This window comes from Carcharhinus amblyrhynchos, unplaced genomic scaffold (assembly GCF_965287045.1).
Source record: "Carcharhinus amblyrhynchos unplaced genomic scaffold, sCarAmb.v2.hapA chromosome_353, whole genome shotgun sequence".
NCBI classification, from domain to species: domain Eukaryota; kingdom Metazoa; phylum Chordata; class Chondrichthyes; order Carcharhiniformes; family Carcharhinidae; genus Carcharhinus; species Carcharhinus amblyrhynchos.
Window position 1 is genome coordinate 64,953 of NW_027650093.1, and position 72,089 is coordinate 137,041.

The 72,089-nt window shown below is 45.1% G+C and overlaps 2 protein-coding genes across 4 annotated transcripts in view; both read left to right on the forward strand.

The window, feature by feature from the left end:
- The first annotated feature begins 12,929 nt into the window (after positions 1-12,929).
- On the forward strand, positions 12,930-31,206 carry slc30a8 (solute carrier family 30 member 8). The gene is made up of 7 exons (XM_080183621.1): positions 12,930-12,963; positions 16,243-16,389; positions 17,689-17,842; positions 22,523-22,709; positions 25,222-25,327; positions 27,628-27,762; positions 31,061-31,206. Exons 1-7 carry the CDS (start codon positions 12,945-12,947, stop codon positions 31,204-31,206), a joined length of 894 nt encoding a protein of 297 aa, XP_080039747.1. The 5' UTR covers positions 12,930-12,944.
- Positions 31,207-65,948: 34,742 nt separating this feature from the next.
- The window catches only part of med30 (mediator complex subunit 30), a 43,885-nt gene continuing 37,744 nt past the window's right edge, over positions 65,949-72,089 (forward strand). Inside the window, exons 1-2 of one of the 3 annotated variants that reach the window (XM_080183624.1) lie at positions 65,949-66,066; positions 68,324-68,412. The gene's annotated coding sequence lies outside the window, so the exon portion shown is untranslated. Of the gene's footprint in view, positions 66,067-66,351; positions 66,427-68,323; positions 68,413-72,089 lie in introns of those variants that run through there. The other 2 variants (XM_080183623.1, XM_080183625.1) reach the window with 2 other exon arrangements.

The following is a 72,089-nucleotide window of genomic DNA, read 5'->3' on the forward strand; positions in this document are numbered from 1 at the left end:
AAGAGAATCTAGAACAATGACTCCCAAGTTGCTTTGTGTTTCTGATTTCCTAAGCATTTTCCCATTCAGAAAATAGTCTATTCCTCCTTCCAAAGTGCATAACCTCACACTTTTCCACATTGTATTCCATGTACCACTTCTTTGCCCACTCTCCTAACCTGTCCAAATCCTTCTGCAGCCCCCCGCTTCCTCAATACTACCTGTCCCTCTACGTATCTTTCTATCATCTGCAAACTTAGCAATACTGCTTTGAGCAGCGAGGGGTTAGTACAAGTCAGCCCAGACGATAACATCTGGGACTCACTAATTAGATTTAAATTCCGTTTTAAATATTGAAATTGGCTTTGTATTTTTTTCTCGGAGCAAAGCCAATTTCACCAGCGGAACAGGGCCGGTAACTTCGCAAGAGGTGAAAAACAAGGTATCAACATGACTGTTCGCCTCTTGCCCGATCTTACCAGCTCACCATACCAATCGACTGGCTTGGCAAGCCAGTAAGATTGTCCCCGGTGTCTTTAAGAGCAGGTCAGAGGCCAGGAATACTGCAGCGAGGAACATGCCTCCTGACTCCCCAAAGTGTATCCACCGTCTACCAGGCACAAATCAGAAGCCGCACTTGCCTGGATAAGTACAGATCCAACACCTCTCAAGAAGCTCAACAGCATTCAGGACAGAGCAGTCCACCTGACCTCTAACCCCTCCACAAACAGTCACTCCCTCCAGCACCATTGACATCAGTGTGCACGATCTACAAAATGGACTGTAAGAATGCACCAACCCTCCTTAGGCACTCCCTTCCAAACCCACAACCGCTATCATCGAGGGAACACCTTGAAGTTCCCCTCCAGGTCATTCACCACCCTGACTTGGAAATATATCGCAGGGTAAAAATCCTGGAAATCCCTCCCAGACAGCACTGTGGATGTACAAACATGTGGATGTAGCGATTCAAGAAGGCAGCTCACCACTACCTTCTGAAGGGCAAGTAGGGATGGGCGATAAATGCTGGTCCAGCCAGGCACTCCCACATACCGAAAAGGAATGAAACAAAACTAGCCACTGGAGCCAATAGCAGACAACACCAGGTTTTAGTCCAACCTATTTATTTGATAATATTCTCACAAGCTTTCGAGGGGACAGCCTCTTCGTCAGGTGAATGGAGAGTTCTGGCCTCAGACAGAGCATATAAAGCACAGACAGTTTAGAGATTACTGATTAAAATGCGAATCCTTACACCTAACCTGCTGTTCAAGACCTGAAGTGGCTGACAATGTGAGTGGTAGGAGCACTGATCACAGTTTAAAGAGATGTGTATTGTCTCCAGACAGTACAGTAAGTGAGGTTTTGCAAACCCAGGCAAGTCACGGGGGTTACAGATAGTGCGACATGAACCCAAGATCCCTGTTGAGACCGTCCTCATGTGTGCGGAACTTGGCTATCAGTCTCTGTTCAGCGACTCTGCGCTGTCGTGTGTTGTGAAGGCCGCCTTGGAGAATGCTTACCCGAAGGTCAGAGGCTGAATGCCCGTGACCACTGAAGTGTTCGCCAACAGGAAGGGAACAGTCTTGCCTGGTGACTGTCGAGCGATGTTCATTCATCCGTTGTCGTAGCGTCTGCATGGTCTCCCCAATGTACCATGCTTCGGGACATCCTTTCTTGCAACGTATCAGGTAGACAATGTTGGCCGAGTTGCAAGAGTATTTACCATGTACCTGGTGGATGGTATTCTCACGTGTGATGATGGTATCCATGTCGATGATCCGGCATGTCTTGCAGAGGTTGCTGTGGCAGGGTTGTGTGGTATTGTGGTCACTGTTCTCCTGAAGGCTGGGTAGTTTGCTGCGAACAATGGTCTGTTTGAGGTCGTGTGGTTGTCTGAAAGCAAGAAGTGGGGGTGTGGGGATGGCCCTGGCGAGATGTTCGTCTTCATCAATGATATGTTGAAGACTCCGGACATCTTCTCCGGAGTCTTCAACATATCATTGATGAAGACGAACATCTCGCCAGGGCCCCCCACTTCTTGCTTTCAGACAACCACACGACCTCAAACAGACCATTGTTCGCAGCAAACTACCCAGCCTTCAGGAGAACAGTGACCACAATACCACACAACCCTGTCACAGCAACCTCTGCAAGACATGCCGGATCATCGACATGGATACCATCATCACACGTGAGAATACCATCCACCAGGTACATGGTAAATACTCTTGCAACTCGGCCAACATTGTCTACCTGATACGTTGCAAGAAAGGATGTCCCGAAGCATGGTACATTGGGGAGACCATGCAGACGCTACGACAACGGATGAATGAACATCGCTCGACAGTCACCAGGCAAGACTGTTCCCTTCCTGTTGGCGAACACTTCAGTGGTCACGGGCATTCAGCCTCTGACCTTCGGGTAAGCATTCTCCAAGGCGGCCTTCACAACACACGACAGCGCAGAGTCGCTGAGCAGAGACTGATAGCCAAGTTCCGCACACATGAGGACGGTCTCAACAGGGATCTTGGGTTCATGTCGCACTATCTGTAACCCCCGTGACTTGCCTGGGTTTGCAAACCCTCACTTACTGTACTGTCTGGAGACAATACACATCTCTTTAAACTGTGATCAGTGCTCCTACCACTCACATTGTCAGCCACTTCAGGTCTTGAACAGCAGGTTAGGTGTAAGGATTCGCATTTTAATCAGTAATCTCTAAACTGTCTGTGCTTTATATGCTCTGTCTGAGGCCAGAACTCTCCATTCACCTGACGAAGAGGCTGTCCCCTCGAAAGCTTGTGAGAATATTATCAAATAAATAGGTTGGACTAAAACCTGGTGTTGTCAGACTTTTTACTGTGTTTACGCCAGTCCAACGCCGGCATTCCCACATCATGGCCAATAGCAGAGGCAGGAAGAGTCGAATTTCAATATCACAATGACCTGTGGCTTAGGAGTTCAGGTTTTGAAATAGACAATTTAAGCTCAAACGGGAATCAATATGTCTGCACTTTACAGGGGGAAAATATTTAAGTTTATTAGTGTCACAAGTAGACTTACATTAACACTGCAATGAAGTTACTGTGAAAATCGCCACACTCCGGTACCTATTCGGGTATACTGAGGGAGAATTTAGCATGGCCAATGTACCTGACCAGCATGTCTTTCAGTCTGTGGGAGGAAACCCACGCAGACACAGGGAGAATGTGCAGACTCTACACAGACAGTGATCCGAGCCGGGAATCGAATCCAGGCCCCTGGCGCTGTGAGGTAGCAGTGCTAACCACTGTGCCACCCGAGGAAGGGGGGGTTGGTGGTTCCAGCTAGGTCTGAAGATTAAGCAAGCAGCATGCCAAGATGACAAGACCCAAACAGAAATCCGCAAAGTGTAAAGGAAATCTGGCGCGTCCTAATACCTGACCAATAATTGCTGTTATTCAGCACAACAGCAATCATTGGTTGGTTAGCCTGTCAATCAGATGGCCTAGATGCCGGATTGGCTGCTTTGGCACTGAGCACTCAGATTGTCAGATCAGTTGGTCAATAATCCTGCCCCCTCTCGAGCTCAGGACCCCAGTGATTTGGACCAGTGGCAGACCCTTCTCCCATGCCCTGGCTGTATTAAAAGTGCTATTTTAAAATGTTTAATTAAAAAGCAAATACTTTGGTTGCTGGAAATCCAAAATGAAAACAGTAAATGCTGGGAAAAACCCAACAGGTCTGGCAGGATCTGTGGAATGAAAACAGAGCTAATATTTTGAATCTGATATGACTCTCCTTTGCAATATCTATATGTATCCAACTGATAACATGATAAAATAATGCTAATTACATCACACATTAACATTTTATGTTGCGTTCCCTTTCACAAGAGATTGAGATTGGTTGGGCCTTTATTCTGCAGAGTTTAGAAGAATGATAAGGAATTTTTTTTTTAAGGTGCCGGCTGAGAGGCACCTTTCCCTAGCTGGCGAACCTAAAACTAAAACATAAAGGGTTCACCTTTGAGGATTGAAATGAGGAGAATTGTTTTCATTCAATGGATTGTGGAGAATTGCCGTTGCTCAGTCAATGAGTGTATAAGCCTGAGGGGGAATGGAGGGATAGAGATCTAGGAAAGGAAAGCAGAGCTGGTGTACGTGTTCATAGAATCATAGAATCCCTACAGTGCAGAAGGAGACCATTCGGCCATCGAGTCTGTACCGACCACAATCTCACCCAGGTCCTATTTCCACAACCCCACACATTTACCCTGCTAATCCCCCGACACAATGGTCAACTTAGCACGGCCAATCAACCTAACCCATGGAATCTATTCAGCCATAGAATGATGATACAGGTTTGAGAGACTGTATGGTTTAGTCCTGTCTCCATTTCTATGTTGCTGAGACTATATTGGCATCCACCAGGAACTCGATACTACTAAAAATCAACAAGATTGATCTATCAAAATGTTCAGAGCCATGATTTTGCATCTAGGAACACTCACCATTGAACTGATCGTTGGTTAAAATGTTGAATGGAGAACAAAAAGATTTCGAGGAACCTGCAACAACGTAACGTCAAAACTATTATTTGAGAAGCTTCTGGATCTGATACTGTTGTAGCCAAATGCATCATTGAAAAAGACATCCAAAAGGCTGGCTCTGCAATATTGCTGCATTGCAATTGCAACATGGGTTTTCAGCTGGTTGAACATATATGAAGCAGAAGGTTAGCCCAGGAAGCAATGCTTGCTGCTGCTGGAGCTTCCACCCCATCACATTTCCACCTGCCCCTCCAAATCATCCGAAGGGCCTCTTGGTTCTGTGTGTTGTTCTTCCTGCAGGTGCAAACCTCACTGCTGTACAGCCCAGTGGGGAACACAGGACAGCACTGTCACTCTGGAGAGTCTAGTCAGCTCTGAATCTTATAGGAAACATATCTTCAGTATGATGGTGGCTTACTCAAAGAGACATCTGGTTTTCAGGTGACTTTTAATGTGTCGCTCCTGTGCTTTGCTGGTTGGATTTTTAAGAACATAAGAAATAGGAGCAGGAGTCGGCCATCTAGCCCTTCGAGCCTGCCCCGCCATTCAATAAGATCATGGCTGATCTGAAGTGGATCAGTTCCACTTTCCCGCTTTCTCCCCATAACCCTTAATTCCCTTGGCTGTCAAAAACCTATCTACCCGTGTCTTAAATATACTTAGCGAGGTAGCCTCCACCAGTTCAACAGGCAGAGAATTCCAGAGATTCACCACCTTTTGAGTGAAGAAGTTTCTCCTCTACTCTGTTCTAAACTGCCTCCCCCTTATCTTGAGGCTGTGCCCTCTAGTCCTGCTGTCCTTTCTGAGTGGGAAGAATCTCTCTACCTCTACCCTATCCATCCCTTTCATGATCTTATACGTTTCTATAAGATCCCCCCTCATCCTTCTAAACTCCAACGAGTACAGACCCAGTTTATTCAGTCTCTCTTCATAGTCCAACCCCCTCATAGAACATAGAACATTACAGCGCAGAACAGGCCCTTCGGCCCACAATGTTGCGCCGACCAATTAAGAAAAAAGCAATGACCCTCTAACCTAAACCAATCCCTTTCCATCCATAAACCTATCCACGGATCTCTTAAACGCCCCCAAACTAGGCGCATCTACAACTGCAGCAGGCAGGGCATTCCATTCCCCCACCACCCTCTGGGTAAAGAACCTACCTCTGACATCCGTCCTATAACTACCACCCCTTAATTTAAAGCTATGTCCCCTCGTGCTAGCTTTCTCCATCCGAGGAAAAAGGCTATCACTGTCCACCCTATCTAAACCTCTAATCATCTTGTATGTTTCAATAAGGTCTCCTCTTAGCCGCCTTCTTTCCAATGAAAGCAACCTCAAATCCCTCAGTCTCTCCTTATAGGACCTTCCCTCCATACCAGGCAACATCCTGGTAAACCTCCTCTGCACCCTCTCCAATGCCTCCACATCCTTCCTATAATGTATCAGCCTAGTGAACCTCCTCTGCACTCCCTCCAAGGCCAAAATATCCTTGCGCAAGTGCGACAACCTTTTTCAAGGGTTTCATCAGCTACTTTTTTTTTAAGTGGGTCTTGTCTCCAGATAACTAGAAAAAATAATTAACGTTTTGAGTCCCCATCACTCTTCGGAGTTAAAGAGACACGAAACATCAACTCTATTTTCTCTCTCCACAGATGCTGCCACACCCTCTTCCGGAACTTATCTGTTTTTGTTTCAGATTCCAGCATCCACAATTTTTTCCTTGTAATTTACTCTGAGTGATCAGCCCAGGACTGTTTTAATGTGCAAAGACATCAGGAAGGTTCGAGTCGCAGGATAAAAAATGTCACACACGGGTATTTGGGAAATATTCCTTTGGATGCGCACCAACTACCCAATGATGGGGTGAAATACATTGTGATTGGTAGGTGCTTCTGGCAGATCTGGGACCCCTGATTTTCTACCCACCTGGGCCTGGGCCTGTGAGAAGCCAGCCAGAGTGGCAAACCCAACTCGAACTAATGTCCTAGCAGAAGGAGGGTACATAATTACTAGCTCCGGCAAACAAACATCTGCCTTTTGCGTTTTCAGCCATCAACCTCAATACCCTGCAAATGTTTCCAGCGGATCCCTGGAGAGCCCAGAGCCAAAGGAACTGAGGGTGGGTGGTGACCTTGCCAATGACTGGTGAAGTGTGGCCCTCAGGACCACTTGGCAGATGGTCTTGTCCCAAAGTCTGTGCCAGTCTAAAGTAGAAACCTGATGTGCCAGTGCAGTTCCAGGGGGCTGTTTTACTTTAATGGGAGATGGTTTAATATGATGCAAAAATGGTTTCTGGGTTTGGAACCTAGATGGTGTGAATTCTGGAATGGAGAGAAGTGTGGCGGGGGAAACAGCAGGAGCAGAGAGCAGGAAAACAGAAAGCAGATGTTGAAACCTCTCTCCGGAGAGGTTTAGGGGGGAAAAAAATGCAAATCCTAAAGTGAAGTTAGAACAATTAAAAGTTTGAATGGAAAATTAAGCTCAAGGAGATAAGGGGGGGGGGGAGGGAAGAAATCCACTCGAAACCAAATGTAATTTGATCTAAATGTTGTGAAATAACCTTGAAACATCCCGAAGCCTTGTTCTCCTCCCCCCAGCACAGCTCTGTGCCTACTTAAATCCAGAGAAAACAGGTCATGCCAAAGGGTCGGCGTCAAACAATCCCATGTTAAAAATCCCCCAGAACCATCAAGGAAAAGGTTGATGAATAGATTGTTTCATGGAGACCCGGAGCAGCGCTGCTTCAGGCTGGGTGTCTTTCCCTCTCCCCTGCACCTTGCCAGCAATCCTTTAGCTTCATTTTCCATGCAAACTTTTCTCGTGAATGTTCTATTGTGAATTTCTCAGTCCACTTTAAGGATTTGCGATCTCACAGCTTCCTTCCAGAGAGGTTTGAACGCCTGTTTCCCTGCCCCGGCTCTTCCCCCGCAAGACTTTCCTAGATTCCAGATTATTTAATCCCGAAACCCGGCAGAGTGAAATTCCAGTGAAAAGCTTTCTGGTGAGGACAAGTTAGCTCAGACTCGAATCTGATGGATCGGTTCACTCAGATATTCCCAACATTTCCACTCAAAAGGAACAACGTGGAGACAACTCGCCTGGTGCTGGGGAAAGCGAGCAAGGAGAGTTTAGTAAAGCAAGGAAGGTAAGATTTACCATTTGAACCCAGCACCGTCTGTGACAGCGAATTGGCTTTGGAATCAGTTCTTGTGAACGGTGGGTGGATGTCACTGTCATCGGGAACTTTCTGAATACACCTCACTCAAGACCACAAGTCACATCTGATGTGGTCTGTCTTGGGTACATCAGACAGAACGCACCTTCACTAGGTGAATTCAATACTCTTCATTATCTCAGGTTTGATGAGATAAGGTGGTAGAGGCAAAGTGGCCAAGTTGGTTGACGTTTCTGTAAGACGCAGCCGTTTCAAGCTTATCATAAAGCTCAACCCTGTAACCTTGCTCCCATCCATCCAACAGAGCTCCCTCCTCACTGCATCTAACACACGTTCCCCACTGCCCTGGAATTAGATTAAACACGCTGTTTGTTTTCATAAGAACATAAGAAATAGGAGCAGGAGTGGGCTATCTAGCCCTTCCAACCTGCCCCGCCATTCAATAAGATCATGGCTGATCTGAAGTGGATCAGTCCCACTTCCCGCTTTCTCCCCATGACCCTTAATTCCCTTATAGATCAGAAATCTCTTCATTCCCTTGTCTATCAAAAATCTTTGGGACCTAGCTGTTAGCTTTGTAACACAAACATTGACAATGACAACAAGGTCTGAGGGCCAGACAAGAACATTGCTTTTGAGTTGCGCTCAGGATGTCCCATCTTTGAAAGGATTTCCCCTTATTTTGACCCTTTGTCCCATTCAGACCCTGGGATAGCCTGTGGGGTGCTGATCCTGCGATTATCCAGGGTGAATGTGAGTGATTAAAGCGATGATGCCAGTGAGCGGATACAGTAAGAAGTCTCACAACACCAGGTTAAAGTCCGACAGGTTTATTCGGTAGCAAAAGCCACAAGCTTTCCGAGCACTGCTCCTTCATCAGGTGTGGAGATGCTGGCATTGGATTGGGGTAAACACAATAAGAAGTCTCTCAACACCAGGTAAAAATCCAACAGGTTTATTTGGTAGCAAAAGCCACTAGCTTTCAGAGTGCTGCTCCTTCCTCAGATAAGTGGGTGTTCTGTTCACAAACTGGGCATATAAATACACAAACTCAATTTACAGAGTAATGGTTGGAATGCAAGTCTTGACAGCTAATCAAGTCTTAAAGATACAGACAATGAATGGAGAGAGGATTATGTGAGCAGCGCTTTGAAAGCTAGTGTCTTTTACCACCACATAAACCTGTTGGATTTTAACCTGGTGTTGTGAGACTTCTTATTGCGTTTACCCCAGTCCAATGCCGGCATCTCCACATTGTGAGCAGATCAACAGAGAGGTGATTTCACCAACCTCCCCCCTCCCTCGCTATGATGGTCTCAGTGATTGTATTTCACACCTGAACCTGCTCTCATGCCCCGTACTGCTGTTCACCAGCAATCAACGACCCTGCCCCAACCCACTCCTGCAGTCACCAGCACTCACCAGATTCCTCGGTGCTGAAGTGTCTCTCATTTTATTTAGTAAATGTTAGAGGTTGTGCTGCCTCAAGGATATTCTAAATACTTGGGACACACGCACACACCAGGCAGTGCAGTTCTGCGGTCCACATGAGCAGGAAGGTGAATTCAGGTGGTTGAATTGGACAGGGCACCATTCCCAGTGGCAGGTTTTGAAGGACAGCTAAAGTAAGCAACACTGTTGTGGAATAGAACAAAGAACAACACAGCACGGGAAACAGGCCCTTTGGCCCAACAAGCCCGTGCCGCCATTTTAACATTATGAGTGCCCTCCTCTACCTATGACCTTTGTCTACGCCTATTGGGGAAGATTGAGGGAAGACTAATTTAGGGATAATTTGTTACACCAATCAGCCTAAGAGCACATTTTTGGGGTGTGGGAGGAAACCGGAGCACCAAGAGAAAACCCACCCAATCACGAGGAGAATGTGCAAACTCCCACAGACACCGGCCCAAGTCCATGTATCTGCACAGCGAACAGTGAGAGTCACTGAGCTGTCGTGTTGCCCGTCAGATGGGCTTCATGCTGGCCTGTGGTGCGTTTGCACCTCTCATGAGTGTAACATATGTTTTTAACGAAGTCCTGCCTTCCAGATAAAGGCTCAGTACAGGAGAATCTTGTTGCCCAGGTTCATGTTTGTTTGTAGGTGGCCTGCAGCAGTCAGCTTTATGTCTGAGGCCAGTGATTTTCCTTATTGAACCCCAGGGCAAGGGGAGAGGAGCAGGAGAATGACAGTTCGCATGGAGGTTCTGGATTGACCAGGATTAGTCAATGGGGGATGGACACCAGTGGTAAAGAGAGCCAAGTGTGGATACAGGCTGGGGTGGGTACATGGAGAAATTGAAAGGGCAAGTGTCTGACATCCTAGCAGGCGGAGGCGGGTGGGGGTAGAGATAGTTGAGACAGCCAGCCAAGGTAAGAAAATAAGAGGATTAAAGGGTGGTATCAGTAGTGGATTTAATTCAGTGTTGGAGGCAGAATTCTTACAAGACTTTGAATTCACTCACATTTTAATTACCAAAGGATCTTGTACAATGTCTTTTACAATGTGTAGGAAAGGACCAGCTGAGCTTGCAAGTTCAGCCATGTCCCACATTGGCAAGTTGGACACTGGACACTCAATATTGAACATTCAATAAAGAGTGGACCAAAAAAAACCAAATTATTTCTTCCACAATAAAGGAAATGTGCAGAAGTCATCTGTAAGCATCAATGCATGCGAACCATTAAACCAGCCAGTACATTTAAGTCTCTAAGTTCAGCCTCAACAAATGATGAGGATGCACATATGAATGAAGTGAAACCAAGATCATGTAAATTATCTACAGATGACGTTTCAATTTGTCAAATAGCCCTGCCACCCTTGTGTTCTCAATAACTAACTCTTCTCTTAATGGTAATGGAGTTGGGCAGGAAAGTTTTGGCTCTGATGTCAGGTCACCCTTTTTGACCAAGTAGCTCTATTTCTAACCTATCCAGCCAACAGCAGGTTTCACCGTCTGAAAGCATTGCCAGCTGTGAAATTGCATGTGGCCTGTGCACCCGTCGTCACTTTCAATTCCAATTGTAATCTTTGGGGAAATGGGAAATAAAACATGAGTGTGAAGGTCAGCACTGTATTTGTAACTTTTTGGTGCAACTTGTACAGCAGTATTGGTCCAAAGCAATCATTCCAGTTATAAATATGCACGATTTATTCTGTGTGCTTTAATTTACAATACCTTTTATTGTTTTATTTTAAAGTTTTGAAATTGATGAGCTGATTTCACAATGTTTCACCATGAGAGTGTCCTATTTTAACATAATGGGCGGCACGGTAGCACAGTGGGTTAGCACTGCTGCTTCACAGCTCCAGGGTCCTGGGTTCGATTCCCGGCTCGGGTCACAGTCCGTGTGGAGTTTGCACATTCTCCTCGTGTCTGCGTGGGTTTCCTCCGGGTGCTCCGGTTTCCTCCCACAGTCCAAAGATGTGTGGGTTAGGTTGATTGGCCGTGCTAAGAAATTGCCCCTTAGTGTCCCGAGGTGCGTAGGTTGGAGGGATTAGTGGGTATACTGTGTAGGGATATGGGGGTCGGGCCTTGGTGGGATTGTGTTCGGTGCAGACTCGATGGGCTGAAGGGCCTCTTTCTGCACTGTAAGGTTCTCTGATTCTATGATAATCAGAACTGTCTCTGAGCTAAACCGTACAATCCTAAACTGTTCATCCAACCATCCACCTGAACTTAAACTCAGGTCTCAGGCGGGGGTGGAGACCCAGACGTCAGTTCCATCCAGCAGGGGTACTGGGCTCACATCTCGCCCATTGCTCTGCCTCCACCCAGTGTTGCTAAGATTGGCCGCTCCACACCGCTGGCACCCTCATGGGTTTAGCACCTTGTGCTGCTCAGATCAGCGGGACCTTCCCATGGCCTGTTCCTCCTTCTGAAGAGTCACTCAGATTTCAACCATTGACTCCGGTTTCCTCTCCACAGGTGTTACCTGCTCTGCTGAGTCTGTTTTTATTTCAGCTTTGCGGCAGCAGCAGGATTTTATTTTTGGCCCAGCCCCTGTCTCTGGCGCCACCCTCATGACTCCTGATTGGCCCTCCCAGCTCGTCTCCTGATTGGCCCTTCATCCCTGGCTACACCTTGATTGGTTCCCTCCATCACTGGCTTCTCCCCATTCGTCCCGTCCCTCGCTGGTTCCTCCCTAATTGGCCCCCATTCTCATTGTTCTCCATTGGCATTCTATCCCCTGGCCTTTCCTCAGATTCAGCCTCCAATCTGCGGGTAAGCGTTCTCCAAAGTGGCTTTCAAGACTGAGCAGGAACTGATAGCCACGCTCTGCACGCATGAGGAAGGCCTCAAGCGGGATCTTGGTTCATGTCAGACTATCTGTAACCCCCATGATTTGCCTGGGCTTGCAATATCTCACCAACTGTCCTGTCTGGAGACAATTCACACCCCTTTAACCTGTGCTTAACCCTCTCTCCACTCACATTGTCTGTACCTGTGAAGACTTGATTACCTCTTAAGACTCACATTCCAACCATTATCCTGTAATTGATATATGCCCTGTTTGTGAACCCAACTCTCCACTCACCTGATGAAGGGGTAGTGCTCCTAAAGCTCGTGCTACCAATTAAACCTGTTGGACTTTAACCTGATGTTGTGAGACTTCTTACTGTACCCACCCTAGTCCAACACAGGCATCTCCCACATCATCCTCTGACTGGCCTGACCCTCCCTTGCTGGCTCCCCCCTGATTGGCTGCCCCGATTGGTCCCCTCCCTCCCCAGCTCCTCCCCTTCTTGCCCCTTTACCCCTGGTTCCTCCTAATTGGTCCCCCTCCCTCAGACTTGCCCCCATTGGCCCCTCCCCATTGACTCTGCCATGGCCTCGGGCGCTCGGTGCCGAGCCTGGGCCTGGCCGTCTGGGTGCTGCTGAGGCCCTGTCACCCTGGAGGGCTTGGCCAGCCACCCGTTTATCCCAACCCCGGTCACAGCACCATCGGCAGTGCCAGAGAATCCTGGGTGGGGTGGTTTCTGGTCTTTATGGACCTGCGAGGTGGCGTGTTCGAAATAAAGGGACAGATGAAGAGTCTGAGTGGGTTCACTATCAGCCCCTGTCATCCCACAGCTCACCCAGACAGCAGCCACATCCCGAACTGGAGATTATTGTCCTACCCGAGACTGCCTGCCAATCCAATGGGGTCTTCCATTGCCACTCCTATAAACAGGCTCAAGAACAGAAGCAACTGGAGCAACTTCCAGCCAAGAGGAGACTGTGGACGGCCTTGGTCATTTGTGTAATATTTATGATTGGAGAACTAGTCGGTGAGTACTTTCCAAAAGCTACCAGCCTTCAAATGCACAGCTTCAGCACTAAAGCACTTTGAACACAAGAAATAAGAGCGAGAATTGGCCAACTGGCCCCTTGACCCTACTCAATTGGCTCCTTGACCCAGATCATGGCTTATCTGATTGAGGCCTCAATTCCACTTTCCTGCCTGCCCCCATAACCCTTCTAGATTTTGTAGAGGGCAACATAATAACCCTGAAACGAATGGTCAGAAACCTGAGCTTTGCCATTAGAAGTGAGTGTGAAGTCTGACATGAGGCTGTTCTACTCGCCTGACACCGACCTGTGTCCAATATGAGACCTGAATTAGGTTTAGGCTGAGCTAAATGCAAGCCTTGTAAGCAAGTCTTAGGCATCAAAGGAGTAGCCCAAATTTCAACTGCCCTCTGTGCTTCTAAATTCTACTTTAACATTAAAATTCCCTATTATTCATCCGATTTGTCATTTTTTAAAAAAATACTATAAGATGCAAGAACCTGTAATTGTCAGGGTTGAGTTAAAAGACATTCAGTCCATCAAACTTCACTAGCAGTACATTTGAGGCATTAATGATCAAAAACTTCAATGAAAGACCTTCCTAATTCTTTTGAAACCCATGATAACACCTGTAGTCTAAAACTTATTAGATGTGTTGAGGTATTATCTAAAAGATACTTGGCAGAGTCAGCTGTAGGTAAGAAACGAGCAGCAGAAGTTCATTCAGTGTGCATTAGTTTTCATTCGAGAGAAGAAGGTTAAGAGGTGACTTAATTGAGGCGTACAAGGTGATCAGAGGGTTAGATAGGGTGGACAGTGAGAGCCTTTTTCCTCGGATGGTGGTGACTAACACGAGGGGACATGGCTTTAAATTGAGGGGTGATAAATACAGGACGGATGTCAGAGGTAGGTTCTTTACTCAGAGGGTAGTAAGGGTGTGGAATGCCCTGCCTGCAGCAGTTGTGGACTTGCCAACTTTAAGGGCATTCAAATGGTCAGTGGATAGGCATATGGATAGCATGGGAATAGATTAGGTTTGAGATTAGATTGGTTCCACTGGTTGGCGCAACATCCTGTGCTGCGCTGTCATGTTCTATGTTCTATACAGGGGAAATGCTTCCTCACTAGGAGGCAATTCAAATTTATACAGCTTCCATTAGTTATTTACACCAATATGTTTGGGATACCTCATTGTGAACTCACAACATTCTTATCTTGGGTGTCTAGTTTGTTACATCCATAATTACAAGTTAATTTACAGTGCTGATAATAAAATGACCCTTAGGTCAAGCAATCAGTTTATTACGCTACAACTCATGTCATTCATTAACTTTTATCTTCAAGGCGTGTTCAATAAAAAGAAACTCCATTGTTATAGCACCTTCAATGTGATAAGATGTCACTGGGTGCTTCACAGAAGTGTCAACGAACAAAATTTAATACAAACATCGCAAGTAGAAGCGGGACTACGCTATTTGACCCTTTGAACTTGCTCCATCATTTGTTATGATAATCAAATTCAATACTTTGATCCTGCCTCCCCCTGCCAACCCCTATCCCTATTATGCCCTGATTTCTTTAGCCCCAAGAGATTTATCTAATTCCTTCCTGAAATCACACAAGATTTTGGATTCAACTACTTTCTGTGGGAGTGAATTCCACTGATTCACCACTCTCTGGGTGAAGAAATTTCTCCTCACTTTAGCACTAAAAGGTTTATTCTTATCCTCAAAGTATGACCCTTAGTTCTGGACTCCTCCACCATTGAGAACATTCTTTCTGCAGCTTCCCTGTCTAATCATGTTAGAATTTTGTAACTTGCTTTGAGATTCCCTCTGACTCTTCTAAACTCCAATGAATATAATCCTAACTGACACTCCTCATGTGACAGTCGTGTCAGCCCAGGAATCAGCCTGGTAAACCATTGCTGCACTCTCTCGAATAGCAAGAACATCCTTCCTCAGATAAGGACACCAAAATTGCACACAATACTCCCAAGTGTGGCCTCAACAATCTCACGCAATTGGGAAGAGGGGTGGGATGGGACAGGGAAGTAGGGGGGGGGCGGTGTTGAGAAGAGGAGCGGCACAGGGTGAAGGGATGGGAAGAGGGATGGGGTGGGGGAGGGAAGAGGGACTGGGCGTGTGGAGGGAAGAGGAGGAGGGAAGGGGGTAGGGTGAGGGGGAGGGAAGGCGGTAGGGTGATGGGGAGGGAAGAGGAGCAGGGTGGGGAAGGAGACTGGGGTGGGGGTGGGAAGGGGGGCAAGGGGGGGGAAAGAGGGGTGAGGTGGGGGAGGGAAGAGAGGCGGGTGAGTGGAGGGACGAGGGGTGGGGAAGGGAGGGGTGAGGCAAGTGGTGGGAAAGAGAGGGGGTGGGATAAGGACTCTGTGGCGGGGGAGATGAGGGAAGGCAAGAGGTGGGAGGACTACCGGGGGAAGAGGGTTTGGGGGAAGAGGGAGTGGGTGTTGGGGAGTGGTGGGTAAGTATGGGATTACCTTCAGTAGGACCAGGAGATCCCACCCAATGGCTTTGGTCTCGCCTGTATTTTATTGGAGCAAATCGGTAGCTGATAAATCTAAACAGTGGCGGGATGAATGTTGTGGTGAAATGGAGCTAGATGTTATCGACATGGAACCCATGTTTTCAAATGATGTCTCCAACAGCCAGTTGACCTTTCCGCTCCTATTTCTTATGTTCTTATATACTGGAGCCCTACATTCCTCTGAGATATCTGCACCGTTTCTGGCCTCTCGCAGCGCACTGTTCCCAATCAGTCCCCCATTGGCAGTCCCCCTTTGGCTCTCAAGCTTTCCTCATCCACCTCTTTAACGAAGCATTTGATCCCTGATCCTGTTATTCCCTTAGTTCAGCATCACACATTGTTTGAGGATATTCTTGTGTGTTACGAACAGTAAGTGGCTGTGGTGGGAGAATGAACCCAGACTGGTCTTTAAGGTTTAAGCCAGTTTATTGTAAAGTACTTTCTCAGTCCTATTAACCTACAAGAAGTTCTCACCCAACGTGTTCCAGCTGCCTCTATTTATAGGACAGTCAGTGTCACATATTTAACTAGCTGTTCCCTTGAGATAATTGCTATACACTGATTAACAGTACATTGACATTGGGGAATAACTTGGAATATTCTATATGACTGTATGTAAGTAATGAATTACAATAAAAATGAATTGAATTAAGTTTAGTATTTGTTGGATGATAGTACTATGACCATACAGAATTATTTCATGTTTTGCCTTGACTTAGCTGTTCTATTTCTCTCAGCTGGTCATCTCGCTGGGAGCCTGGCTGTGATGACAGATGCAGCACACCTTCTTGCAGATGTCACAAGTTTTCTGATTACCTTGTGCTCATTGTGGTTATCATCAACACCAGCCACAAAGAAATTAAACTTTGGATGGTCCAGAGCAGGTGAGAATTTCAGAAAGGTTCTTGCAGTTTCCTGTTTGCTTAAAAGGGAAGCATCAGGAATACTGGGAAAAAATATTTGCTGAAGTCTATCTGTAAAGCAAATTTCGGTCATGTTTGGATTTGGAACACTCAATGCCTTAAATATCCTGTGGAAAACCAACAGTGCAGATGATCTTCTTCGCTGTAAAATTCTATGTGGATAGCAGCCAGTACTGAATGAGCTGTGTGTGAAACAGCCTGGTTACCTTTTACTTACGTTTCATGAAAAACAGATGGTTTATGTGTGTGTAGGCCAATTCTGCATCACTGATCACTGGCTATTGATTTTGTTTGTCACGAGTGAAGATCTGCACTTTTCAATGTTCATTCTATCATTTCTGGTTATTCATAGATCACAGAACCCTACAGTGCAGAAAGAGGCCCTTTGGCCCATCAAGCCTGCACCGAACACAATCCCACCCAGGCCCTATCCCCATATCCCTACAGACTATACTCACTAATCCCCACTATCCTGGCCACTAAGGGGCAATTTTCTCAGTATGGCCAATCAACCTACCCCGCACATCTTTGGACTGTGGGTGGAAACCGGGCTACCCGGAGGAAACCCATGCAGACATGAGGAGAATGTGCAAACTCCTCACAGACAGTGACCCGAGCCGGGAATCGAACACAGGACCCTGGATCTGTGAAGGAGCAGTGCTAACCACTGTGCTGCCGTGCCGCCCACTTTGCTTGTTTAGGTCTTCAGCTGTTCACCATCTATGAATTGAGAGGACAGTTCAGGTGACACCTCTTTCCCAGTGAACAAACACTTAGATTTCACACTTTCATAAGTGCACTGAACCACATTGGTTCAAATTCACTTCTTTGTTTTCAAATCCTCCATGGCCTATTCCTCACTATCTCTGTAATCTCCTCCAGCCTTACAACTGTCCCAAGTTATCTGTACTTCACCAATTCTTAAATATCCCTGAGTTTAATTGCTCCACTATTGTTGACTATAACTTTAACTGTGAATGTTCTGGAATCCATTCCTGAACATCTGTCCCTCTCTTAACTCTTTCAAGATGCTCCTTAATAACTACCTATGATCAAGCTTTAGTCATCTGGCTTAATATCTTCATATGTGGCTCAGTTCAAATTTAATTTGATAACATCCTTATGGGCCTTGTGACATTTTATTGTATTAAAAGTACCAAATAAACTCAAGTTATTGTAGCTTACTCCCCACCAGTGTTTATATATGAATAAGTCTTATTAATTCCTAAATAGATTCTTGTTCTATTTTGTTTTTACTAGAAATTCTTGGTGCACTGATCTCACTGATTACAAATTGGCTTGTCACAGGAGTGTTGGTCTACCTTGCTTGTGTAAGATTGATCATTGCTGATTACGAAATTGATGGAATGGTCATGCTTATAACATCTACCTGTGCAGTGGTAGCAAACATAATGTAAGTTACCTTTCTCTAACTTCTTTTGTTGCTCCCTTTTTATATATCCCCCTTTTTTAACAGAACCGTCCTTTCATTAATTTTTATTTTAAATGTATGCTTGTAAATGGTATCATTTTCCAACTCCCCATCCCTCTAGCAGTAGTTAATCTTAATGATGGCAGCATTGTGGACAGCACGGTTAGTTTTCTTGAATTAGGAAGGAGATTATCCATGGTTCCTGGACTTGATTTCTGTTCAGTGCCCTCTGGAAATGTACACATGTGTGAATTATTTCTTTGGTCACTGAGAACAAAAAATTACTAGTGTGTTTGTGAAGATTTCCTCTGTTCGAAATTTCTAATGAAATGATGAACACATTTACATTGTCCAAGAGCAACCTGAAAATGGATTAATCTCAAGTGAAGCTAGGGTAGTCTGGTCGTGGTGACTGCTGTGATTATTTGTGATTAAGTCCACCACAGATTAGTGTCACTTTGGAATGGTCATTTGAATGCTGTTGTTTATGATGATGTGTCCATCACATGGAGTCATCTTCAAGGAAGGAGTGAATAAAAGAAGGAAATGGCAAATATTTGTTTAAGAGCAGGAAAAAATGTTTTGAAACTTTAGGGAAATATAGCATGTATAATGTTTTAACATGAACTTCTGACTGAACCTTTTTGATTGGGAGTACTTGTCAGAAATTTGGCCATCTGATTTTCCAATCATTAATTTGGATTGCTGGAAGAGCATCTACTACGTGGGCCCAATTTCCAGGCGAGGCTGCTCACTGAGAGTGCAAAGTCACAAAATTGTACCATGTTTTTCTAAGCAATCTTGAGCATGAACTTTTGCCTGTCAAACAGATAAGCACCAGCTCAAACTTTCTGCCGGCCTGCCACTTCTTCTTGTTTCCATTGCATGGACTTTATTAGTTAATGACCAGACTACTAATGTAAACTGTTAAATGGGATCAACACTATAATCCGGGAATGAAATAATATCATATCTCAGCCAACACCAATACTATCAACCAATGTGGAATAACGCATTTGAAATAACTGGCCTCCAAAATGCTGATCTCCCAACTCCTAAGGGCAGGTTGAATTTTATCCTAGCTTCACTTGGGATTAATACATTTTCAGGTTGCTCTTTGACAATGTATATGTGTCCATTATTTCACTAGAAATTCTGAACTTCAGCAGGTTTTTGGCTAAATTGGTAGCATCCTGCTCTCTGAGCCTGAAGCTGTGGGTTCAAGTCTCACTACAGGACTTGTTGGCTATGGAAGGAACACTCATGGTACTTAGCCTGCTAATCCTTCCAACAATTACCCACTCAATTCCACTACTCCTATACCCTTGACTCCCTTGTCAATCAGGATTCTATCTAACACCAATTGTGGGAAATTAGATGCAATCTATTGTTAGGGACCTGGTATCAGGACATTAAGAAAATCATAATGTAATTAAGATGTGTCGACATGGATTTCTGATGTGGAAATTGTGTTGAACAAATTGGTCAGTTTTTTGAGGATACAGCTAGTAAGATGGATAAGGGGGAACAAGTGGATGTAGTGTATTCTGATTTTCAGAAATGCTTCAATAAGCAAATGTTACACAAAACTAGAGCTTGAAGAATTGGCAAGAATTAGCAGGCCGCTGCAGGAATCGGAACACATGGATCTCAGCTATTTACAATTTACATTAATGATTTAGATGAAGAGACTGAGTGCAATGTTTCTAAGTTGGCTAACTATATGAAGTTAGATGGGAAAGTAATAGTGAACAAAGATGTTGCAGAGGAATACTGACAGGTTGGAGGAGTGGGCAAAAACATGGCATAGGGAATATAATGTGGCAAAGTTTGAAGTTATCCACTTTGGTAGGAAAAATGTAAACAACTTTTTTTTGAATGGTGGGAAATGTTTACATTTGAAGGGACCTTGACGCCCATCAAGATAAATCACAGAAAGTTAATATGTAGGCAATTAGGAAGGCAAACGGTATGTTCGAAAAGGACCATCATAATAATCATAAGGTGCAGGAGTCAGCAATTCAGCCCCTCGAGCCTATTCCATCATTTATTACGATCGTGGCTGATCTCATCTCGGCCTCAACTCCACTTTCCTGCTTGTACACCATAGCTCTTCAAACCCTTACTCATTAAAAATCTGTCCACTTCTTTCTCAAGTTTATACAAAGTCCTGGCATTCACCACTCTCTGAGGGAATGAGTTTCACAGACTCACAACCCTTTGGCAGAAGTAATTTCTCCTCGTTTCTGTTTTAAATCTGCCCCCCCCCCCCCCCCCCCCAACCGCTCTCCACGTCTACTTAATCAATTCCTCCTTGTCATCTTGTACACCTCAACTGGATCTCCTCTCATTCTTCTAAACTCCAGGGAGTATGGACCTAAACTGTCCAATCACTTTTCGTAAGACAAATCCCTCACCTCTGCAATCAGTCTAGTGAATCGCAATCTGAGCTGCTTCCAATGCAACTTCATCTCACCTCAGTAAGGGAACCAAAACTGGACATGCTGTTCTCAATGCGGTCATGCTAACGCTTTGTACAATAACAGCAACACTTCACAACTTTTATATTCAATTCCTTTGGCAATAAATGCCAAGATTCAATTTGCCTCCCTTATTATCTGCTGTACCTAATTTTCTGTGATTCATGCACAAAGACACCCAGAACCCTCTGCACCGAAGCAATTCAAAGTCCCTCTCCATTTAAATAATAATTTGCCTTTGTATTTTTCCTACAAAATTGGATAACCTCTCACTTATCCATGTTAAACACAATCTGCCAAATTTTTCCCCCCATCACTTAACCTATTCATGTCCATTTGTAAATTTTCTGGGGGTAATTCTCTGGCCATTCACATGGCGGGATTCTCCTGTCCTGTTGGCAGCGCACCCACTCCCACGGGTTTTGTGGCAGCATCAGGTGACATCAACGGGAAATCCTATCAACAGCAGCCGGGACAGAGAATCCCAGAGTCAGTAAACAGCACGCCACCACCTGCCGCTGAGGAACATGCAGCTGGGAGTCTGGAAAAAGGCCCCCCCATTGCCCCCAGCCACACAGCCCCCCCCCCCATTGCCCCCAACCACACAGCCCCCCCCCCATTTCATAATCACAACTTCCCACCTATTTTGGTGTCATCTGCAAATTTGGCTGTGTTACTTACTATTCCTGCATCCAAGTCATTAATATAGATTGTACATTTTTTTTGCTTGTTACATCGTCAAAGAATTCAAGCACATTAATCAAACATGATTTACCTTCATAAAACCAATCTGATAGATTGCATTTTGACCTTCTAAATGTCCTGTTATTACTTCCTCTGTAATGGAATCTAACAATTTCATGATGGCAGATGTTGAACTAATTGGTCTATAATTTTCTACGTTTTGCCTCCGTCCCTTTTTGAATAAGGGTGTTATCTTAACATTTTTCCAATCCTCCAGAGCCATTCCCATATTCTGGAAATTTTGAAATATTTTAACCAATGGATCCACTGGCCAGAATTCTCCCAAAAATATCCTAAGTGTCGAATTTGCGTGAAAACTGGAGTTCTTTTCGGTGGGTGTTTAAAAATGAATTGGTATAGACTATTTGACTCTTCGAGCCTGTGATACCATTCATCCATCATTCCTCTTTTACCCCAGTTCTAATTTCCTACGAATATTTTGACTTGCTTCCTAAGATCTGATGACTGGAATTGGACACAAGTGTCCAGCTGAGCTCTGACCAGTGACTTATTAAGTTCTGTTATTTTTTTAAACGGTCCTTGTTTTTGTACTCTATTGCTGGAATTTTCTGGCTGTTCCTATTGAAAACATCCCCATTGCCAGGAATCCTGCGGCAGGTTTGCACCATCGGTGGGACCAGAAGATTCCAGTGGTGTGAGGGGACAATCTAAACTCAATCGTACAATTTTAGGAGAAGTACTGGGGGCCTCAGGGCTTCACATATATAAAAATGTTTGAAGGTAGGAGGACAAATTGATAAAGTTTTTTAAGCAGCATACAGGATTTTTGGTTTTATAAACAGAGACATACAATGGGAAACCCTGCTGACAATGGCAGGAACAGAAGATCCCGCTGTAGCCAACAGTGGGCCACCTCCAACACGATAAAACACGCGGTGGAGGGGGTGCGGAAAATCCCATCCTTGGAATTTGGCGCTCAGCCAAAACTTCATTCACTGCAGTAGCAACAAAGAATCCCAACTGCATGCAGAACCTTAAGTACTAAATTAGGTACTTACAGTACTAAATTCGATTAAAACTTGCTGTTTTGGGTGACTATTGCAGTTATTGCAATCTATGAAATCTTGGACACAAGCAGCAGAGTCTCAGCAATAAGGTGCAAGGTGAACTCACTCAGTTAAGAGTGATATCGTTGAACAAGGTAACACCTTTCCTAGAGATATGAGTATTAGAAAATCCTAATTAAGGACAGTAAAAAAATCTTTTAACGTTTGATTTAAAAGAAAATGATTTTTATTCAATGAAATGTGCAGAAGTGAACCCTGGCTGTTAGTACAATTTCTACGATGAGACAGATATGAAAATTTAATGTATAATAAATATTCTATATAAATATTCAATTTAATAGCTATTCATTTACAGTTTCCTAATGAAACCTAAAAGCCAAACACATCTAATTTAATCTTGTCTTTTCCAGAATGGGATTGGTACTTTATCAGGATGGTCATGGTCACAACCACAGTGCAACTTACGTTGAGCATTCAGCAGAATCTGTTCATAACCATCAGCAAAATATCAGCATTCAAGCCGCTTTCATCCATGTTGTGGGAGATTTCTTACAAAGTCTTAGCGTGCTAGTCAGTGCCCTTATAATTTACTTCAAGGTCAGTTACTATATTACAATTTGGTAATAATTCTGGGTCAATAAAACTTTTCAAGTTCGATCTTGGTTTATTTTGTTGTACCAAGTACATGGACAAATTATGCATGCTGCCCCCGGTACATCTTGACTGAGACTGCAAGCTAAACTTACAAGAAACACTCTCTCCAAGCTACACTTACACACCCGTAATGCAGGAGGGAACTCATTGTGAACACCATCCTTTTCTTGTTATTTCCTTCTACTCACTCAATGACTTGTTCACTGACCTGTTTATAGAAACATTGCTGCAAAATACCACGGGCTGGAATTTCATTTGTGGATCCCTGTGCTGCCGTCAGGAAGAAATGCAGGTCAGGGACTGGTGTATGCTGGTGTCAAGGCCCAGACAATGATTTCTAAAGTGGCTGCCTCCAATTAAGGACAGCAGGCAGGTCCTGAGGCCGGAGGCCCAATTTAAAGCCCTCCAGCACTAACAAATGGACAACCCCTTGTCACAGGTTGGAGTTGCTGATGTAGGTAGAAATTGAGGGCGCCGACAGATTAGACACTCTTCAAAATGCATTTACAAATTTTTAAAATCAAAGAGGCCCCAGCTGCTTGACCATAATTTTGGAGGCCAGCAATCCATTGGAAAGCCGGTGGCCACAGGTTTGGTTCTATGGCTATAATGGTGCTGGGGTAGGGAAAGGGTGGATGTCTCCTAGCTGGACGGAGCGATTATCCTCCCCACCTCACTCCTCCTCCAGTTTGCCACTAGAAGATTGTCTCATCCCTCGGTCATGTTTTGGCCTCAAGGGAGTTTACATGCTGACTGGAGAATTGCAGTCACCGTGTGTGGAGTGATCCTGGCTCCATGCTAATTGTGCAGAGACGGGAGATTGGCAGGTTAGCAGCACGAAATCGAGAGTCTGTCCACCTCCAGCCCAAGCCCGAACGTTGTCTGGGTCCTATTGCATGCAGGTATGGACTGGTTCAGTATCTGATGACCCTGCAAATGGTACTGACCACTGCACTCATCTGCAAACGTCCCTACTTCTTGCCTTTGATGAAGGAAAAATCATCGATAAAGCAGCTGTAAATGGCTGGGTCCAGGAAACTACCCTGAGGAACTCTGCAATGGATGTCCTGGGGCTGGGATGCTCAGCCTTCAACAACCAGAACCATCTTTTTTTTGTGCTAAGTATGATTCCAATCAGTGGAGAATTATTTTCCTCCATTCCAATTTACTTAATTTTTGTTAGGCTTCCTTGATGTCACACTTGGTCAAATGCTGTTATGATATCAAGGACATTCGCCCTCATCTCATTTCCCAGAATTCAGTTATTTTGTCCTTGTTTGAACCAAGGCTGCAATAAAAGCTCAAACTGAGCAGCCTTGGCAGAACCTAAACTGAGTATTGGTGAGCAAGTTATTGCTGAGTAAGTCTTGTGAAACCCTTTATCACTTCACTGATGTTTGAGGGAAGACTGATGGAGCCAAAAATGACTGGACTGAATCTGTCCTGCTTTTTCTCGGAAGAAGAAAATTGGGGAATTTTCCACATTGCATTTTAGACAGAATGAAGCTGTGGCATCTCATTGCAGGGAGCTGATAATCATCTAGGCATTAGTAATGAGATGATCCAGTGACAAAAACATTGTGATATGGTGATGCAAAGCACAGGCAGAGGTCTTATCATGGGTAAATGGGTCATAGAACCATAGAAATGACATAACACAGAAGGGGCGTTTGGCCCATCTTGATCATGCTGACCCAAAGACTTCTAGGTGTCCTTTCTAATCCCATCTTCTTGCACACAGCCCATAGCTCTGCAACTTAAAGCACTTAAGGTGCAGATCCAGATAGTTTTCAAATAAGTTTAGGGTCTCTGCCTCTGCCACCAACTCAGGCTGTGAATTCCAGACACCCCCAACCCTCTGGGTAAAAATGTTTTTTCCTCATGTCCCCTCTAATCCTTCTGCCACTTAGCTTGAACCGATGACCCCTGATTTTTGAGCACTCTGCCAAGGGAAACAGGTTTCTCTTGTCTACTCTATCTCTACCCTCACAATTTTGTATATCTCAATCATGCCACGATTCAGCGTTCTCTGTTCCAAGGAAAACAACCCCAACCTCTTCAGTCTATTCTCGTAACTACAGTTCTCCAGTCCAGCCAAAATTCTAGTAACTTTTTTCTGCGTTTTCTCCAGAAAAATACACTCTGTCAAGAGGTGACCAGAACTGCACACACCACTCCAGCTGTAGCCTCAACAGTGTCAATTTCATCATTATATCCCTATTTTTGTACTCTATACTTCTGCCAATGAAGGAGAGCATTCCATGTGACTTCTTTACCATCTTGTCTATCTATTCTGTTACCTTTAGGGACCTGCACACTTGCATGGAGATCTAAAGAGAGAGAAATTAGTACAAAGCATGAAAGTTATAATTCATCGCTGTTTATTCCATTTTATGCTTCATGGAGGCATTTGATAAACATTTAGAATTGGCCTTATTATTTTTGTCTCTTCCAGCCTGAATTCAAAATAGCTGATCCTATCTGCACATTTATTTTCTCCCTGTTTGTCTTGGGAACAACAGTCTCAGTTCTGCGGAATATTTTCTTGGTGCTGATGGAAGGTAATTATCTCTACATTTCTCATTGTAGTTCTATTGTCATTTCAATTCTAGTGACTCTGTTCTGATTGGAGACAGTTTGAATTCATGCTGTCCTCCTAGAACTTTCCGTAAGGAGTCAGAAGGGAATTATTTGCACATAAAAAATAATGAACTTGTGGAATAAGTCACCAGAAGAGACGGCACAAGAAAAAAAATTACATATGAGCTCAAAGAGTAATGAGATGTGTATCTGGAGAGCAAAGTGATTGAAGAGTGTTGCACAAAGATGGTATCAATCAAAAGGCACTAATCTTTTGAACCCATTGATCTTTTTGTGTGTATGATTATATGCTGCTTGTTTTTCTAACAGTCGGAACTTTGAAAAATGGAAAGATTTACTGTAACAATTCAGTGATTCTGAAGTGCTCTGAAACCATATCCCTAATAATAAGTTCCAGCAGATTGCCCACATGTGATGTTAGATTCTGGATTGGCAAGGGATTCAAAGGGCATAGGAAGGAAAGTGAAGTTGAGGCCATGATCTTAATTGGCAGAGCGAGTTTGAGTGATCAAGTGGCCTATTCCTGCTTCTAAGTAGTATGTTAGGCCAATATGACCTCCAGTTCCCCATTTTCTTTCTTTCTTCTTTTCTTAAATAGCAAAGTTATGTTTACTATCTTTTAAGCTTGGGCACTGTTATAGAATCTGATAAATTTTGGAAATTGAAAGCTAATTTCACTTGCACTTTTAAAACCCTAAGATGTAGGTCATTGAGGTGGCATGGTGGTACAGTGGGACTAACCAGAGTACTAACTGCTGTCTCATAACACCAGAGACCCGGGTTTGATTCCAGCCTCAGGTCACTGTCTGTGGTGTTTGCACATTCTCTCCATGTCTACATGGGTTTCCTTCCACACTCCAAAGATTAGGTGAATTGGCCATGCTAAATTGCCCCTTAGTGTCAGGAGACTAGCTCGGGTAAATGCATGGGGTTATGCAGATGCGGCCTGGGTGGGTTTGCAGTCAGTGCAGACAAGATGGGCTGAGTGGATTCCTTCAGCACTGTAGGATTCTATAAGGTCCGTCACATTTGTCATCTTAGTCCCACTAATTGTTGGAATGCTAGCCATTCCTTTTTCGCAATAAACTAAATGTAGTTTTCCAACTTTAGTGAAATTTCCATTAAGCCCCTAGGTTATTTGGATTTAAGACATTAGTTTCATACTTTACTAAATCACACTCAAACTCAATATAAAATGCTATCATTTTATGGTTACTCTTCCCTAAAGACTCCATTACAAAAAGGCTTTAACTAACCCTTTCTTCTTGATCAAAATAGCCTGTTTCCCCATTTGTTCTTCAAATTACTGATCTAGACATCCATGTTGTATCTATTCCACAAACTCGTCCTCCAGGAATTACTGCAAATTTGGTTTGCCTAGTCTATATAAAGATTAAAATTTCCCCATGATCACTGTGCTACTCTAGAGTATTGCTGAGAAAAAAAGTTGCTGGAGCTTTTCATCTTGCACTCATCAGGACAGAGGCAAGAATACAAATTTTAAAAGGAGCAACAGTTTATATTGCATGAGAAAAGGATGGTGACTGCTTGGCAAGTTGAAATGGAGAATTCAGCAGGGAAACATCGATCCCCATGATTTTTGTTTAATTCAAAACAGTATCTGGTCATGTTCTTTCTGCTTGCAGAGGACAGGTCCCTACGTATTAATATGGGTAGCTTCATGTCCAGGCATTTTGGAAACCAATGACAGAAACCTGTAACCTTGAGTAGGCATCATCTTCGAATCAACAATGACAATTCATTCCCTATTACCTTTGTTACTCGGATTGTTCCTTTCTGACCCACATTCATCAAAATTGTTGTAAAGTAGCCATGTAGCAAATTTAAACAAGTACAGAGCCAGGGAAAGGGCGAGGGAAGAAAGAACAAAAGAGAAGATCTGCGATTAGGTGAAAGGATACCATAATGATCGAGAGTCAAATGAGAAAACACGCTATTGCTTTTTAACTTCCAGTACTTTTTTCATAATCAAAGCACACATCCTACGCGTATGAAGCTATGTGCATGGTGGAACATGATAATAGCACAATAGTCAGCAAATGAGTGTGAAAAAATGAATTATGCTGAGCATTTTTGTTGTCTGCGGTAGGTAGATATTGTATTGCTTAGATGCACTATGAACATGTTTAGAATATACACTTTAAATGTGTATATATATATATATGTATGTATAAATATGACTAATGTAAAATACATCAAATGTTAGTATTTAATTTCTCTTGTTTTGGCTCACATCAAGGTGTACCAGTTGGACTGAATTACAATGATGTGAAGGAAAAGATTCTAGATGTTAATGGAGTGAAAACAGTGCACAACCTTTACCTCTGGGCTCTCACCACCAACCAGGTCATTCTTTCAGCTCATGTTGCCACAGGTCAGTAAAGAAATACTTTCAAAAGCAATTCCTAATTGAGTCGATTAACTGGCTTCTTGTCTATTTAGTTAGTAATAGATATGGGCTCTGAATTTCCTCAATGCCAGTTATAGCTTTTTGTGCCACCAAGTTACACCATGCAGCAGCATAGCAGATCACACAGATATCCCGGGTAAGTTTGTTTAAATACTTCTGCTGTAACTGTGGTGCATTCTGAGTGTAGAAACAGCGCACGTTGCTGCCATCTCTTCTTTTCCGGGCAGCTTCCATCATACAAGTGTATATAAAGGCACTCTCCAGAAGGTCAACAGCAAGGTTGGGAAGTAGTTTCGATGGTTATTTCCAGCAAATCATTTGATGCCATCTCTCAACCAAAGCATCTTTGAAGATTGACACAAAGAACAAAAGAAAATTACAGCACAGGAACAGGTCCTTCTGCCCTCCGAGCCTGCACCAACCACGCTGCCCGGCTGAACTAAAAACCCCTATTCTCGTGGGGTCCGAATCCCTCTATTCTCATCCTATTCATGTATTTATCCAGACGCCTCTTAAAACTCACTATCGTTTCTGCTTCCAATACCTCCCCTGGCAGCGAGTTCCATCCACCCACCTCCCTCTGTGTAAAAAAAAAAAGTTGCCTCATACATCTCCTTTAAACCTCGCACCTTAAACATGTCCTCCTAGTAATTGACTCTTCCACCTGAGGAAAAAGCCTCTAACTATCCACTCTGTCCATGCCTCTCACAATCTTGTAACTTCCATCAGGCCTTCCCTCAATCTCCGTTGTTCCAGTGAGAACAAACCAAGTTTCTTTAATCTCTCCTCAAAGCTAATGCCCTCCATGCCAAGCAACATCCTGGTAAATCTTTTCTGTACCCTCTCCAAAGCCTCCACATCCTTCTGATTGTGTGGTGACCAGAATTGAACACTATATTCCAATTGCGGCTTAACAAAGGTTCTATAAAGCTGTAACATGACTTGCCAATTTTTAAACGCAATGTTCCGGCCAATGAAGGCAAGCATGCCGTATGCCTTGTTGACTATCTTCTCTATCTGCGTTGCCACTTTCAGTGACCAGTGTACCTGTACACCCAGATCCCTCTGCCTATCAATACTCTTAAGGACTCTGCCATTTACTGTATATTTGCTATCTTTATTAGACCTTCCAAGATGCATTACCTCACATTTGTCCGGATTAAATTCCATCCGCCGTCTCTCTGTCCAAGCCTCCAACCGATCGATATCCCGCTGTATTCTCTGATGGTCTTCATCGCAAATCCGCCAACTTGTGTGAGATCCACAAACTTACTAATCAAACCAGTTATACTTTCTTCCAAATCATTTATATGTATTGCGAACAGCAAAGGTCCCAGCACTGATCCTTGAGGAACGCCATTCAGAAACACACCCTTCCACTGCTACCCTCTGTCTTCTGTGATTGAGTAAGAAGTCTCACAACACCAGGTTTAAGTCCAACCAGTTTATTTGATAGTAATCCCACAAGCTTTCGGAAATGGTGTTCCTTCGTCAGGTGTGTGGAAGATTCTGGTCAGAGAAAGGCATGTGAAGACACATTCTGTATCCAGTTCTGTATCCACCTTGCCAGCTCACTTCTGATTGCATACGAGACAGTCGTGCCCATTTAGTTTCAAGCTGTGCCAAATGACCACCATGCCAGAGCAGCAGGCAAAAGAAGCACAACTCTCTTCTCCAATGAGCACAACCCAACCTTCTTCCAAGAGCTGCACAAGATAAGCTTTAGGCTGAAATCTCTTCCATTTATTAAACCTGCAAGGAGGAAGCACTGACACTGACTCCCTGAAATCAAGGACTGATCAACAGTGCAGAGAGCAGGCAAGAGGAGCAGGTCACTCTCCCATTCCTCCTGAACACCACGCACTCCATCCTCTTAAAGCAGATCACTGAGATAGACAGGAGGGGGGTTAATTTTAACAATACTACTTTCTCCTCTCAGCATCCACCCATAAACATGACGGTATTTTGATTTGTTTCCTTCTTTATAAGTGGTGGTATATTTCCGAGTCTCTTGGTTTTGTGTGATCCAAATTTTATTAATGGTGAACTAAACATGGTTATTTGTTGCACACAGTCAAAACACGAAAGACAGGCTGCACCGTTGCCTCCACACACAAAAGTAACGAGAAATAAACGTTCTACAATACAGAGACCACAGAGGAAATAAATATTGACCGGAACTTTCCAGCCCTTCACGCTGGTGAGATCTTCCGGTCCCACCAACTATGGACCCCCATTGCGGGTTTCCTGGCATTGAGAGCATTCTGTAGGAAACCCCGTTATTAACAGTGGGACCAGTCAATGGCGGGCCACCTCCCACGGTGGCAAAACACGTGCTAGGTTGCTTGGTGGTAAATCCTGCACACTTTCATGTGGGTTCCACAATCAAAGTCCATGAGGTCCTCCATCATGGAGATAAAAAGGACAACACAAAGAACAACACAGCACGGGAAACAGGCCCTTTGGCCCAACGAGCCCGCACCGAGATTGGTGGGCTGAAAACCAATGCTGGAAAATTTACTTTTCTAGTGATGTTTACTTCACATGATAAGTTAGGCGTGCAGAAATGAATCAATCTTGTCGGTGATGGTACAGAATTTCCTGCAGAAGCAGTGTAGATGTTGGGGTTGGGGTTGGGACGGGGTGGGGGGGGAGGAGTGCGGCCTCTCCTCGAGGAGCTCGAGACTCTGAAAGCTAGGGCTACCAAATAAACCAGTTGGACTTTAACCTGGTGTTGTGAGACGTCTTACTGTTCTTGGAGCAGTACAACTCGTAGATGTACAGTTCCTCAGAGAGGCCCTTGAACCAATGCAATCTGCATATATGCAAGACAGGAGATTACCTTGCTGGTCTCAGACATAACGTCTGACTTTTCTGCCCTTCTTTTGATGTTCCTTAGTCCTGCACCTCCTTTTCCAATTCTGCTCTACTTCATTAAATCCTGAACCCTCCCTTTGGTCCAACTATCTCGGACTTTCCTCTTTCCATTCTACAAAAGGCTTTTTGGGTGTTTTCACAGTTGCTGGTCTTCCCTGTGGCCGTATGCATTAGAATCACATGCAACTTGCAGGATATTTAATTTTCCTGAACAGTAAGAAAAATTACAAGAAATTGAAGCTGTCAGTCTAATAATAGCGTGATCAAGACACTGTGATGCATCCTGTTTATTTATCAGCTCGCATATTAAGAACCATCTATTTGCATATACTTAATAAATCGATTGTACTTAGTTAAGAATCACGACTTGTCCTGTTATTCACAGCTGATGAAGTGAATCCTCAACAAGTACTGAAGGAAATGACACAGAGAATGTTTGACACTTTCAATTTTCATTCTATCACAATTCAAGTGGAACAGTATTCGGATCAAGAACCAACATGTTTGTTTTGCCAGGAACCCAAAGATTAAAGCTGCATTCAGGGACAGTACCTATTTTTATTAGCATGCAATATGTTTGGCAAAAGCAGTAAAGCCAAATCCACTGTCATTTTATGAGCCACAGCAAAATCCAAGAAAGTTTTGAATTAAAACTCTTGCAACTAACGTGTCACACACTGAATCAACTATCATGGTTTACTATACCAACTTATCCGTTCACTTTTTGCTGAAATTCGTATATGAAAATATGCTACATAAGCTAACAATAGGACTCGTGAAAGCTGCACTTTCTGCAGTTACATCACTGTATTTTTGTTTTCAAAGTGCTTCCGATTTTTATTTCTGACCCAGCTGAATATGTAACCATATAATTAACATTTATAATGTAGAAAAAGTAATTAACTGCTCCTTAACTCTGAAACAGTCAGGTATCGAAGGTCACCTCCAGCAGGAGATTGATAGAAACGCGATAGAGCATAAATCGTTGTGGACCATTGGCCTTTAAACTTAATCAATTAATTCCAGATTTTGTAATTGAATTCCACTATGAGGGATGTTTCCTTAGATCAACTTATGAGACCAAGAAATCATTATCTCTTCTTATTTGGCGCATTTGTTGTCCACTATAGTTAGATCCACTTGTGATTATGAGTCTTTGGTCTTCTTTACCACACATGTGTAATCTTGTACAGGGATTTCATTCCTATTTGCATATCTGATATTTTGATCTGTCGGTGATTGGGTTATTGTATATAAATTACTATTTTAATGTTCCCTTGTGAAATACAGTGGAATATTCTCCAACTCCTTTGTATGTATTCATGTTCTTTAAAATAAAACAACCAGTGACAGATGAGATTGAGATTTACAAAAAAAACAAGGTCACAAGCTCAAAAAATCTGCATTTTTCTCAACTGTTTTGAGGCAGCTTTGTCGTAGGATCAAGATAAAGGAAGTATGTTTTAGCATGCCAGGCTGTAAGATGTCCCTTTAGTTGCCAGGATCATGTAATGCAGCATTTAGAACATAAGAACATAAGAACTAGGAGCAGGAGTAGGCCATCTAGCCCTTCGAGCCTGCCCCGCCATTCAATAAGATCATGGCTGATCTGTCGTGGCTCAGTTCCACTTTCCCGCCCTCTCCCCATGACCCTTAATCCCCTCTCTTATCAAAAACCCATCAACCCGCGTCTTAAAAATATTTAGCGAGGCAGCCTCCACCACTTCAACGGGCAGAGAATTCCAGAGATTCACCACCCTTTGAATGAAGAAGTTCCTCCTCAACTCCGTTCTAAACCGCCCTCCCTTTATCTTGAGGCTGTGCCCCCTAGTCCTACTGTCCTTTTTGAGCGGGAAGAGCCTCTCCACCTCTATCCTATCCATCCCATTCATCATCTTATACGTCTCAATGAGATCTCCCCTCATTCTTCTAAACTCTAACGAGTACAAGCCTAGTTTATTCAGCCTCTCCTCATAGCTCAACCCCCTCAACTCCGGTATCAGCCTAGTAAACCTCCTCTGCACTCCCTCCAAGGCTAAAATATCCTTGCGTAAGTGCGGCGACCAAAACTGCACACAGTACTCCAGCTGCGGCCTCACCAATGCCCTATACAGCTGCAGCAAGACCTCCCTATTTTTATATTCAATCCCCCTCGCTATGAAGGCCAACATCCCATTCGCCTTCCTGACCACCTGCTGCACCTGCAGGCTGGGTTTTTGCGACTCATGCACAAGGACCCCGAGGTCCCTCTGCACCGTCGCCTGCTGCAGTTTTTCGCCCCGTAAGTAATAGTCTTTCCTACCATTCTTCCTACCAAAGTGGACCACCTCGCACTTGCCAACATTAAATTCCATTTGCCATTTCCTGGTCCATTCGCCCAGCCTATCTAGATCCTTCTGCAAAGAATTTAATGAAGATTTAATGAAGGAATGATGAATCCCATCATTCCCACCACAAATACAATGCAGTGAACGCCTGCGGAAATAGATATTCCTTTGACAGGGTGCTCCAGTTTCCTCCTACAGTCCAAAGATGTGTGGGTTAGGTGGGTTGGCCATGCTAAATTGACCCTAATGCCAGGGGAATCTGCTAGGGTAAATGCAATGGGATTATGGGGATAGGGCCGGGGTGGGATTGTGGCCGGTGCAGACTTGATGGACCGAACGGCCTCCTTCTGCACTGTAGGGATTCTATGACCAGCTATTTGGAGTAAATCAGGATTCACAAAAGATTATGGACGAGGAAGACTATTCAACTTATCTTGACATTCTCCCTGCCCTCAAAACTGCAATCGTTTCCGAAATGGTCCAAGTGTTCTTGCTGCCGCTTCTGGAAATGGATTCTTCATCTTTAAAGAGCTTCCTGATATCGGTCCTAAACTTACCTGTTACTGGGTTAAAAAATTGGGAGCGCTTCTTTAAAAGGGCATGTGTGCATGTACAGAAAGATTAGGCTCAATTGTATATGGAAAGATAGATGAATAATAATAGCTGTACTGTCACAATTTAATGTAATTCTGAGTGAATATTTCTGTAGTCTCAATGGATTTGATGATTAAAGTCACTCGTTTACAATCGCTACGAAAGTACTGACGTCATTGCATTATTTGAATTGAAAATACAACTGATAATTCCATAATACTTCGGAATAAAAAATTTTGGTTAACTAATCACTTAATAAGTAACTTTTGGAACATATGTTACATAGAGTAAAAGCAGATTGCTAATATAATGAAAATCCACTCTGCAAAAAATATTGGCACAAGATTCAACGTTCATAGGATCCGGGAGAGAGGTCCATGATTTGTATAACTTCAGGATACTTCTGGGCATCTCCTTCAATCAGAAAGTTGGGTAATTAACAGAGCACCTGAAAGACACTTTGGAAGAGAGGAAGTTTAACTCAGCAGCTTTTCTCTGGCAGGTCATTCTTCAACCAACACATTAGTTTTGTATACATAGAACATATGATTGCCAGGGAAAAACTGGGTTCCTTTATGGACCAAGATTACATCATCCCCTCATATAGAGAATCATTGCCTTTTGGCCTCCCTCTCATTATTTGGGGTTCATGGCTTTTGGAATTCACATTGCACTGCACTAAATTTCACCTGTCATGTTCTTGCCCAATCACTCAACATGTCTTTGTCTTTCGATGATCTCTTTGCATCCTCCTTGCCACTTACTTTCCCACCTAACTTTGTATCATTAGCAAAGTTGTGTCAAACACAATTTCTTTTTCATAAATCTGGGTTGACTCTAATCATTTTGGCATTTTCCCAATGCCCCGTTACCTTGTTCCTAATATTAGAATCTAACACTTTGCCCACCGATGATCGGCTCACTGCTCTATATTTCTCCACTTTCTTTATCAAGTTCATCTCTTAAAAGTCAGGGTTACGTCTGCTGGTTTCTAATCATTGGGAATTGTTACAGAATCTAAATAATTCTGAAAGATTAAAACTTCCACATTCGTAATCTGTTATCTCTTTTAAAATCTGCAATTTAGAGTTTGAAAAGAAAAATAAACCAGAACATTGTCTGAATGGTGACAAGTTAAGGAACTGAGAAGTAAAATGATTTAGGGGTCCAAGTGCATAAATCACTAAAAGCTAACAGACAGAAACAGAAAAAGTAATTAAAAGGTTAATGACTACTTTACTCCCAGTTAGTTGCATTAGGTCAAATTGTAGCAACCAATATGCATTGCAGCCTCATTTAAAAAAAATCATATTGACCTTAATTGCCTTTGAACAAAGTGGCTTGCTAGGCCATGTAAAAGTAGAAATATGTAACAGGTTACTGTAGTTATATGTGGGCCAGACCAGGTAAGGATGGCAGATAACAATCTTTAAAGGGAATTAGTGAGCCAGATGGGTTTTGCATCAATGATAATTTCATGGTCACCATTACTGCGATTAGCTTTTAATTCCACATTTATTAATTGAATTTTAATTCCACTAGTTGATGTGGCTGGATTTGAACTCCAGATCATTAGCCTGGGCCCTCTGGTTTACGAGTCCAGTGACATTACCACTACATCTCCAGCTGCCCCTTAATGAATGCTGACAGGCAATATTGCTTAACGATCCTCCAGGTAGCCTTTCCCAGCATAAACATCAAAAACTTAACCAAGCTGAGTTCTTGTACTTCACAGGGGCTGAACTGATCTTTCAGCTGAAGATTCCATCTTGACCACATCTTAAGACCATTGGCATCTAAAGTATCCAGGGTAAAACAATTCCCTTAATATTGTTCAGTCAGTTTATTTTGGCACTGTTGCTGCAAAAACAAAATTGGTGTTGTTAGCGCAAGTGGGCGAAACGACCACTACGGACTCAGGGTGAAGTTCAATAACGGCACAGCTTTATTTTCTTTACATCGACGGAGTTGCACAGTCAGGACGTACAATCGGACTGTCCCGAAAGTGTTCTAAAGACTCCCCCACAACGGTCACAGTTATACCTGAACTTCGCGTTTCAAATGCTAATCCTTTATTTACAGTATATGACTTCAGCCATCCTGTTTCGATGTTTTTGAGTGTTGGAGCAATTGTTTGAAGTGTGTGTTAATGGTTTTTGTCTGGTTGGTTATCAATGGTCGAGAATCTCTGGGGTTTGAACCATAGATGTGTTATTGATCTCAAGAGGTTTGAGGGGCCAGGGATGTTTCGTTAACTGTGTTAATTTTAGGTGTCTCCATGGGTTGTTTGACTGGTTTAGAAGTGCTGATTTTGATGGGGTGGGGATGTGTTCTTTAATTTAGTTCCTGTAGGTGCCACCCTGTCCAATTTCCCTCATGTGCTAGCCCTCATTTGCATTCTAAAAGCATGCTCTTGCCTACTGATCAGTGTCTGTTACTTTGTGATTTTAGTGGAGGGCTCTGAGGATAGCTTTAGTTTGCTTCCATTTTGTGTGCCCAATTTCATAAAATTTGTTGTCCGATAACAGTTCCCTCCTGTCGGTCGAGAGCAGGCTTGCTCGCCTCCCTCAGACCGATTTCCTTAACAAATTTTATGTCCGGTGCTCCCTGCATTTGCACACTGCAGTCGTACAGTTTAGGGGAGCCCCGGGTTTGTCAAATTAGGTGTGCACGGGAGAAGTCTTCCCGATTTGTTAATTGTCCCATGTTGCCAATCATTCTGATTAGTTCCCTCTCCTAGTTTTAGTTTTCTTGTGCTGGGGGTATATATAGCACGTTATGACCCCCCAGGAGATTGCCAGTATGAGTTGGATGGCAGCCAGTATGTGCAAGAATATCCGGATCCAGGGGTGAATGTCTACACTTAGACCCCAGTCCCACACCCTCTGAACCCATGTCTGGCTCTGTAAGGCTGACTCTGTGTCACGCTCTAGGGTTTTGATATGTGATTGTAGCTGGCGGTATAATCGAACAGAGTGTCCCACTTTGAGACGGAGCTCTCTCAGTACTCCTGTTAAGTGTGGGATGGGAGCCTGTTCTGGCTCTCAGGAATATTTGAGGTCGTCTCTCAAATGGGTCCGTGGCATTAAGTGTCAGGGTCTGTCTACTTCGGTTGTTGGTGATGTGGACCTGGCCAATAGTGACCGGTCGGCGAGGGGTGAAGCAGAAGTTTGGGCTGGGGATTGGGCACGTCAGCCTGTTGTATACGAAGGATGTTTTTGTTGTGGTTACACAATCCCTGCCTCGTCCTCCCTATCCTGCCCGGGGAAAGTGTGGATCTGTGGGTGTAATTTCTAGGGTACAGCCCTGTGTTTTATTAAACCCGCGTTCGGCCGCCTCTCCTTGTCTCAGTGGGGGAGGGCAGATGGTTATCTCTCCCCTTTGTTTGCATCCTGAGAGGGAGGTACTGAACATCACGCCATGCCTTGAGATGGCCGTGACTTTGGTTAGGTGGTAGCAGAGGGAGGTATTGCCTCTAACAACACCGATGTTTTCAATCTGGAAGATAAGGAATGGTCCCGAGTCTGGTGTAACTATTGGAATCAATAGGACCATCCCTACCCCCGTACTCTTGCTAACCTCACAGTCGGGGATCACGGGATATACCCGTGTCATTCCTTTCAAGGTTCGGCTATCGTGCACCCCCTTCTGATCTGTGAGTTGTGCTCGCTGGGTGCTGTCAATCCAATCGGGCACCTCCCCCCGTGTACCTGGTCCAAATTATGCCTTAATTGACCTATCATCCACTGACCGTACGCATGGCACAGCTGCCCCTGTTATACCCAGGCTGTGTTTTCTCTCTGTCTATCTATAAGGCAGTTAATGGTAAGGGCGTGTGTTTCTAATATTGTGATTCCATCCAGTTGAGTATGGGCACCCCTCTCCCCTAAAACAGCCTGCTCGGCTTGTTGGGCTAGTGACCGTTGCAGGATATCTTTCATCACTCCCTTCAACTGTTCTATCTTATTATTGAGTCCCTGGATGTCAATTGAGTTAACCACACTGGATCCGGTGTTTATCCCGATGAGGATGTCATTGACTATGCCCCTTTTGCTTCTGTGTGTGTGTGTGTGTGTGTGTGTGTGTGTGTGTGTGTGTGTGTGTGTGTGTGTGTGTGTGTGTGTGTGTGTGTGTGTGTGTGTGTGTGTTGTCTCTGTGGTGTGTTGCTCCCATCGCATCGATAGCCCGCTTTATAGTTTCCCTGCCCAGCATTTGGTACGTGTCTCGTGTCTGTTCTGAACAGTATCCTGGTACCTGGATCCCTGAGATATCGATCAGAACAGGCACAATTTCGTGTCTCACGTTGTCATATACAATTTCTCCCTCGTTCCACAACACCAGTCCTCCCTCCGGCTCCCCGCTCAGCAAGGGGTAGGGTAAGATTTCCGGCGTGGTGGTCGTGGGGGCACACGTTGTAGGAAGTGAAAAACATACATGTAGTGAGACTACTGGAGCCTCAACTAGTCCCTAGTACCCATAAATATCAGTGTCCGGTCTCAAAATGTCTCTTTGTGGCTTGATCCATGGGTCCTCGGGAAGGGTGCAGATCGTTCCAAAGGTGCAGCCAGAGTCGCTCAGCAAGCCTGGCTGTTGGATACATGTTTGGGTCTTATCCAATGTGCAGGTGAAGCAGGTCACATGGAGACCTGGGTGGACTTGTAGCCATGTATTGGAATACATTCTGTTGTTCTCGGGGTATGGTGCTGCCGGCACGCACAACGTCTCGGACATATTGAATATTATTCCATGGGATTGTTGATAGGTGGTGTACCCCTGGATGGCGAACCTTGACAAGAAGATCACGGATAGGGCCATCCTCAAAGTGGTTAACATTATCCTGGAGAGGGGTGGGAAGGGTACACAAAGCCTGGTGGCTGCCAGGTATTAGAATCTTAATATTAACTATTCTCTATAAACTAATCTACTTAGGCATGCCTCTACATCTATATACATATATTAGAGCCATGGCTGATGTGTGGCTCTCCTCCGTCCGAGAGATGAAGGCTGTTAATTCGATCTCCGCTGTGTGGATGGAGGTGGTTAGTTATGGGTCGATTCGTGGCCCGTTTATGTCGTTGGGCTTGTCTTTACAGTCAGTCTGTCCTGTCTCCCCTCCCCCCCCCGGGGTGGTATGCCTTTAGCTGTGACCAGTGTTTCCAGCAGCCTTTCCCTTTGATGTCAACACAGGCACATGTGTCGCTGGTGAGGATAATCTCTTGGGGTCCGATCCATTTCGGTGCGAACCCTGTTTGATCAGGGGCAACTTGGACCAAATCCTTGTCCCCTACCTGGGGAAGCGTGGGGGTAGGGCAGATGTCATGTTTCCTAACCTGGTCTTTTATAGCCTGTTGGTCTCTGGCTGTGTGGTGTAGCGCTCTGAGTTGGTGGTCTAACTGTTGCACATATCTTTTCATTTTATCCCGGAGGGGTGCCAGTTCCTCTCCTCCTACCGCTGTGTTTTCTGGGAGTCTCATTGCCCTCCCCGTCATTAATTCAAATTGTGTATGTCCTATGGTGCGACCGGGGGTGGCTTGTAGGCGCATTAAAATACAGGGAAGGACATCTACCCACCCCTGACCTGTCTCGGCAATTGACTTGGCAATTGCATTTTTAAGTGTGCGGTTCATTCGCTCGAACATCCCAGAACTCTGAGGGTGGTATGGGATATGGAATCGTTGACGGATTCCCAGAGTTTTACAAGCCTGTTTCATTATCTTGCCTGTGAAGTGGGTTCCTTGGTCAGAGCCTAGTTGTAGTGAGACTCCCCACCTCGGGATGATTCCGTATGCTAGGATGTGGGCTACGGTGGTGGCTTCGCAATCCCGAGATGGGAATGCTTCCACCCAGGGGGTGAATTGATCGATTAAGACCAAACAATATTCCTTCCCTCGGCGAGTGGGCAGGGGGCCTATGAAGCCGATCTGCAGGTTTTCCCAGGGTCCTTTTGGTCGGGGTTGGTGGGCCAGTTTGACTCTCAGGGGTCACCCGGGGTGGTGCTGGGCGCGTATGATACAGCGCTGGCAGTGTTTGGCTACATCCCGTCCCATCCCTGGCCACCACCAATCAGCTGATAGTCGGGCCAGGGTCCCATCCCGGCCGGAGTGGTCCGGCTCGTGGTGCAGTCGGAGTAGTTCGGAGTGTAGAAATGAGGGGGCGACTACTTGGTGCCCTCTGCGCCACACTCCATCTTTGTCCCTGGTCGCCCCTGCCTGTTCCCACTGTGCCACCTCGTCTGAGCTGGTATTACCCTGCAGCTTATAAGTATCTCCTTCCTCCAAGGGTGCTGTTGTAGCGGCAGTTACGTGCGGGAGGGCTTTCCCAGCTGCAGCCTTGGGCGCAGCATCTGCTAGTTGGTTCCCTTTTCGTCCCACTGTCTTTACCCTTTGGTAGGCTTTTATCTTAATTACGGCTGCTTCTGAGGGCGGCCTGGCTGCAGCTGCCAGGTCTCGGATTATATTTTCGTGCTTTATGAGGCCCCCCCCCCCCCCCCCCCCCCCGTGGTGATAAACCCGTGCCTTTTCCAGGCTACCATGTAATCGTGGACCACCCCAAATACATATCGGCTGTCAGTGTACACATTTACTCACTTTCCCCTTCCTGCCCTGAGGGCTTCCGTGAGGGCTATGAGTTTGGCCACTTGGGCTGAGGTTTCCCCACTCATCGTGTCCTTTGCTACCGGTGTCCCTTTTTGGTCAACTACTGCCCAACCTGTGTGATATTGTCCCTCTACTTGTCTTCGGGACCCGTCTACATACAGCGTGAGGTGGGGGTTATCTAGGGGTTGGTCACTAATCCCTCCCTCCTCTTCAGTGTCTGGGTTAATCGGGCAGTAGTGCGGACTTCCCTCTGATAGGAGTCCCTCAGCGGGGTTCTTCCCAGTGTCCCGCACTATCTGGACTGACCGGTCTCGGGGGGAGGAGTACCGCTTCCCAATTTGCCCTTCGGGCGTCCGAAACAGTCTGGAGCTGGCCTGTATTCAGGAGCTGAACGATGGTGTGTTTCGTGTGTAAGATGATTTGTCCTGACACAGTGATCGGTTCGCGTACCCTGACTGCCCAGGCGGCACAGTCTAGAGCCGCCACACACTTGTCCCTGGGCTACCGGGGATTGTCGGGTGGAATAATATGCCACCGGTCGCACGGTACCCCCGTATTCTTGGGTTACCACGGAGCTATAAAATCCCTCCTCTGAGTCAGAGAAGAGGTGGAAGGGTTTGGTTATGTTAGGCAGGCGTAGGGCTGGAGCTGCTAATAGTTCTGATTTTAGGCGGGTGTGTGCTACCTCCTGTTCGGGACCCCACTCGATCGTTCCTGCTCCTGGCTTTCCCCCTTTGACCAGCCGCTGAATTGGTTCAGCCAGGGATGCGAACTGGTCAATGAAATTCCAGCTGTAGTTAAAGAGTCCCACAACTCTGCGCACCCCTTTAACTGTGTTTGGACGGGGCGTATTTATCATCGCGGTCTTCCGATCGGAGTGGGGGGGGGCTCTCTTTCCTTGACTTATGCCGTGTCCTAAATCCCGGACCTCCTGTTGTACAATCTGTGCCTTGGTTGGGTTGGTTTTAAACCCCCCGCAGCCTGCAGGGCGCGTAGGATTGTGGACAGGGCTCCCATATGTCCTGTGAGGTTGGTGGAGGCAATAAGGATGCCGTCCACATATTGGAGGAAGGTCCTCCCATATGGGGACAGGTCGCAGTCCTCAAGGGCCTCACTCATAACTGGGTGGGAAATGTTGGGGCTGTTGTGGAACCCTTGAGGGAGGCGTGTCCGTGTGTACTGTTTCCCTCCACGGGTAAAGGCCAACCTTTCCCGGGAGTCCGTGTGAAGCGGGATGGACCCGAATCCGTTTGCTACGTCTAACACAGAGAAAATACCATGTTCAGGTCGGAGTCCATTAAAAACAGTGGATGGATCGAGACGATGGGGTGTTCTTTCGAGGTTATTTTGTTGAGGGCGGTGTAGTCTATGGTCAGTGGGTAACTTCGCTCTGGCTTACAGACTGGCCATATCGGGGGGCTGGTGTTGGACACTGTAGGTCTCAAAATACCCTGGGCAACCAGAGCCTGAACGATTTTCTCTCTGGCCTGTAGCAGCTCGGGCTTTATGGGGTATTGTTTGTGGGGGGTGTGGATCGGCCCGTGAATGTGTAGGGGAGGGATTTTTACCAGGCCGCAGTCTTGTTTCCCTGCTGCCCAGACTTGGGGTAATGATCGGCATCGAAGCCCTCCTACCCCTTCCCTTCCCCAGTCTCGGGCTGAGTGGCCTCCTGCCCGGAATGCAACCACGTTTCTGTTCGGGACCCGGTATCCCCGAATCCCACTTTTGTGTTCCTTCCTCGCAGTCCACAGCAGGCGCTTGTTAAAGGCACCCACCACCGCCCCTAACTCCCCCAGGAGGTCTACTCCCAAGATCGTTCCCTGCTGGTTCGGGCAGACCCAGAAGTGTGCTGGGAGTAAGATATCCTCGATCTCGAGGAGGACTGCCTCGCTCTGGTAAGCTGTAGTTCTATTTCCCCTACCCACACTACTACGATGGACCGGTGGGTTGTAGGATGTGCCATGTTGGTGAGGGATATCGCGGCCCCCGTATCTAGTAATATTTTGCATCGCCGGCCCCCCTAACGATGCGTTAACCCAGATGCGGGGGTCGGCTCCTGGGGTGGGGGGGGGCCGACGCGATTCACGCTGTCTTTAGCACCGCCAGAGTCTGTATAATATCCAGCAGCTGCTGGTGGCTGAGGTGCGCGGGATTGGGAATGACGTCATTCTCTTTCAGGTCGGGGGCACTTGCCGGGGTTTGGCCGTACCTGGGGGGGCTCTCTCTCTCTCTCTCTCTCTCCTCGGGAACCTCCTGCTACGGCAAACTGACTCGTTGTGTCCAGTCCTGCTGCAATTGGGGCACATGTGGGAGGGTTGGGACGTCTGGACTGGGCAGTCCTTTCTATAAAGACCAGGTTTCCCACACCTGTAGCAGTCCCTCCGTCAGTTCCCAGGGAAGATACCCCTGCCCTCGCGCTTTGGATCTTTCTCTGTTGGTTGTCTACAGTAATAGCCCAGTTCTCTCGCTCATCAAAGGTGTTGAAGTTTACCAACCCGGTCTTTAGGATTGCTGGGTGCGCTGGGCTCAGCCCGTCCTTGTATAGCTGGAGGAATGCGGGGTTCTGTCTATCGGCATCGGGCATTCCCCCATGGGCCAGAAAGGCGTCAAATTTCCGTCGCCCATTTTCCTGGGCTCCTTCCTCCTCCCCCTGCACTAACCCTACGATTGTGTTCCAGCTCACGGGGACTCGCCCCATGGTTTGGGTAATATCATCTTTAAAATCCGTCACAGCTTGGTCTTGCTCTCGGCGGCTCTCGTTCAGGTTCGTACACCAGGTCCCGTTCTGGTGCTCTACCTGGAGACGGGTCCAATAACTCTCCGGCATTTTGGCTTTTGCTATATCCGGATTATGTAGATTGCGACACATTTGCATCTCCTTAAGCTTTTGCCAGAAGATTGCGTTACTGTGTCTGGGCTGGAGGGTCGGGAGTTTGTCCAGCAGTTTCACGGTGTCCCCCGGGGTCAGGGATACATATGTCATCTTTATCCGAGCCTGGGCCGATCGCCCTCGCCCGTCTCCCCCTTGCCCCCCCCCCCACCCCGGGGACACACTCAATTTTAACGGGGGCTGCCATTACGCTCTGGGATGGGGGGGGGGGTCGGTGGTGGATGGAAAGATCCCCCCTGCCGGGCAGAGTGAACCCGTTTCATCCGCTAAACATTCCCAGTCGGGACACTCCTCACTCGGAGGTTTGCGTGAGAAGTCAGACAGCGCTGGCAGCACAGGGTTAGTGTCCATCACAGCGGCGTGTTGTCCCTGTGCAGCGTGTTCCTGCTTGCCTTGTACATATTTATGAACTCGTCCTGCAAGGGTGACATGAGCCTTTAATATTAGTATCCAAGCCTTGTCATCCTTGCTCCTTTTCTCTTTCGCCCACCATTCCCGCTGGGTTTCGAGAGGGTCATGGGGCTTCCACCCTGCCTTCATCATGCTTTGAATGGGATTCTTGTTTTTCTCTGCTCGATAGTGGGTGGGGACCCTTCAGGCCCCCATTCAAAGATGGTACTGTTGCTATCCATGTTGGTTTTCTTTACTAGGGTCAGTAGTGTACCAACCCTGGCTCTAATGCTTTCACAGATACTTGTGGGTGTATCTCTGATTGGGTTACGGTCTCAAACAGGCAGCAAACAGGTACATTTTTCTGTTTTTATTGTTTAACGTTTTATTTATAGTTTCAAAGTTGCGAGTTTCGGCGGTTTTTTTTAAATTAGTTAGAAACAGGAAGTCGTCACTAGGACGCTTGCCGGTATTTGTAGTTTTTTTTTCTCGGGTTTATAAGCACCTACCTCCGTGTATCGGCCTCATTATTCCTGAGGAGCAGTATCGAGAGGCAGCGATTTTTGGGTGTGAGAGGAGGCAGCAAAAAGGTACATTTTTCTGTTTTTATTGTTTAACGTTTTATTTATAGTTTCAAAGTTGCGAGTTTCGGCGGTTTTTTTAAAATTAGTTAGAAACAGGAAGTCGTCACTAGGACGCTTGCCGGTATTTGTAGTTTTTTTTTCTCGGGCCCCTAACCCTATAAATTAGTGTAGAGAGGATACCCGATCCTCTACACTGGTAGAGAATCCCACCCTCCCACCTCCTCTAACCTAATTATAAGTGTGGGGGAAGTTTTTTTTTATTATATTTTTTATTTTTCTGCTGGTAATTGCTTCAGGGATGGCAGTTCAGGCAGTAAGCTGCATCTCCTGTGGGATGTATGTGGTGAGGGAATCTAGTAGTGTTTCAGGTGATTTTACTTGTAGGAAGTGTGTTAGATTGCAGCTTCTGGAGGAGCGTGTAAAGGAGCTGGAGGTGGAGTTAGAGGAACTCCGCATAATTCGGGAGGCGGAGGTGGAAATTGATAGGAGTTATAAGGAGATTGTCACTCCTAGAAATAAGTCTTGGGTCACTGCCAGGAAGAGGGGAAAGAAGCAATCGGGGGGACAATCCCCTGGGGCTGTTCCCCTCCAAAATAGGTTTTCGGTCCTGGAGGCTACAGTTGAGGAGGAATCAACTGGGGATAGCCAAAGGGAGCAGGCTGCTGGGGGAGAGCCTAGTGTGAAAGCTCAGGTGGTTAGGGGCTGTAAAAGATTGGGCCTCGTGATTGGGGACTCCACAGTTAAAGGGACAGATAAGAGAGTTGGAAGTAAAGGTAGGGACTCAGGGCTGGTGTGTTGCCTACCAGGGGCTGGGGTCAGGGATGTATCGGAAAGGGTATTCAGGACTCTTAGGGGAGAGGGAGAACAACCCCAAGTTATAGTTCATGTGGGGACGCATGACATAGGGAGGTTAAGGGAAGGGGATATTAAGCAGAGATTTATGGAGTTGGGGTGGAAGCTAAAGGCCAAGTCTGATAGAGTGGTTATCTCCGGACTCTTGCCTGTGCCACGGGATAGTTTAGAGAGGAATAGAGAGAGGGAAAGTTTGAACTCGTGGCTGAGGGGTTGGTGCAGGAGGGAGGGGTTCAGGTACTTGAGCAATTGGGGCTCATTCTGGGGAAGGTGGGACCTCTATATGAGGGATGGTCTGCACCTGAATCAGAGGGGGACCAATATCCTGGGGGGTAAATTTGCTAAGGCTATCCAGTTAGGTTTAAACTGATTCGGAGGGGGGGTGGGATCCTGAGTAGAGGGGTTGAAAGTGAGGGGGGCATAGATGGGGACTGCAATGCACAGCATCGCAGGGGTGGGGTGGAGCAGGGTTTGAAATGCGTATACTTTAATGCGAGGAGTATTCGCAATAAAGTGGATGAACTTGCAGCGTGGATCAGTACCTGGGACTTCGATGTTGTGGCCATTTCAGAGACGTGGATAGAGCAGGGGCAGGAATGGTTGCTGCAGGTCCCGGGGTTCAAATGTTTTAGTCGGAGTAGAGAAGGAGGTAGGAGGGGGGGAGGGGTAGCATTATTGGTCAGGGATTGTATCACAGTGTCAGAGAGAAGGTTTGATGAGGACTTGTCTGTTGAGGTAGTATGGGCGGAGATTAGAAATAGGAGAGGAGAGGTCACCCTGTTGGGAGTCTTTTATAGACCTCCTAAAAGTTCTAGAGAGGTTGAGGAAAGGATTGCGGAGACGATCCTGGTTAGGAGTGATAGTAATAGGGTAATTGTTATGGGGGATTTTAACTTTACTAACATTGATTGGAATTGTTATAGCTCTAGCTCGTTAGAGGGGTCAGTTTTTGTACAAAGCGTGCAGGAAGGTTTTTTGACTCAGTATGTAGATAGGCCAACTAGAGGTGAGGCTATATTGGATTTGGTGCTGGGAAATGAGCCAGACCAGGTGCTAGACTTGGAAGTTGGTGTGCATTTTGGTGATAGTGACCACAATTCGGTTACGTTCACCTTAGTGATGGAAAGGGATAGGAATGAACCTCGGGCTAGTGGTTTTAGCTGGGGGAAGGGTAATTATGAGGCTATTAGGAGAGAATTAGGAAGCATAGGTTGGACTAGGAGATTACAGGGACTGGGAACGTCTGAAATGTGGAGTTTTTTCAAGGAGCAGCTACTGCGAGTCCGTGATAGGTATGTCCCTGTCAGGCAAGGAGGAATTGGTAGGGCTAGGGAACCGTGGTGCACCAAAAAAGTTTTTTCGTTGGTTAAGAGGAAAAAGGAGGCTTATGTTCGGATGAGACGTGAGGGCTCGGGTAGTGCACTAGAAAACTTTAGATTGGCTAGGAGGGAGTTGAAGAGTGAGCTAAGAAGGGCTAAAAGAGGACATGAGAAGACTTTGGCTGATAGGATTAAGGAGAATCCTAAGGCGTTCTATAGGTATGTTAAGAACAGAAGGTTGGTTAGGGCAAGATTAGGGCCAGTTATAGACAACAGAGGGAAGTTATGTGTGGAACCGGAGGAGATTGGAGAGGCATTGATCCACTATTTCTCTTCGGTGTTCACGCAAGGGGACATGGATATAGCTGAGGAGGACACTGGATTGCAGGGGAGTAGAATTGACAGTGTTGCAGTTGATAAGGAGGATGTGCTGGATATTCTGGAGGGCCTGAAAATAGATAAGTCCCCTGGTCCGGATGGGATTTACCCCAGGATTCTCTGGGAGGCAAGAGAAGTGATTGCAGAGCCTCTGGCTCTGATCTTCAGGTCGTCGTTGGCCTCTGGTATAGTACCGGAAGATTGGAGGTTAGCGAAAGTTGTCCCATTGTTTAAGAAGGGGAACAGAGACTTCCCCGGGAATTATAGACCGGTGAGTCTCACTTCTGTTGTGGGCAAGGTTTTGGAAAAAATTATTCGGGATAGGATTTATAGTTATTTGGAGAGTAAAGAATTGATTGGAGATAGTCAGCATGGTTTTGTGGCGGGTAGGTGCCTTACTAACCTCATTGAGTTTTTTGAGAAAGTGACCAAAGAGGTGGATGGGGGTAAGGCAGTGGACGTGGTGTATATGGATTTTAGTAAGGCGTTTGATAAGGTTCACCATGGTAGGCTTCTGCAGAAAATGCAGATGTATGGGATTGGGGATGATCTAGGGAATTGGATCAGGAATTGGCTAGCGGATAGGAGACAGAGGGTGGTGGTTGATGGTAAATATTCATCATGGAGTTCGGTTTCGAGTGGTGTGCCTCAGGGATCTGTTTTGGGGCCACTGCTGTTTGTAATTTTTATTAATGATCTGGATGAGGGTATAGTTGGGTGGATTAGTAAGTTTGCTGATGACACCAAAGTCGGAGGTGTGGTAGATAGTGATGAAGGGTGTCATAGTTTGCAGGAAGACTTAGACAGGTTGCAGAGCTGGGCCGAGAGGTGGCGGATGGAGTTTAATGCGGAGAAGTGTGAGATAATTCACTTTGGTAGGAATAACAGATGTGTCGAGTATAGGGCTAACGGGAGGACTTTGAATAGTGTGGATGAGCAGAGGGATCTAGGTGTATGTGTACATAGATCCCTGAAAGTTGGGAGTCAAGTAGATAAGGTTGTTAAGAAGGCATACGGTGTCTTGGCGTTTATTGGTAGGGGGATTGAATTTAGGAGTCGCAGCGTCATGTTGCAACTGTACACAACTCTGGTGCGGCCGCACTTGGAGTACTGTGTGCAGTTCTGGTCCCCACATTACAGGAAGGATGTGGAGGCTTTGGAGAGGGTGCAGAGGAGGTTTACCAGGATGTTGCCTGGTATGGAGGGGAGGTCCTATGAGGAGAGGCTGAGGGATTTGGGGTTGTTTTCGCTGGAAAGAAGGCGGCTAAGAGGGGATCTTATTGAAACATATAAGATGATTAGAGGTTTAGATAGGGTGGATAGTAATAGCCTTTTTCCTCTGATGGAGAAAGCTAGCACGAGGGGGCATGGCTTTAAATTAAGGGGTGGTAGTTATAGGACGGATGTCAGGGGTAGGTTCTTTACCCAGAGGGTGGTGAGGGATTGGAATGTCCTGCCTGCTGCAGTTGTAAATGCGCCTAGTTTGGGGGCGTTTAAGAGATCCGTGGATAGGTTTATGGACGAGAAGGGATTGGTTTAGGTTAGTGGGTCATTGTTTTGTAACTGGTCGGCGCAACATCGTGGGCCGAAGGGCCTGTTCTGCGCTGTAATGTTCTATGTTCTATGTTCTATGTTCATGTTCCCACTGTCAGTACGTTTGTACCTTCAGTGACAACCCGCAGAGCCCAGCCTGCATGTAGTGGGGAGATTGCCGCTCTCAGAGGGAGGTGGGCTCTGTACAGCCTCTCCACAGGGGCCGCAGCGTACGGAGAGACTACCGACTACAGTGACCGGGGCCACTAGCTCCAACCCAAACTCCTATCGCCAAATCGACTCTCAGAGGGCAGCCGTTTCCTTGTCTCCCAGGGAGTCACCCGGACCTGGGTGCGGACTGGCGTGTAGTCGACTGTGGGTCGGAGTCCCCCGATGTGTAGTCGTTTTTTCACGCTACCAGAGGTCTCCTGCTTGTAGTGGTCGAGGCACTCACAGAGGCTCCAGACTGAGTCGCGCCCCGGACATGAAGCAAACTCCTCGCGGATTTTGCCCCCAGTGGCCCGATCTTTCGCGCCTGCAGAGGTCCTCACCGACTTGCAGCTTCCGGACGTGCACCGAACTCCGAGAGTCCGATCCCAGTGACCTGAAACCTTGGACGTCCTCCTTAACCTTAAATCCCAGGGTGCTGTCCCTGAACCTTTAATCCCAGAGTAATATCCCTACTCTGTAACACCCATTCTGTCAGGACCCCTCGTGGGCAGTCAGTCTGTGGTGGGGCTGGTCAGGGGTCAGCGGAATGTAAAAATAACACAATGAATCACAGTTCGCGATCCCAGCCGCCTGCCCAAAAAGAAACTTAAACCCCCGTTGCCGCTGTGCAGCTACTGAACGCACCCTGTTCACACGTTCAGACTGCAGCAGCAGTGAAACACCGCTCTGACACTGGGACATTAATATTCCGCGGGTTCGATGAGTAAAGATACTCACCCAGTGCCAGGAGACGGTGTTCCAGCGACGGTCGCGATCCCGGACGAGCCCCCAATTGTTAGCGCGAGTGGGCGAAACGACCACTACGGACTCAGGGTGAGGTTCAATAACGGCACAGCTTTATTTTCTTATTACGTCGATGCAGTAGCACAGTCAGGACGTACAATCGGACTGTCCCGAAAGTGTTCTAAAGACTCCCCACAACGGTTACAGTTATACCTGAACTTCGCGTTTCAAATGCTAATCCTTTATTTACAGTGTTTGACTTCAGCCATCCTGTTTCGATGTTTTTGAGTGTTGGAGCAATTGTTTGAAGTGTGTGTTAATGGTTTTTGTCTGGTTGGTTATCAATGGTCTAGAATCTCTGGGGTTTGAACCATAGGTGTGTTATTGATCTCAAGAGGTTTGAGGGGCCAGGGATGTTTCGTTAACTGTGTTAATTTTAGGTGTCTCCATGGGTTGTTTGACTGGTTTAGAAGTGCTGATTTTGATGGGGTGGGGATGTGTTCTTTAATTTAGTTCCTGTAGGTGCCACCCTGTTCAATTTCCCTCATGTGCTAGCCCTCATTTGCATTCGAAAAGCATGTTCTTGCCTACTGATCAGTGTCTGTTACTTTGTGATTTTAGTGGAGGGCTCTGAGGATAACTTTAGTTTGCTTCCATTTTGTGTGCCCAATTTCATAAAATTTGTTGTCCGATAACAGTGTTTACTAGTGGTTAGCTTTGCAGCCTCATAGCGCCAGGGACCCGGGCCTTGGGTGACTATCTGTGTGGATGTCCTCCTTGTTCTGTGTGGGTTTCCTCTGGGTGTTATGGTTTCCTCCCACGCTCCAAAGATGGCTCCCTTGAGCCATTCTGCCAACTTGGTTGGTTTGCTATGAAGTGCGACAGTATCTGGCACATTGCCAGTTGGACTCTCAACATTTGGTTCTCCCAAATATTTAATGGAAGCATGGTGAAATTGGAATTCAATTAAAATCTAATGATGGCCATGATGTTGATGCACAAATTCACCTGGCTCACTTTCCTTTAGGGAAGGAAATTAACCATCAGTAAGCCACTCAAGGGCAACTAGGGATGGGCAATAAATGCTACCCCAACTAGCAATGCCCACATCCCATGAAAGAATGAAAGAAACCATTCATCCCAATAATTAATCTAGTGAACATCCCCAGAGGTGCTGTTAATGTAATTTTATTCTGATTATATTTAACTACATATTCCACCCTTGACAGATTCAACATGTCATTGCTGTCTTCTTTTATTGGCCAGAAAACCTGGAAATGCAATATGAAGCTCAATATCAGAAGTAAAAGATGGAAATGTATGCTCTTCACTCATGACTTATGACTACATTACACTGTGAACATCATCAGGTGAAAATTTTCATTCTACCAGGCTGCAACTGAGTTGTCTCCAGGGTGGAAGGACAGCATCTTAAGTCACAGTGAGACTCTGTTAAGAATAACATTGATGTTTAGGCTTGAGTTAGAAAATGGAAGTGCTACAGCACCCCGTGTCTGACTAAGCTACAGCTTAATATATTATTTTCTAATAGAGGGCGACCTTTCTTTTAAAGGCTGTTACCCAAATACCATGGACCTTAAATCTTTGTGGTGAAAGTATCAGACAAGAAGACCATTGTTATTCCAATTAGCATATGGATCTGCAGAAAACTTATCATCCTTACTCAGCAAGATACTAAACGCTTCAACTGAGTATTGTTTATTGCTCTTCACTAATGATTGCAAGTCATAAAAAAATTAATCATGGGCTTGATAATAAAATCAATTATGTCATTAAGAATCTTCCACTGTAAAATGATAAAGGAGGTCATCATTTTAACTTCAGATTAGTTTTACATAAGTGAATTGAAGCAAATACTGTGAAAGGTCCCATTGTTTTGTTTCAATCCCATTAATTGCAAGTTTAAATGAACATATCTAATAGAAAAGAAGTAATTTCCAAAGTGTTGAATGATTCCTTTGTTTCCTTTCCATAAAAGTTTCACTTCATTGCACTGCTCTGTGGCTATGCAGGACAAGAATCTAACGATACCACATCTGACAATCAAAAGTTCAAATTGACTGAGCCGAATGTCAATAGCTCGAATTGTCAATCTCTGTTGAGGCATTCATTTTCTGAACATACTGACTTACGGATTTGCAGGAAATTTTGGACTGGGTTCCTCCCTCAAGGAGGCAAAATGTGGCCATCCTTATCCTGGAATCTATTGGCAGTGAGGGCCTCGTGAGCATGCCTGCTTTGTCTAGCAAGTGCAATGGCCTGTTCACCAGCCTTCTCAGATTCCCAGGGCTCATCATCGTCATCCCCTTCCTCCTCATCAGAAGAGACATGCAGTTCTTCAATTTCCTTGTCTGCTGGGTTCTCCCCACTGTGCAGAGCAGCAAGCCACGATGATGTGCGACTCCCTCTCGGGAGAGTACTGAAATGCGTCACCAGATCTGCCCAGGTATTGGAACTGTAATTTCAGGACCCCTGTGGTATTTTCCACCAAATAGAGTAAAAAGTCTCACAACACCAGGTTAAAGTCCAGCCAGTTTATTTGATAGTAATCCCACAAGCTTTCGGAATCGCTGTTCCTTTGTCAGGTGTGTGGAAAGTTCTGATCAGAGAAGGCCATATAAAGTCACACACAGTTTACAGAATACTAATTAGAATGCAAGTCTTTGCAGCTAACCTGCTAATCAAGTTTCAAAGATGCAGACAATGTGAGTGGAGATAGCATTAACATAGGTTAAAGAGATGTGTATTGTCTCCAGACAGGACAGTAAGTGAGGTTCTGCAAGCCCAGGCAAGTCATGGGGGTTACAGATAGTGCGACACGAACCCAAGATCCCTGTTGAGGCTGCCCTCGTGTGCAGAACTTGGCTATTAGTCTCTGCTTAGCGACTCTGCGCTGTCGTGTGTCGTGAAGGCCACCTTGAAGAATGCTTACCCAAAGATCAGAGGCCGAATGCCCGTGACTGCTGAAGTGTTCGTCAACGGGAAGGGAACAGTCTTGCCTGGTGATTGACAAGCAATGTTCATTCATCCGCTGTCGTAGCGTCTGCATGGTCTCCCCAATGTATCATGCTTCGGGACATCCTTTCCTGCAGTGTATCAGGTAGACAATGTTGGCCGAGATGCAAGAGTATTTACCGTGTACCTGGTGGATAGTGTTCTCATGTGAGATGATGGCATCCACGTCGATGATCCGGCATGTCTTACAGTGGTTGCTGTGGCAGGGTTGTGTGGTATTGTGGTCACTGTTCTCCTGAAGGCTGGGTAGTTTGCTGCGAACAATGGTCTGTTTGAGGTTGTGTGGCTGTTTGAAGGGCAAGAAGTGGGGGTGTGGGGATGGCCCTGGTGAGATGTTCGTCTTCATCAATGACATGTTGAAGACTCCGGAGAAGATATTGTAGCTTCTTCGCACCGAGGAAATACTGGATGATGAAGGGTACTCTGTCCACTGTGTCCCGTGTTTGTCTTCTGAGGAGGTCGGTGCGGTTTTTCGCTGTGGTGCGTCAGAATTGTCAATCGATGAGTCGAGCACCATATCCTGTTCTTATGAGGGCATCTTTCAGTGTCTGGAGGTGTCTGTCGTGATCCTCCTCATCTGAGCAGATCCTGTCTATAGGGAGGGTTTGTCCGTAGGGGATGGCTTCTTTAATGTGTTTAGAGTGGAAGCTGGAGAAGTGGAGCATCATGAGGTTATCTGTGGACTTGCGGTACAGTGAGGTGCTGGGGTGACCGTCCTTGATGGAGATGCGTGTGTCCAAGAATGCCACCAATTCCGGACAGTAGTCCATGGTGAGTCTGATGGTGGGATGGAACTTGTTGATGTCATCATACACTTGTTTCAGTGATTGTTCACCATGAGTCCAAAGGAAGAAAATATTATCAATGTATCTGGTGTATAGTATCGGTTGAAGATCCTGTAAGGTGCAGAAGTCTTGTCCGAGCCTGTGCATGAAGATGTTGGCATATTGAGGTGTGAATTTTGTCCCCATGGCTTTTTGAGTGTCTGGATGAAAAACTGGTTGTTGAAGGTGAAGACATTGTGGTCCAGGATGAAGCAGATGAGTTGTAAAATTGCATCTGGAAACTGGCAGTTGTCGGTGTTGAGTACTGAGGCAGTTGCAGCAATGGCAGCGTTGTGTGGGTGTTGGTGTAGAGTGCTGAGACACCCACTGTGACGAGGAGTGTCCCTGGTTCAACTGTTCCATGCGTGCTGAGTTTCCGTAGGAAGTCTGTAGTGTCACAACAAAAGCTGGGGGTTTCAGGATGCCCTCGATGTAGCCGGAGAGGTTCTCGCACAGGGTCCCATTGCCCGATACGATGGGACGGCCGGGTATATATATTGCCTTGTGTATATTTGGGAGGCAATAGAGATCTCCAATGCGGGGAGTTCGTGGGATGAGAGCACAGAGGATGCTCTGAAGGTCCAGATCAAAGGTCTTGATCAGAGTGTTGAGTTGACGGGTGTGTTCTTTGGTCGGATCTGTGGGTAACTGTCTGTAGTGTTCCTCATTGTTTAGTTATCGGTACATTGAGAAATATTATCTTAGATGCCAGTCTTTTGTCTCTTTATTTAAAGGGTTAATTACAATCACTTGTTAGTATAAATTGGATCTCTCCCCTCCCCCCCAATTTGCATCACTTTTTTTGTTCACTTGGTTATTGGTGGGGGAGCTGCATCACTGTACTGTTTTGTACTTTGTCTGCTCCCTATCTCTTCTTGAAAACCAATAAAAATAATATTTTTTAAAAAACAATAACAGAGAATACTGAACAGATTCCAGCGTCCACAGCATTTTGCTTTCACCTTAGGTTGAAGTAGTAGATTTAAGGAGCTTTTTAAAAGAGAATAGTGATGTAGAAGGGCAGAGGCATTTAAGAAGGGAGTTCCAGAGCTGAGTCAGGGCCTTGTTGATTGCGTAGGGTGGCACGGTGGCACAGTGGTTAGCGCTGCTGCCTCACAGCGCCAGGGACCTGGGTTTGATTCCTGGCTTGGATCTCTGTCTGTGTGCAGTTTGCACATTCTCCCCGTGTCTGATCTGATTTATTATTGTCGCAAGTATTAGCGTACAGTGAAAAGTATTGTTTCTTGCACACTATACAGACAAAGCATACCGTTCATAGTGAAGGAAACGAGAGAGTGCAGAATGTAGTGCTACAGTCGTAGCTAGGGTGCAGAGAAAGACCCACTTAATGCAAGGTAGGTCCATTCAAAAGTCTGATGGCAGCAGGGAAGAATCTGTTCTTGAGTCAGTTGGTACATGACCTCAGAATTTTGTATCTTTTTCCTGATGGAAGATGATGGAAGAGAGAATATCTGAGGTGCGTGGGATCCTTAATTATGCTGGCTGTTTTGTCGAGGCAGCAGGAACTGTAGACAGAGCCAATGGATGGGAGGCTAGTTTGCGTGATTGGTTGGGCTACGTTCATGACATTTTGTAATTTCTTGCAGTCTTGGTCAGGACAGAGGCCATACCAAGCTGTGATACAACCAAAAAGAACGCTTTCTCTGGTGCATCTGTAAAGGTTGTTGAGAGTCGTAGCTGACTTGCCAAACTTCCTTAGTCTTCTGAGAAAATAGAGGCGTTGGTGGGCTTTCTTAACAATAGTGTGGGCATGGGGGAACCAGAACAGGTTGATGATGATCTGGACTTCTAAAAACTTGTCTGCGTGGGTTTCCTCCCATCGTCCAAAGACGAAGGGTTAGGTGGTTTGGCCGTGCTAAATTGCTCCTTAGTGTCAGGGGGACTAGCTAGGGTAAATGCATGGGGTTATGGGGATAGGGTCTGGGTAGAATTGTGGTCAGTGCAGATTCAATGGGCTAAATGATTTCCTTCTGCACCGTAGGGATTCTATAGGCGCCAACACAGGAGTCATTAAGTCAGAACACTCAAAAGCCCAAACGTGGAGGATATCTGAGGCAGTAGTGGGACTTGAGGCTACAGTGACGTGTAGGAGCAAGGCCATGAATGTTAAAACTGAGGCACTGTTTAACCAGCGGCCGATGTAGGCCAGCAAACACTGGGGTGAGAGGTGAATGAAGCGTGGAACGAGTTCGGATATGATACATAATGCTCGTTTGAAGAGCCGGTGTAAGCGCAAAAGACCAAAGGGCCCCCTTCTGAACCATAACAATTCCGTGATGGGGGAATCGAATTTTGGACCACCTTTTGAAGTTTTTGGTGGGCAGAGTGAGAGAGATTGTACAGTGGAGTAGTCAGGACTGGAGGTGATAGAGGGACAGATGAATGTTTCAGTAGCAGATTAGCTCACGCAGGGACAGAGCTGGGCTGCAAGTGGAAATAAGCAGTCCCACCGATGGTGCAGGTTATAGAGTTAATAAAAACAAGTCAGTCACAAATGACACCAAGGTTGCAAGCAGTCTCATACTCTTGCCCTAATCACCTTAGCAGAGGAAATGACATGATGCATAGCTCAGTTCTTGCATTCAAATATTACTATTAAAATCGGTTATACCGTACCTCACCTGATTTAACAGGTTGCAAAGGACGCAAGGTTTTTGTTGTGTGCCTTTTGTTTGTCAGCTGTTCTCACGTGCCATCTATGGGTTGAAGATATTACTGCACAAAGGCACAGAGCTAACACAATCAGATTGTGGGGACAGGATCTTCATGGAATTGGGAAGACTTCCTGGACCTTCGAAAATGACGGGCAGGACCTGGATGTGGAAATCCCACTCCCATTTCCAAAAGGTCCAATTTTTGCCAGTACTGGAGAAGGAGTGGGAAATAATTCCCACAGGCGGGAACCCCAGATTCAGCAGGGCTATTCGGCTGTTTCAAGGACCTTAACCCACAGTGTGGGAGTTACAAAAGGTTTAACTGCCATGGGCCAAATGTCTCAAATCCCTCACTCTTTATACTGTAAAAAAAAAGCTACAGCTATCAATGATTGTTTAAAAATATCCTCAGTTGTGCTGCTTTAATGTACAGATTTCTCACTATACTCGATACGCTAGCTCAAGGAATAACTTTGTCCTTGTGCTTCATTTTACAAACTTACAACCATCTTGCAAATTTATTTTAAATAATTGATAGTCATCATATCAATTGTTGAAAAGAACAAGTAAACAAACTGGTGTTTATCTGATCGTACATCAAAATGATTTAAATACTTCAGCTGAGGTCACTGTGTGTGTTCCACCTTTCCAGGTATTGCTAACATTGAGGGATTGAGTTTAGGAGTCGGGAGATAATGCTGCAGCTTTATAAGCTGGTCAGACCCCACTTGGAGTACTGTGCTCAGTTCTGGTCGCCTCACTACAGGAAGGATGTGGAAGCTATTGAGAGGGTGCAGAGGAGATTTACAAGGACGTTGCCTGGATTGGGTGGCATGCCTTATGAGGATAGGCTGAGGGAGCTCGGTCTTTTCTCCTTGGAGAGACGAAGGATGAGAGGTGACGGGATAGAGGTTTATAAAATGTTGAGAGGTATTGATCGAGTGGATTCTCAGAGGCTTTTTCCCAGAGCTGAAATGGCTGCCACAAGAGGACATAGATTTAGCGTGCTGGGGAGTAGGTACAGAGGAGATGTCAGGGGTAGGTTTTTCACTCAGAGGGTGGTGAGTGAGTGGAATCAGCTGCTGTCGGTGGTGGTGGAGGCAAATTCAATCGGGCCTTTTAAGAGACTTCTGGATGAGTACATGGGACTTAATAGGATTGAGGGTTATGGGTAAGCCTAGTAGGTAGAGGTACGATCGGCGCAACTTGTGGGCCAAAGGGCCTGTTTGTGATGTAGTTTTTCTATGTTCTAATATATTGGTGAAGTCTTATAATTGGTACATAATTGAATAATAATAGAAACAAGTTGACTCAAGTTTGAGCAGTTTCAAATAAATTCATTTGTTGACATTTCCCTAAGAACTAATCATTATGATGGCTGAGTTTGAAAAGTTAGAATTGTCTCAGCAGTGAGGTTCACAATTTGACATCTTAAAAAGGCAATTAAAAGGATTAGGAATATATTTTTATGAGAGATTAACCATGAAATTTGAAAGCTTTGATGCTTTCATGATTTTTTTTACACACTATTGCAAATCAGATTTTTTGCAAAATTATAGGTATCACATGAAGGAAAAAAAAGTGCCTGGCATTCTCAGGGATCACGGCAAAATTCTTCAGCTTTACTATTTCTTTGAAGAAAAATGGTTTGACTGAAGGTTAGCTCCATGAATGTGATATTGCAATCATTCTTTTAGCAAGGCAAAAAAAAGCAATTAATTTGCCAGATTAAACAAATGCAGGCCAGATCCCATGTACAGATTTCTCACTGTTCTTGATACGCTAGCTCAAGGAATAACTTTGTCCTTGTGCTTCATTTTACAAACCTACAACCATCTTGTGAATTTATTTTAAATAATTGATATTCATCATATCAATTGTTGAAAAGAACAAATAAACAAACCAGTGATTATCTGATCCTGATGTCACTATCATACATCAAAATGATTTAAATACTTCAGCCTAGGTCACTGTGCATATTCCACCTTTCCAGGCATCACTGATATATTTGTGAAGTATTATAATTGGCACACAATTGATACATAGGTGACTGAATAATAATAAAAACACAGTTGACTCAAGTTTGAGGACAACGCAGACTGTGCAATGTTTCCTCATAGCTGAAATTTTCCAATCCTGGCAACCTTCTTGTGAATTTCTCTGTACCCTCTCTTGTATAATTACACCCATCCTGTATTCTGGTGATTAGAATTGTATGCAGTGCTCTAACTGCAGTCTGATTAGTATTTTATAGAGTTGTAGCATAATCTCTCAGATGTTATATTCCTGGCTTTGGCCAATAAAGGAAAGTGTCCCATTTTATCAACCTGTCCTGCTACCCCCACATTTCTGTGGACATGTATTGTCTACTGTCCTGCTTTGTTTGTCCTCCTCGAATGGGGCACTCTATACATCTCTAGATTGACTTAAATTTGCCCTTCCCTGGCCATTTGACCAGTCCAATGATACCTACCTGCAGCTTACAGCTTCCTCCCTTCTATCAAGCACTTGGCCAATTTTAGTATCATCTGAAAACTTCTAAAGTATTTCCCCAATATTGAAGTCCATATCATTGATATCTATCACAAAGGGATCCTATCACAAAAAACACTTATTGACCATAATTCTTTGCTTCCCGAGCCACTGAACCAATTTTGGATCCAACTTGCCACCTTCTCTTGGATCCCAGGGGCTTTTAATTTACTACCATAGGTCAAAAGTGTTGCTAAAATTTGCACAAGCTACACAGAACACACCACTATTATCACCACTATTTGCTGCTTGCTCAAGAAATTCAACCAAGTCAATCAGACACAAGTATCCCTTAATAAAACCATGCTGACTGTCCTTGAATAATCCATGCCTTTCTAAATGATGACTTATTCCATCTCTCAATATTTGTGGAATAATTTGTCCGCCACCCTGGTTAAATTGGCCTGTAGTTACACAAGGTATTCCTTCCTCCCCTTCTAAAAAAACAGAAGAACATCAATAGTCCTCCAGCACCATATCTGCAGAAACAGAGAATTGCAGAAAGATAGACAGAGCTGCTGCTTTTTCTGTTCCTGGCAGTCTGGGAGAATTCCATCCAGGCCTGGTGATTCCAAATCCCAGAAGGGAAACTTGAAACAACCGCCCTCAACTGTATTTCTGCGATTTGATATGTGAGGAAATAGTTGAAATCTAGAGAATTATGTCAGAGATGTTTTGTGATGGAAACGGTTTGGAGAGGTGATGACGTAGCGGTATTGTCACTGGACAAGTAATCCAGAGACCCAGGGTAAAGCTCTGGGAATCTGTGTTCAAATCCCACCACAGCAGATGGCGAAGTCTAAATTCAATAAATGGTCTGAACTTAAAAGTCTAATGACCCTCATGAAATCATTGTCCATTGTCATTAAGAACCCAACTGCTTCACTCATGTCTTCTACGGAAACAAATCTGCCATCTTTACCTGGTCTGGCCTATATGTGACTCTAGACCCACAGCAATGCGATCGACTCTTAAAAATGTCCTTTGAAATAGCCTAGCAAGACACTCAGTACCAAATTCCATGGATGAATATTTTAAAACAGTTCTAAATAAATGTTCACCAAACAAGAAACAAAGTTAACTACAAGCTCACTTCACTGAAATAATGGCTATATCCACCATCACTAACTTTACCCCGTTCCAAACATCTTTATCTGACTGTATCTTTCTCTTTTGATCTTCCCTTATCTGAAGCAATCTCTTCAGAAGTCAAAATTAATTACCTTCATTTTGTAGATGTATCTTTTAGAATTTAAATGAAAAGTCTCCTGCTTTGAACCTCTAACACCTTTATTCAAACATTTACGTCCTTTTGCCCATTGTTACCAGCTTGCCTGAGATCAACATCTGTTTGTAGGGCTGTTCGGCTCATCGACATTGCAAAAAACACTAGTTCCATTAACACAACTAAACTGCCCCTGCTGTTAGGCAGCTTAGATTTTCTGACAGTTTTTAAAACTATATAACCAGAACATATTAGATTTCACTATTTTTCCTGACACTCCAACGTCTGTTTTGTCCCACTCTTTTGTGAAATCTGGAACAAATTATTCACTGAGAACTACTCCATCTTGCTCTTCCTCACGTTACTTAATCTTTACTTGACCTCAACTCTTCCTTAGGAATCCCTACAGTGCAGAAGGGGGCTATCTGGTCCATCAAGCCTGCTCCGCTGCTATTCAAAGAGATCATGACTGATCTAATGTGATAATCCTCAACTCCATTTTCCCACCTTATCCCCATAACTCTTGATTCCCTTATTGACTAAAAATCAGTCATGAACAGACTTAACGGGGCAATTCTCCCAAAAGTGCTGAATTGGCGGGAAAACTGTTCTAAATCCCGCCCGTTCTGACAGTTCAGTTTCTCATCTGAATCTCTGCACTTTGTGCATTGAAGAGGTCCCAGTCGGGAATCTCATTAAAAACCCAAGGGCAACTGGGTCTACTGACGCCCGAGTTTGATAGTTCTGGAGCTCAGTGCACGCGCAGTGGCCCCAAACTGTCAAACACCCGTTTACTGGCCAGCCCAATCGCTGCCTTCTCCCCATCCTGGACTGATCCCAATGCAGAGTGGCAGCAGGACTCCCACCCTCACCAACTGAACCTAGGCCCCGCTCACAATCGACCCGATGCCTGGTGGGTAGTGCCAAGGTGCCTTCTGGGCATGGGCATTTTGCCCCTTGGGCAGAGCCAGCGAGGGACACTGGGGGGGCCCCTCGATTGCCCCCTTCATTCCAGCAGGGTCTCCCACGAACTCCCTTAACGTGGGAAGCTATTCTGAATCCCACCAAAATGAAGTACTCTTGGTGGAATGGGAGATTTGATAATTAACAAAAATATATATCTAAAGTAGATTAAAAACAGATTTAAATTAGTTATCTGCCTTCCCACCAGTTTCTAGCGTAGTCTGGCCAGCAACCGTTCCCCGGCTCTGGGAGATGCGCGTGCTTTTGCAGTACCTGCACAAACCCCTGTTCCAGGCCGCAGGCATGTGTCACCTGGCCAGACCCGCCAGAAAGCTGGCAGGCCACAATGGGAGAATCGCGGCCCGTGACTCAGCCCCTACAGCTCTCAGCAGTGGAGAATTCCACAGATTCACTACCCCATGAGAGAAGAACTTTCCCCTCATCTCTGTTTTAAATGGGCAGCATTTATTCTGAGATTATGCACTCTGGTCCTAGACTGTCCCACAAGAGGAAACAATCTCTCAGCATCTACACTGTCAAGACCCCTGAGAATCCTATATGTCTCTATAAGGTTCCTTCTCATTCTTCTAAACTCCAATTAAGGATGGTGGGTGGGTTCCTGAGGCAGCAGTCCCAATCAGAGGCCTCAAAATGCAAGTCCCCTTAAAGGCACACCAAAATATCAAACCAAGTGAGGACTGAAGCGAGAAAGCTCCTTTGGGATGGAGGGGAAACATTTTCAGAGGAATTGTTTGGGCCATGACTCTGTCCTTTCCTGCCTGTGGCCCCATAATTGGGGTGTGGAACCTTCTGCACTGAGAGCTTGCCTCCACGGAGCTGTAGGGTTTGTCACTCGTTGGGAGGTTACTCCAATTATCCTCACTAATTAATACATTATTGGCGATCTGACTCTGCCAGGTGGGAAGCAGCAACTGACAATGATCCGTCTCCAGCAATGTTACCTGGAGGTGGGATCCCTACGTTAATTTGAGTTAGTTTATTTGGTTGGTATCAGAAAAGAAGTACCTGAAGGTAGGAATATATGGCCAACTGACCTGACCCTCCTTTCCATTTTTGCTCCATTCCCACCTTCAAGCATTCATCCACAGGACAGAGAATATTCCACTCATAATTACCATTTCAATTTCACTCCTGTACCTTCTATACTCCTCTAAGACTTCATGGCTTATGAGGGGACTGAGTAGAGTGAGATTATAATCATTGGAATTAAGAACAAGGGGAGGTCTTATAGAAACATATAAAATTATGAAGGGAATAGATAAGATAGAAGCAGGGAGGTTGTTTCCACTGGCAGGTGAAACTAGACATAGGGCACATGGCCACAAAATTAGCAGGAGCAACTTAAGGACTGAGTTCAGGAAGAATTTCTTCACCAAAGGGTTGTGAATCTGTGGAATTCCCTGCACAGCGAAGCAGTTGAGGCTCCCTCATTGAACGTTCTTAAAGCAAAGATAGATGGATAAATTTTTGAACAGTGAATGAATTAAGGATTATGGTGAGCGGGCGGGCAAGTGGAGCTGAGTCCACAAAACGATCAGCCATGATCTTATTGAATGGTGGTACAGGCCTGAGGGGCCAGATGGCCCACTCCTGTTCCTAGTTTTTTTTTTACTTTCTGCGGTCTGTTTTTGCTCACTGTCTATCCTCTATGACATGGATGGGGCAGAGAACTTGGAAGTTTACCCTTTTCTTTGTGGATATTTTTCTGAACGCTTTTCACGTTCTCTTTAAACTCTTCCCATTGTCCTGGTGCTCATCAAATTTCAATTAGAGGCTTCCGGTTCACTTGAATTTATGAAAACAGAACTTTCCATAATTTAAAAATTATTACTCTTGGTTTATCTTTATCCTTTTCAATAACTGTGCTAAAGCTAACTGAATTATGATTACTGTCACCAAAACGTTCTTCCACTTGCCCTGATTTACTACCTACAACTAAATCCACAGCTGCCCCTTTTCCAACTGGGTTTGCTGTTTACAGGCTGAATACAGTTTTAGAGTGAATGTTGCACCCTTAGAGGATGAGAGGGGGGATTTAGTGGTGGGAGATGAGGAAATGGCAGAGGCCTTAAATAAGTTTTTTGCCTCAGTCTTCACGGAGGAGGATGCGAATAGTTTTCCGGATATTAAAGATAGAAGGATGGTAGGAGTTGAGGGCCTGAATGTGATTACTGTCACTAGAGAGGTAGTGCTTGATAGACTAATGGTGGACAAGTCCCCAGGACAGGATGGAATGCATCCCAGGGTTCTAAAGGAAATGGCAGAGGTGATAATGGATGCCTTGGTGATTATTTACCAAACTTCGCTGGATTCCGGGGAAGTGCTGGAAGATTGGAAAACGGCTAATGTTACGCTGCTGTTTAAAAAAGGTAGCAGGCAAAAGGCAGGAAATTATAGGCCGGTTAGTTTAACGTATGTAGTTGGAAAAATGCTTGAATCCGTCATCAAAGAAGAAATAGCGAGGCACCTAGAAAAGAATGGTTTGATAGAGCAGACACAGCACGGATTCTTTAAGGGGAAGTCGTGTTTGACAAATTTATTGGATTTCTATGAGGATGTGACTTGTGCGGTAGATAGAGGGGAACCGGTGGATGTGGTGTTTCTCGATTTTCAAAAGGCGTTTGATAAGGTGCCACACAAAAGGTTGCTTCAGAAGATTAGGGGGCATGGAGTTGGGGGTAAGGTGTTAGCGTGGATAGAGGATTGGTTGTCTAATAGGAGGCAGAGAGTTGGTATCAATGGGTGCTATTCTGATTGGCGGTTGGTGACTAGTGGGGTGCCACAGGGATCGGCGCTGGAGCCTCAACTATTTACCATTTATATAGATGATCTGGAGGAGGGGGCTGAGTGTAGGGTGATGAAATTTGCTGATGACACAAAGATGAGTGGAAAAGCAAATTGTGTGGAGGGTGTGGAAAGTCTGCAGAGGGATCTGGATAGGCTGAGTGAGTGGGCGAGGACCTGGCAGATGGAGTACAATGTTAGCAAGTGTGAGGTTATCCACTTTGGCAGGAATAATAGTAGGAGGGATTACTATTTAAAGGGCGAAAAGCTGCAGCATGCTACGGTGCAGAGGGACCTGGGGGTCCTTGTGCACGAGTCGCAAAAACCCAGCTTACAGGTGCAGCAGGTGATCAAGAAGGCGAATGGGATGCTGGCCTTTATAGCGAGGGGGATAGAATATAAAAGCAGGGAGGTCTTGCTGCAACTGTACAGGGCACTGGTGAGGCCGCAGCTGGAGTACTGTGTGCAGTTTTGGTCGCAGCACTTGCACAAGGATATTTTGGCCTTGGACGGAGTGCAGAGGAGGTTCGCTAGGCTGATACCAGAGATGAGGGGGTTGGACTATGAAGAGAGACTAAATAGACTGGGTCTGTACTCGTTGGAGTTTAGAAGGATGAGGGGGGATCTTATAGAGACGTATAATGAATGGGATGGATAGGGTAGAGGTAGAGAGATTCTTCCTGCTCAGAAAGGACAGCAGGACTAGAAGGCATAGCCTCAAGATAAGGCGGGGGGCAGTTTAGAACTGAGTTGAGGAGGAACTTCTTCACTCAAAGGGTGGTGAATCTCTGGAATTTTCTGCCCGTTGAAGTTGTGGAGGCTACCTCGCTGAATATATTTACGTCACGGGTAGATAGGTTTCTGATAGACAAGGGAATTAAGGGTTATGGGGAGAAAGCGGGAAAGTGGAACTGATCCATTTCAGATCAGCCATGATCTTATTGAATGGCAGGGCAAGCTCAAAGGGCTAGATGGCCTACTCCTGCTCCTATTTCTTATGTTCTTATGTTCTGATGCTCATCAAATTTCAATTAGAGGCTTCCGGTTCACTTTAATTTATTAAAACATAAGAACATAAGAAATAGGAGCAGGAGTAGGCCATCTAGCCCTTCGAGCCTGCCCCGCCATTCAATAAGATCATGGCTGATCTGTCGTGGCTCAGTTCCACCTTCCCGCCCTCTCCCCATAACCCTTAATCCCCTCTCTTATCAAAAACCCATCAACCCGCGTCTTAAAAATATTTAGCGAGGCAGCCTCCACCACTTCAACGGGCAGAGAATTCCAGAGATTCACCACCCTTTGAGTGAACAAGTTCCTCCTCAACTCCATTCTAAACCGCCCCCCCCTTTATCTTGAGGCTGTGCCCCCTAGTCCTGCTGTCTTTTTTGAGCGGGAAGAGTCTCTCCACCTCTATCCTATCCATCCCATTCATCATCTTATACGTCTCAATGAGATCTCCCCTCATTCTTCTAAACTCCAACGAGTACAAGCCTAGTTTATTCAGTCTCTCCTCATAGCTCAACCCCCTCAACTCTGGTATCAGCCTAGTAAACCTCCTCTGCACTCCCTCCAAGGCCAAAATATCTTTGCGCAGGTGCGGCGCCCAAAACTGCACACAGTACTCCAGCTGCGGCCTCACCGATGCCCTATACAGCTGCAGCAAGACCTCCCTACTTTTATATTCAATCCCCCTCGCTATGAAGGCCAGCATCCCATTCGCCTTCCTGACCATCTGCTGCACCTGCAAGCTGGGTTTTTACAGAACTTTCCATAATTTAAAAATTATTACTCTTGGTTTATTTTTATCCTTTTCAATAACTGTGCTAAAGCTGACTGAATTATGAATATTATCACCAAAATGTTCTTTCACTTGCCCTGATTTACTAACTAAATCCACAGCTGCCCCTTTTCCAGCTGGGTTTGCTGTTTACATACTGAATACAGTTGTAAAGAATTCTGTTTTAGTATAGTCTCCTCTACTTGTCTGAAACACACCAGTTACACTCTGTCTCTCTCTGCCTGCCTCATTGATATAATGACCATGACTCTATTCTCCAAGTGGTTGAGCGAAATCCACTGCCTATCACTCACTCAGCCCTTGAGAGGCTGCTGCGCAGACGCGTGTACCGGCTGCCGGTTCTGCGCGCAGGCGCAGTGTCAGGTTATCAGGTTTTGGGGCAGGCGCGGTCTGCGCGCAGGTGCAATGATGTGGAGATGCCGGCGTTGGGCTAGGGTAAAGACAGTAAGAAGTTTGATTTGATAGTGAGTTTACTATCAAATAAATTGGTCGGACTTAAACCTGGTGTTGTCAGACTTCTTACTGCGCAGGCGCAATGTCAGGTTCTCATTTTGTGCGCGGGCGCGATGTCTGGTTATCGGATTTTGTGCGCAGGCGCGATGTCAGGCTCTCAGAATTTGTGCGCAGGCGCTATGTCAGGCTCTCAGAATTTGTGCGCAGGCGCCATGTCAGGTTATCAGATTTTGTGCGCAGGCGCCATGTCAGGTTATCAGATTTTGTGCGCAGGCGCGATGTCAGGTTCTGAGATTTTGTGCGCAGGCGCGATGTCAGGTTGTGAGGCTTTGTGCGCAGGCGCGATGTCAGGTTATCAGATTTTGTGCGCAGGCGCGATGTCAGGGCGTGAGATTTTGTGCGCAGGCGCGATGTCAGGTTGTCAGATTTTGTGCGCAGGCGCGATGTCGTATTATCCGATCCGGGCGCAGGCGCAATGTCGGACGCTCCGATCCGGGCGCAAGCGCAGTCTGGTAGTCTGGGCTCAGGTGTGACCGTCAGGCTGTTCGGCGTGTGCGCAGGCGCGGGCTGCAGGGCTGGCTGTCTCCCTGTTGAGTGCCTGTCTCAATGAGCTGCGGTCGGGGCGCCTTCCTGACGACTGGGAAACTGGCATGAGGCCGGGCTGTGAGTATTGAAGCGAGTAACAGTTGGCGAGACGGTACTGAGGCATGTGTGCTCCTGCATTGCTGCGGCCGGCCTTTCCGGCTTGTTTATCATGGCTGAAGGAATGACACTTAGACAGATGCCAACATCACTTATCTCTCAAAAGCCCCAGTATTGTGAAATAAAGGGTTCGTGTGGCATTTGTCCGGGACACTAATTCTGTTGGTGTCAACCAGCCAAAGGTTTGGATGTGTTTTAAAGTGGTACTCCCATTTAAAGCGACAGTTTTTCCCTTGCAGCGTGATGAACGAGTGAGAGAGTTCACTCCATGAGGGTCCTCACTATGCGGTGCAAGCTGTGGTCAGCTATCCTTGTGGACACGTACGTTGTAATTCCAACCATTTACTGCAAACTCTTTGAAGTTGCAAGTTTTATAAGTTATTAATTATATAGAAACAAGAACATCTCTTATGTTCCATCTGCTAAAAGGTGAAATTTTCCTCTCTTTCTCTGCCCCAGGGTTGCAGGTAGTTCCAGCTTCCTTATTTACTGCCTGATGAGCAGTATTTGCAGCAGCTCAGGGTCAGCTAAGCAGCCCACAGAATCTTAGAGGAATTGTTGACATAGTTTTCTAATAGACTGTATCAGCTCAGCATTAAATTGCCACTGCCACCATTTTAATTGTAAGTATCCCAAAGGAATTGCAGCTAAGTGTTTCTGACCCAGTTTCTCGGGCGATGGTAAACCCCTTGAGGAATGCCTGTTGTTTGGCTTCCATACACAGCATGTCTAAAGGAAGTATGTGCTTGGCATCTGCTGTCTCCTATCTTTTTCTTTTGAGGGTCTGAAATCCCTTGTGTTTAATTTCCCAGGCTGCACATTAATTATAGCTCATAGACTGAGAAGCGAGTCACTGCTGTACGTCAGACCGCTCTGAATTACATGGAAGCAGGGACATCAAAATAGTTGAAAAACAATTAGGATTTTTTAAAAAAACACTTAATGATCTTTTTACCTGAGAGGAGGTACTGCTGTTTGTTTTAATTCTGACTGTATTTTCATTGAAATAACAATCTTGATTGTTATTAATTTTAGGCATTAGTATAACGTTCATCACAGAAAAGAGTATTTTACTGATAGGCAGATCTGGACAAGGAAAAAACTAAAGGAATAAGTGATTTGTTTTTGAAGACGAGAGCGAGAGAGACAGAGAGCAATGTTATTTTGGAAGAAAATCCCAAAGGACAGGGTCATAATTGTTTAAAATTTGCTTATGAAATGAGGGCATCACTGACGAGGCCAGCATTTATTGCCCATTCCTAATTGTCTCGGAGAGTGGTTAAGAGTCAGCCACGTTACTGTAGCTCTGGAGTCACGTGTAGGCCAGACCTAGTTAAGAATGGCAGATTTCCTTTCCTAAAAGAGAGGTTTTTTTTGTGACCGTCAATAGTTTCACAGTCATCATTGCTAAAACTAGCTTTAAATTCCAGGTTTTTTTTATTAACTGTATTTAAATTCCACCAGTGCCCATAGTGGGATTTAAACCCATGCTCCTGGGGCTTCTGGATTTCTAGCTCAGTGACATTAGCGCTGTCACCGTCTCTCCCAATTAAAAGATTGACCCTTTTTGGAGTGATGTGGGAAGTTGCCAGAAACTTAGTAAGTAATGAAGGGAAATCTGGAGTTGCAAGAATAGGTATATTCTGGCTGGAGGAGCTGATTGCGTTGGGTGAGAGGAGCCCATTGTGAATTTGAAGGATAGGAAACGTACCTTGAAGTTTCCTGGGACACAAGGAGCCATTGGATGGAGCAAAGAACTCGAGCATCGAGTTCCGCACTTGATAATCGCAAAGGCTGGAACTGGGAAGCCTATCGAGGAACATATAAAGAGTCCATCCCTGATTAATGAAGATCTGTAAAGATTTCACTGGCAGAGGGGTGAGCTAGATAAGTTGGAAGAAGAGCTATGTGTCAAATCAGATATGGGGCCAGTAGAACAGGGTAAACGTTTGAGGTTGTACAGGACTCGGCTGTACTTGGGCGACAAGGAAATTTATGGAAACAAGTCGATGATAAAAATGAGCCATATGGCTTAATTGATGCTGACCTTGATGTACACGATGTTGTCTATGATAGCAGCACCTCCAGATTTGGTAGTTGTGTGTGAGGATTGATCATCATCGGTCAGATGTATGGACGTTAACTATTTAAATATTTAAGATTCTGCCTTGGATTTTATTTCACATTCACCATTGTTTATCACTTTACAAAATGGCAGAGAGAAATTGATCACCATTGAAGCAGCCTGCATGCAGGAGGGTCTGAGGGATAAAGTTTTGCCTGGAGTATTACTTTGCTGAAGAAAAAGTAACTTTTTAAAATTTTCTTTCTGCTCACAACATTGAAAAAGCTAATTAACCCCTTTGGAAAATTTATAGTTTGTTTTTGTACTGCCTGGTATATAGTTTCCCCTGCTACTCTGTGCCCTTTCAATTGTCAGTAAATCTTCATCTCACGAACCTTGTCAAGGTTCTAGACTATGGTGATATTGTACTTGATCTCCTTATGTGATTGAAAACACTCGGTGAGTTCATGTAATTTACAATGGGTAACTCGTTGTAATTCTTATACTCTGAAAGGACGAATCAAATAAAAATGTATAATGCGCCTAATCAAGAATTTTGCTTTACGAAATTGCCATAAAACATTTGACAGGAAAATCTGTATTCTTAAAAGGCAAAGCCACAAGTAATATGTACGGTATGGCCTAATGGATTATAATAGTTAAAGTTGTTGGAATCTGGAATGCTATATGTGGAAAGGGGGTGTGAGTGATTCCATAGATAATTTTAAAAGGAAATTGGGCTGGTGTGTGAAAAGGATGAGGAATTTAGAGTTAAATGCAAAAAGTGAGGGTATTGGATAAGCGCAGCTGCTCATGAGCATGGTGAACTGAATGGCTTTTTTCTCTGTTCTAAGTTTCTGTGATTCTATGGTTGATAGTTGGGAATAAGATGGGTTTGAATGTCGTCTAAGCAGGTAGATGCATGCAGCCAGATGTGCGGGTTAGGTTGATTGGCCATGCTAAATTGCCCCTTAGCGTCAGGGGAATTAGCAGGGTAAATATGTCGGGTTACAGGGATAGGGCCTGGGGGTGGAATTATCGGTGCAGGCTCGGCCAAATGGTCGCCTCCTACGCTGTAGGGATTCTATGATTCTGTACGTAATATATATTGTGTGTACATGTGCATTACCTTCATATTCAGTTTTGCTCATAACAACATGAAGGTCTGTACTTTTAAGGCTCACCATCAGATTTAAGGGGGAACTCCAAAGATCCACTGGGGAATCCTTCTTGGAATTTCCCAGGTAAGAATCCACACGGGCGTTGTCCAGAAGCATAAACTTCCCTTGCACGATTACACTGTGCTTGGAACCATCTGAAAAAGCAATTGAAATTGCTAACTCGGGGTGGTTCTCCCAGTTATTCTGGAAGAGTTAGAAGAAGTAAAACACTTCTCATTTTCAAAGTTACTACTTTAAACTCCCAGACGAAGATACATACGGGTCACCCCGACAATCGACTAATCAACCCAATGAAATACCCAATCCTCTCCATTCTGACTGCCCGTCCTGCCCCACAGACCGTAGCTGCATGGGAGTACCACTCCCTTACCCCCTCGTTGCCAACCTGTGGACCTGGCTTGAGTAGACTACATCTGACACCTGTGCCAGTGGACCTGGCCCCAACCCAACACCCATGCAATCGAACCTGACCCTGATGACACTTGCACGAGTGTGCCCTACCACCCAACTTGCCCTGATTCGAACCTGACCTCAAATTCCAAGCACTTATCTTCTTGGCCTGTCGGTTTCACTGGCCCCTTTAAACATGCCTGCTTTACAGCCGGCAGTGCATTAAAAAAAGGGGGGCATGGTCTCCTGCGTTCACTGATGTTGCACTGGACAGAGGCCTCTTTCATTGCAGGCCCCAAGCAGCTCCAGCTAATGGATGTTTGAACAAAGTTTTCTCGAGCAGGTCAGTGTGCTTACTGTTGTAATTCCAGCAGGACATCTCTTTACACTGCTGGGTGGAAATTATGGCTCAGATTGATGAAATGAGAGCATAAAATTGCAATGAGATGTTGATTCATGGGCAAAACTGTGCCAGATGAATTTCAATGCATGTAATTATCCATTTTGGATCCTAAAAGGATGGACTTGAGTATTATTTAAATGCTGGAAACAATGGCAATCCAGAAAGGTTTTCGTGTACTGAGATCATTAAGTTATAGTAGGTGCAAAGAAAGATTTCCAGGGGAGGAAATTTTGCTGCAACTGCACAAGGCCCCAGTTAGGCCGCAACTGAAATACCGTGTACAATTCTGGGCACGGCAGATCAGAAAGGATTAATTAGCCTTGGAAGGAGTGCAGCACGGATTTACCAGAATGATACCAGGACTCCCAGTAGCTCAATTATGAGATGAGAACTGTACAAACTAGGCTTGCATTTCATAGGAGAAGGAAGATTGTGTGATCATTTGATACTTTTAGGATCGTGATGAAGGTTTTTCTTTTCTGATGGTGGCAGAGCCTCAGGAAGTTGACCTCTTAAAATCTCTTGTATCGATTGGACAAATCTGATTGACAAATGTGCCATGGAAGCTGAGTTCATCAAGTGTTTTCAGCACAATTTCTTAGAACAGCACGTTGTAGGATTAACTAGAGAGCAGGCTGTTCTGGATCTCATAATGTACGTGGAGACAGGATAAATTAATGATCTCGTAGTGAAGGATCCTCTGGGTAGTAGTGATCATAGCATGGTTGAAATTTGCAATTAGTTTCAAGAAAGGAAGTGTGGGTCTAAGACTATCATTTTAAACCTGATTAAAGGCAATTACAGTGGTGGGAAGATAGAACTGGCTTAAGTGAAGTAGGAAATTAGGTTAAATGGTAGGGCAAGTAGAAATATAGTGCCAGATATTTAAGGACGTATTTCATAACGCTTAGCAACGATACATTCCAGTGAGTAGAGTGTGCCATCCTTAGCTAATTTATGTATAGAAGTTAAGGATGGTATCAAATTGAATGAAAAAGCATGTCATTCTGCAAAGGTTAGTGGTAGGTCACTAGGTTGGAGACAATTTAAAACAAGCAAAGAATGACGTAGCAAAAAAAAGGGAGAAATCAGGGGAAGGTAGCCAGAAATGTAAAAATAGATAATGAATTTCAGAAAGTATTTAATAAGGAAAAGAATAACTAAAGCAAGTGTTGGTCCTCCAGAGAGTAAGAATGGGAAATAAGGAAAGAGCAGAGTGTTGACCAGATAGTGTGTGTGCCTCCCTTCATTGGAGAAGATGCAAATCAAGAGATGAAAGGGAGAGAGGAAATTAATATAATTACAATCACTGGATGAGCGATACTGAGAGAACTTAGAACTGAAGGTTAACAAGTTTCTACGAATTGACGGACTTTTATCTTAGAATTTTAAAATTAGTTTCTGCTGAGATAGGAAATGTTTTGCTGGTAATAAGGTGGCACAGTGGTTAGCACTGCTGCCTCATAGTGCCAGGGACCCGGGTTCAATTACTGCTTGGGTCAGTGTATGTGCAGAGTCTGCACGTTCTCCCCGTGTCTGCATGGGTTTCCTCCCACAGTCTGAAAGATGTGCTGGTTAGGTGCATTGGCCATGCTAAATTGTCCCTCAGTGTACCCAAGCAGGTGCCAGACTGTGACAACTCGGGAAATTTCACAATAACTTAATTGCAGTATTAATGTAAACCTCACTTGTGACTCACGAATAAACCATTTTAATTTTCCAGAATTTCCTAAATTCTGGAAAGGACCAATCAGATTGGTAAATAATAAATATAAGTCCTCTATTCGAGAAAGTGTGGAGTCAGGAAGCTACTAGCCAGTTAGGCTAATATATGTCATAGAGAAAATGCTTGAATCTATTATTAAGGAGGTTATAGCAAGGCATTTGGAAAAGCTTAATATAATCAGCCAGTATTATCCTTGTTTACTGAAAGGGAAATCATGTT

Excerpts from the sequence above, each read along its gene's own strand:
- slc30a8 (XM_080183621.1), top strand. Across the intron at positions 16,390-17,688 it reads CTTTGGATGGTCCAGAGCAG|AAATTCTTGGTGCACTGATC; the intron begins GTGAGAATTTCA and ends TGTTTTTACTAG. Across the intron at positions 17,843-22,522 it reads GCAGTGGTAGCAAACATAAT|AATGGGATTGGTACTTTATC; the intron begins GTAAGTTACCTT and ends TGTCTTTTCCAG.